This window comes from Odocoileus virginianus, unplaced genomic scaffold (genome assembly GCF_023699985.2).
Source record: "Odocoileus virginianus isolate 20LAN1187 ecotype Illinois unplaced genomic scaffold, Ovbor_1.2 Unplaced_Contig_14, whole genome shotgun sequence".
NCBI lineage: Eukaryota > Metazoa > Chordata > Mammalia > Artiodactyla > Cervidae > Odocoileus > Odocoileus virginianus.
This window is the reverse complement of record NW_027224331.1, coordinates 1641226-1713314: the sequence shown is the minus strand read 5'-3', so window position 1 is coordinate 1713314 and position 72089 is coordinate 1641226.

Here is a 72089-nt window from a genome sequence, read left to right as displayed (position 1 = left end):
TCTTCTGGATTTTTTTTCTATAGAATTTTTTCACTCATAGTTTGCTTTTTTTTTTAATGATACAAAAACCGGACATTTTTATTTGTTCAAATATTTCCTTTCTTCATGGCCTCTAGGTCTCGTCTGGTTTGGGAAGAGCATCTGTACTGTAAGTTTACACAGATAACCTCTTTAATTAAAAATATTCTTATTATTTGTATTTTAAAAAATATTTAAGTCTTGAATCCTTTTGGAATTTATTTCTGTATATAGTGTGAAGTAAAAATTTAGCTATTTTTTCTTTTGGATGAAGAATTCATTATACCAACACTATTAATTATTAAAGTAACTATTTTCTTTCTAAATTGAAATATTACTTTAGTTATTACTGTTCTTTATGTCTCTTGAATTTCTTCCTAGGCTCCAATCTTGTCCATCAGTCCATCCAGCTATCTCTGTGCCAGTGGCAAACGTCACTAGATTACAGTGAATTGGGGTCATTTTACTATGTGGTACATAAGGACAGAATCTGCTTTTTTTTTTGCTGGTGGCTCTGTGGGTAAAGAGTTTGCCTGCAATAGAGGAGATAGAACAGAAGTGGATTCAGTGCCTGGGTCGGGAAGACCCTCTGGAGGAGGGCATGACAACCCACTCCAGTATTCTTGCCTGTAGAATCCAGTGGACAGAGGAGCCTGGCGGGCTACATGTCCGCAAAGAGCTGGACATGACTGAAGGGACTCAGCACTCATACACTCAACAGAATGCAAGAGGGCCTGGGTCACCCCACCCCAACCAAGCAGAGAGCTGGAAAGCCAGGCTGAGCCACTCCAAATCCTGTTTGGAAGAAGAAACAGCATAAATAACTAAGGAAGAAACTCTGCAAACTAGGATAATAATGAAAATAATTCAGAAATGAACTTCAGTGAGAAGTCAGTGTTAGTACTGAGTTGAGCAACACCTGCTTACAAGTGATACTGAAGGTGATGCAGATGAGCATCTGCATGAAGGTGATGAGAGAGAAGGTGAAACGGCTGAGAAGGAGCTGCACAAAGACAACCAGGGTCCCAGAAGAGGAAGGGCCAGCCCTGGGGCAGAACATTTGGTGGCCATGAGAGGGGAAGGGCAGGGACACAGTCAGGGCATCCTGTAGCTGAGCTGTGAGGAAGCCAGATGTGGTCTTACATTTCCCAAATAAAGAATCTGTAGCTTCCAGTACAGAAATTAATTCACCTTGCCCCAAATCACAGCATCAGTAAAGAGACTCACCAGGATTCCCCTGGGCTTCCTGCCCTCCCACGCCTCCTTCTTTGTGCGAACCGCACCGCTTCCTGATCACATCCCGCCATAGTACCCTGCTGTTTGCAAATACCCACTGAACTTCTTTGAAGGATATAGGAAACTCTCCAGGTTCTGTCTAGATAACAATTTGGGGTTGGAGGGCTGTTTTCTGTTTGTAAGACTCTTGCTCAAATGTGTTTTAACGTGATCACAAAAAGAAAGTGTTCATCCCTTTGAAGGAAGTTTATCAACCTGATGGGAAAATGCAAAGGTGAGCAAAACATCCCTTCTAAGTGCCTGCAGTTAAGGAATCAGCGCCATTTCAGCGGATGGAGGCCAGGGGAGGATGTTGCTGCTCCCCCTGACCCACTGGTCTCAGCGGAGCCTCCAGGAGAGAACTTGCCTGGGGCCAAAGTCTTTTTCTTTCCTGCAAATGAGGTGCAGGCACAAAGGACCATCCGAAGAACCAGGAAGGCAGTGAATACGGTGCTCAGAGTAGAAAGGCAAAGAAACTAAAACCTTGTGCGTGTTAAGGAACAACAGATGACAGGTGAGGATTAGCAGGGGCGCGTTTCTATTAATAACTTTATCTATTAATAGTGTGGCTATGGGCTGAGTTTATTGTCAGCCAAGTCCTGTGTTAAACATGCAAAGGGCACTATTTCATTGCATCCATGCTACAGGCAGAAGAGGAGGGGTGGCAGGGCACCCAGGTATCAGAGGGAAAATTGCTCTGGTTGTGAAGTAATTCTCCTGGACCTCTGGCTGAAGAGCCTGTGTGTGTCCTGTGGTGTGAGGCAGCTTTTCTATAAAACTGGGAAGAGATCACTTAGTGAGAGAATGCTCTGTTGGATGAAGAGAATCTTTTTTCCTAATTGCCCCAGAATTGGGGAGGTTGCTCTCAGCTCACATCAAATTTCCCTCCTTACCCACTTTTCCAATTGTGACTTCTGGGATCTCCCAGGAATGAGAAACCACCTTTTTACAGAGTCCCACAATTCTTAGGGCTTTTCCCTCAGATACACAAAGTTGGGGTCACCAAAGCTTTGAAATGACTGGGTCACTTCTTGCTTCAACCCACTTGCATTTTTTTCAGACAGGAAACATCTTCCTCCTACATCAGTGTCAGCGCATTGCAGGAGTGTATCCATTTTCCCCTTGCATTTAGACACTTGAGGGTGTGTTGACTATAAAACACACATTCTGCTATTCACACAGTATTGCTGTTCTAGCTACATATTTTCTTGCATTAATAAAACTGCACTTTCCTGGGGAAAGCATCAGTGTCTGGTTTTTAAATTTGCTGGCTCAGACTCTGGTTATCCTTGGGAAAAGCCTGGATGGTTGGCTCATTCTACCAGAGCCAAGGTGGCCTGTTTACCAGAAGGCAGACGCGAACACTCTGAAGCAGGGACTCGGATAACAGTTGTTCTGACCATCTTACTCAGTGTCTCCCATCTGTAGCCTCACCCCTCCAGGCCAGACCACCAACTGCAAGTCTTTTCTTGGCGGACCTACTGTCTTTTGCAACCATCAGTCTGAAGTTCACTATTTCATCCTCTCCGGTCACACAGTTCTTTAAAGGTATGATTTCCAGTAAGGGCTGCACTGAATATGCCTTATTTAGTTTGCAAAATTGAGTTCCTGTGATTTTAATTTAAGGATGTTTTGTAAATAGAGTCTATTTAAATGCAGCAGGGGGACTTTCTATTTCAGTGAATGCCTCTGGAATCCCTATGTAAAGCAAAGAGCCCTTTTCGATCTTGAAAATGTGAATTGATCTGTTTTGCACCTCAGGTATATAGATTTTCTAACAGTGACCATTTGTGTGTTGAGGGGGTAAACTTACAGTAACAATGTGAGGGGACACCCAACCGGCTGTCTCCACCTTGTTTCAGAGGAAGAGATGCTTCCTCTCCACCCAGGTGGCCAGGTTTGCATGTAAAGAGTCAAATTTGCCGTGACATTACATAGGCGATTGTGGCAGCCCCTGCTAATTTAAAAGATTTCTTGTCAGACTTTTAAGTCCTTTGGGAGGTTCTTTTTAATCCTCTTATGGAAGGAATGCTGTTCTTGACTCAGTTAACTTGGAGGAGGATTTAAAGCTGCAGATTCCTCGCCAGTGCTTGGCTGTGTAAAGACAGCATTGGGTCCCACAAAATTCTATATGGTTTACACATTAATCACATATTTTCAAGAGGTGCTATTAAGCAGAAGTGGATTAAGACCCCTTCAAATATTATAACTCTCTCACATTTGGACATTTTGACACTTTTCTGCCTTTGCCAGGAGGGAAGCCACAATTCTCTTGAACAGTTGTTCAGTAATAATGAATCAGATACTAAAGCTGTATTTTTATATCATCCCCCACTTGCCCTTCAGCCGTGATAACCAGAGATAACGCTGGGGACTCGGACATTAGCTGGGCTTGTCCACACGTGTGAGAGATGATCTCCTCAGGGAGAAGTGTGAGCAAGGAGACCTTGGGATACAGCCTTACCACATGATAGGCACCTGGAACAACACACACACCAAAACACAGCCACGCCAACACACACACAGACCTCTCAACACACACTCACACGCACACATCCCAGTACACAGGCGCACAGATACACACACATACTCTTCAAGCACTGTCAGATATCCTACCCAGGCAACCTGGAGCTTTACCTTGGCTGGGAGATGTGATAGTATTAAGTTAGTTTAACAAGGAGGCCCTTAGACTGAAAAGTCTCAGATGCCCAGGCCCCTCTACAAGCAAACCCAAATCTAAGCCTGTAAATGCCTCAAGGTTACAAAAGTGAAACCTGAGGACAGCCAGTCACAAACAGTCAACCAGGCTTTAAGCCACAGGAAATCAATAGCCTCCTTGGTCTGCTTCCGTAACTCCTCTGTGTGTCTCTCCCCAGCTCCTCTGGCTGGAGCCTCCTAGCCACGTCTGACTTGACCAATTTAGATTGATTTTTTTCTCCAATTAAATTACAATTACATTAAATTAAAAATTTAAATATGCTTGTTTATCTGTTTTCAATTTAATTTAATTTTTATTTTATATTGATTTGCAATGTTTTGTTAGTTTCTGGTGTACACCAAAATGATTCAGTTATACAGATATATACATCCATTGTTTTTCAAATTCTTTTCCCTTATGGGTTATAACAAATTTGGTTATCTATTTTATATGTAGTAGTGTGTATCTGTTAATTCCAAACTCCTAATTTATCCCTTTTCCAATCTTTTCCCTTTGGTGACCATAAATCTGTTAATTGAACTGCACCTCCAGTCCCGGTGGGGTCAGGCCATTTTGCTTGATCATTTGCTGGGTCAAGAATGATTCTAGGTCAATGGCCTTCAGATGCTTTGCTCACATATTTCCTAACATTTTTCATATGTAAAATTATGTACCCCTCATATATTTTTGAGTTGCCATCTAAAATTTTTATATTTATTTAAATAGCCACAAAGGAGAATTTTCAACATATTTTAAATATTGACATTTTAAAACAAAAGTGCTCTGTCATTCTGTACAAGGACTCTAATGAAATCATAATAATTTGATAATCATCAATATCTATTTTCATGGATGTGTGTGTGTGCTCAGTTGTGTCTGACTCCTTGCAACCCCATCAACTGTAACCCACCAGGCTCCTCTGTACGTAGAATTTTCTAGGCAAGAATCCTGGAGCAGGTTGCCATTTCCTATTCCAGGGAATCTGCCTGACCCAGTGATGTTGTGTCACCTGCATTGGCAAGCAGATTTTTTTTTTTTTTACCATTGCACCACCTAGGATATAGTGTCCCATTTTCATGGATACATAACCAAATTATTCTTTGTTGATAATTTCACATGTTCCTTTTTCCATTTGAATATCTGTGTCCATTTTACCTCCCCCAATTCTAGTCTAATTCTATCCCTAAAGTTCTAATCTAAAATCTTTTTGTTGATCATCCCATCTTCAGTTCAGTTCAGTCACTCAGTTGTGTCTGACTCTTTGTGATCCCATGGACTGCAGCATGCCAGACTCCCCTGTCCATCACCAACTCCCAGGAGCTTACTCAAACTCATGTCCATCGAGTCAGTGATGCCATCCACCCATATCATCCTGTCATCCCCTTCTCCTCCAGCCCTCAATCTTTCCCAGCATTAGGGTCTTTTCAAATGAGTCAGCTCTTCGCATCACATGGCCAACAGTATTGGAGTTTCAGCTTCAGCATCAGTCCTTCCAATGAATGTTCAGGACTGATTTCCTTTAGGATTGACTGGTTTGATGTCCTTGCAGTCCAAGGGACTCTCAAGAGTCTTCGCCCATCTTAGTTCTCTGACAAATATATATAAATTGAAATTTAAAATTTTTAGATGTAGAGAACAAATGTATGGATACCAAGGGGTTCAGGGAGGTGGTGATGAACTGGGAGATTGGGATTAACAGATATACACTATTGATACTATATATAAAATAGATAAATAATGAGAACCTAATATATAGCACCAGGAACTCTACTTGATGCTCTGTGGTAACCTAAATAGGAAGGAAATCCAAAAAAGATGTGATACATGTATGTGCGGAGATGAGTCACTTTGCTGGACAGCAGAAACATAACATGGTAAGGCAAATCTACTCCAATAAAAATTAATTAAAAATATATTAAAGATTTTAACACTGTGGTGATCATGAACTCTATTTATTAAATTCTATTCATTATTTATTAAATTTATTTATTAAACTCTATTATAATTGTTTTTTCTGAATTGCATTCTCATTATAGTTGACAAACTCAATAACATAGCATACATTTTGACAAATTTAAATAAAAGAGTAATTTCAATTCAAAATATTTTTCTAATTGAAAATTAGATCTTCTAAAATAAGTAGCACAGATACCATGGACAATCTTTATGGTTGTGTGAGACAGCACAGCATTAGTTCTATTCCTATTTTTCCTCTTTATACTGAAGGAGGAAACAGACAGAACAGGCTCCATCTTGAAAGCAGGACTCCATCTTGGGCCAGACTGTGGACTTTGAGCTCTATGCCCAGTATCTATGGAAACAACATACCAACTGGAAAACCAGACCCCCCAGATGGAAGAGCCCCAGGGCTTGTACCTAGACTCTCCATCGCCTAAAAGAATACCCTAATTATCTGTGTAACTGAATAGAATCATAAATTCTATTATGCTTATTGGGGGTATGACCACAGGCCTATTGATAATTGTCCACTGTTAACTACCTAGGCTTAAGGCATACGAATCACGGGTTAACTTTGATTGTATCTTTCTTTTCCTTTGTTCAGACTAGTTTCAGAGAATTTGGGGAGGTGGGTTTGAGCACGTACACTTAGGGTATATAAGGTTTTCACAAAAAACTGGTCGGGGTCCTTGGCTAAGAGGAGACTCTGCCTTGGGCCTGCTGGTGTAATAAACTGCAGTTCACTATCTGCATTGTCCTTCTGAGTGAGTTTGTTTCCCAGGACGGGTGGCCACAACAATACAAGTAAAGAATAACAAGTATTGGCCATAGAGATGCATGGCAGTGAAAGGAACTGAAAATTTCCCTCAACTCTTTGAACTCTTTCTGAGTTGCATGCCAGTGATTTTATAATAACTTGACACATCAAAAGTTATTTTTAAAGATCTACGAGCATATAGGATAAGATATTTTTTCAATTGTATTGGAAAAAGAAGAATTATATGCTTTGCCTCCCCTCCCCCTCTACCCTGTAAAAGTGTTAGTCACCTAAGTATCACAGTAATTCCCTTAAATGATCTCTTAAGTGCCTGGGGAGATTATGTGAAAGCAATGTGCCTTGGAAACAATGCACCAAAATATAACAGTTGTCTGTTTCCTCCAGGAATGTGCATACTGCAGTTCAAAGGTTATTCCCATTGTTCCCCATTTAAAATAGGTGGGGATTAGTCAGAAAATAAGATCTAAACTCTAGATTGTTAATATAGATATTATTCCACCTTGACCTTATGTTCTATTTAAAGCAATAAAAAATAATAGCTACAATCTATTTAGCATACATATGGCGTTTCAGATTCTCTCTCTGGTTGTGTACATATCGTATCAAGATATGTAGTTTTATGTTGAGTGTGAAATGAATTCTGATTCTCAGTTGTCTGATGAACTGGGAGGTCCCTTGCCAGTGATGTTTGAATATTAACATTGATGTGATTTTAGTTGTATTCACAGGACAGTGAGGCCTGAGGACTTTGGAGTCCCACTCACAATAGCCTTGTAAGGAAGATGTTATGATTTCCATTTTTTAGACAAGGAGACAGAGGCTCAAAGAAGTCAAGTTTCTTGCCCAAGATCACACAGCAAGTAAGTAGTAGAGTTGGCATTTAGACTTTTAATGTCATGGAAGGCAATAGTAAAAGATTCTCTAGTGAGTGAGTGTGGGACTCACCATTTGCGAAGTTATTTTACCGTGACTGGCCACATCACCACCTACTGTAGCTATGCAGAGGAAGGTCACAGCCACGCAAGGAAATGCTAAGTTCCAGCTTCACATCCAAGGAAACAAAGAGATGCAAAGTGACTGATCAGAGATCACATGATGATAATCAAAGCTATAATAACATAAAGTACTGGCTGCTCACTCCTTTTGAAAGTAGTACAGCATATGGTTTTTCCAGTAGTCATGTATGGATGTGAGAGTTGGATTATAAAGAAGCTGAGCGCTGAAGAATTGATGCTTTTGAGAGTCCCTTGGACTGCAAGGAGATCCAACCAGTCCATCCTAAAGGAGATCAGTCCTGGGTGTTCATTGGTAGGACTGATGTTGAAGCTGAAACTCTAATACTTTGGCCACCTGATGCGAAGAGCTGACTCATTTGAAAAGACCCTGATGCTGGGAAAGATTGAGGGCAGGAGGAGAAGGGGACGACAGAGGATGAGATGGCTGGATGGCATCACCAACTCAATGGACATGAGTTTGGGTGGACTCCGGGAGTTGGTGATGGACAGGGAGGCCTGGTGTGCTGCGGTTCATGGGGTTGCAAAGAGTCAGACACGACTGAGCAACTGAACTGAACTGAACTGAACTGAATAGTGGCTAAGAATAATCTGGAATCCCATTGCTTGTGTTCACACCTCAGATCCACCACTTAGAAGTTCTGTGACCTTGGATAAAGTACTTAACTTTTCTGTGCCTCACTTTAAAAAAAAAAAATAGACATTAGGATAACACCTGTTTCATCAGATTATTATGGAAATTAAATAAAATAACACAGGTAAAGTGTTTGGGAGTGCATCTGGCTGGCACATAGAAAGAACTCAATAAATACAAGCAAGTGTTGGGAAAAATAGAAAGAGTTAAAAAATATTTACTTTTTAAGAACAGCTGCACATTCCTCCCTTTCTCAACCGCTGGGAACCACCATTCTACTTTCTGTCTCTATGAATTTGACTACTCTAGAGAGCTCATATAAGTGGCATCATAGAGTATCCTTTAGTGACTGGCTTGTTTCACTCAGCATGATGTCCTCAAGCATGTTGGTCCATGCTGCTGCATGTGTCAGAGTTTCATTCCTTTTTAAGGCCGAATCACACATGTTGTATACCTGAAAACAGTCACAGCAGATATTCGCATGGCCATATTCATAGCCGCAGTAGTCACAAAACCCTAAAGCTGGAAACAACCCAAATGTCCTCTGATTAGGAAATGAATGAGCAAAATGAGATACATACATATGCAGTTCTATTAAGTTTTGCTTCATATATTTAGATGATCTATTGTTAAGCATTTAAGTGTTTATAATTGTTAAATCTTCTTGCTATTTGAATCTTTTATTAATCTATAAGGCCCTTCTTTGCCTGTTGTAAGCATGTCTGATTTAAAGTCTGTTTTACCTGGTGTTAGTACAGCTCACTCATGCTCTCTTTTCTTTCCTACTTTCATGGAATATCTGTTTCTATGCTTTTATGTTCAATTCATTTGCCTCTTTGGATCTGAAGTGAGTCTCTTGTAGATAGCATATAGTTGGGTCATGTTTTTAAAATCCGTTCTGCCAATCTCTGTCTTTTTATTGGAGAATTTAATCTATTTACATTTAAAGTAATTACTGATAAAGGGGAACTTAATTCTGTTATTTTTCAATTTGTTTTCTACATGCCTCATAGCTTTTTTGTCCCTCATTTCATGCATTACTATTTTCTTTTGTGTTTAGTTATTTGTTTTGGTAGTAAAATATCTTAACTCTCTTCTCATTTCCTTTTGTTTACATTCTATAGCTATTTTCTTTATGGCCATCATGGCAATTATATTTAACATCTTAAAGTTATAACACTAAATTGAATTTATACCAGCTTAATTCAGTAACATAAAAACTCTGTTCCTATACAGATCTGACTTCAACAGTTTCAGTTACTGATGTCATAAAATCCATTTTACACATCTTCTGTCTAAAAATATAGACTAATCATTGTTTTTTATGCATAGTTTCTTAAGTCATTTAGAAAACAAAAGTGGAATCAAGTGCCAGAGTCAGAATAATACTAGGTTTTATAATTACCAGGGTGTTTATCTTTGTCAGAAATCTGATATTCCTATAGATATCCTATCAGAGATCTGATATTTCTTCCTAAAACTTGAAGGACTCTCTTTATCATTTCTTTCAGGGCAGATCTAGCGGTAACAGTCTCTCAGCTTTTATTTATATAGGAATGTTTTAATTTCCTCCTTATTTTTTACCACTAAGCCCATTTCTGATGAGGAATTGGCTGATAATATCACTGGGGACCTTCGGATGTGATGAATTCCTTCTATCTGGCTGCTTTCAAGAGTCTCTCTTTGTCTTTTACTCTGGCTGCTTTCAAGAGTCTCTGTCTTTTGCTTTTGAAAGTTTGATTATAAAGTTCATGTGGGTTTCTTTGCTTTTATTTGCTCGGAGTTTGTGGAGGTTCTTGGGTGTTTATGCTCATGTCTTTCATCAAGTTTGGGGAGGTTTTGCTCACTATATTTCTTCAAATAGTCTTTCTATCCCTTCCCCTTGCTTTCCTCCTCTGGGCCTCCCACAGTGTAAATGCTGAGCATCCTGATGGTGCCCCTCAAGTCCCATGGGCTCTGTTCACTTTCCTTGGTCATTTTCTTTCTGTTCCACAGATTCAATAATTTAAATCATTGTACCTTCAATTGTTCTTTCTTCTTCTTGTCAAACATGCTTTTGACTAAAAAAATCACTGCAGTTCATCATATCATTCAGCCTAGTGAATTTTTCAGTTTGGTTATTGTAGTTTTCAACCCCAGAATTTCCTTTTGATTCCTTTATAATGTTTTCTATCCATTGACATTTCCATTTTGTTCATACATTCTTTTCCTGATTTTGTCCATATTTCTCTTAGCTCTTTGAGCATTTTACAAACAGCTGTTTTGGAGTCTTTGTCTAGTAATTCCACCGTATGATCTTCCTCAGGGACATTTTCTGTTAATTAATTTTTTTCTTTAAACAGGCCATACTTTTGTTTGTTTGGTTTTTGACCTGTCTTTTTTTTACTTTTCTGGTTGAAAACTGGACTTTTGAATCTTATAATGTGGTAACTCTGGTCCAATGCTCCCCCTTCCCCAGGTTTGCTGTTTGTTGCTGCTGTTATGGGCTTCCCTGGTTGCTCAGACAGTAAAGAATCTGCCTGCAATGCAGGAGACCCAGGTTTGATCCCTGGGTTGGGAAGATCCCCTGGAGAAGGTGAATGGCTACCCACTCCAGTATTCTTGCCTGGAGAATTCCATGGACAGAGAAGCCTGGTGGACTGCAGTCCATGGGATCACAAAGAGTCAGATGTGACTCAGTCAGTGACTGAGCAACTATATGGGCTATCTCTCTGCCAAGGATCAGTCTGAGGTGTAAACTTACAGTCTTCTCAGGTCTATTCTGAGCTTATGTTTTTCCCTGGGCATACTCAATGACTCTATAAAATGTTTCCTCATATGTGGTTGCTTTTGAATATCCCAGTCCTTAAATGTCTGGCTCTTATAATGGGAAAAGTGAAAAATGAAGGGAAAAAATGATTTCCAACACTCCATTAAATCCCCTTGAAGTTACTTTGGCCAAATGGGGAGAGTCTTAACAATAGAGCTTGCCCACTTCTGTGTCCGAATCTCAACAATCAGAGATAACAGCTCATGACAAAAGCAGATTCCTGTCATTTGACAACAGGGTCCTTAGTGCCTGACAGCTCCCACAAGCTGTGTGTAAGTTGCTCTTGGATTGTGTGCACAGCTTCTTATCCTGGGGCTAGAGGTTAGAGGACAGGTGTCTGCTATTGTGTTTAGAGCTGAGACTGACCAAAATTAATCACTATTCACTCTTCAGGCCTTTTCTTGGAAGCTGCAAACCTTCAGCAATCTCTCATTATAGACTGAATGAAGTTCTCTCCATATTCATATGTTGAAGCCCTAACCCTGAGAAATGGAATATTTCCTGCCACATCAGTAAACAAAGGATGTCACAGTCATCAGTGATTGTAGCCCTCCAACGTGAATGGGTAATTCCTGAAGAAACTCAAAAAGAGAATAATATCTGCCATCTAGCAGCTATCAGACTTTAGTTACTCTCTATGGTGAGCCCTGAAGAAGCTCAGAATGTGAAAATACAAGATACTGGCCCCAGATAGCTGAGGTGCATATCAAAGGAATGATTTCAGTGAACCTAGACTCTTGCATCTTCCCATGCATAGAAAAGTGCTAAATTCCTTAACTTGGGATATCTGGTTTTCTTTAATTAACAATAATCTTTTGATGTTCAGACTACCTGCCCTTTGTTGCAAAACTTCTATATAACCTGGCTCCCCTTGCCTCCTTGGAGCAGTTCTCTCAGGGTTACTTGAGATACTGTCTCCCGGGCTTGAAGTCCCCCAAATTCCCACCAAATAAAGCATAACTCTCAAGTTTTAGGATGTGCATATTTTTAGTTGACATTCTTTTTGTGACCATCTTTGGAGATAGGGTTTTTAGGGAAATAATTAGAGTTAAATGAGGTTATAAGATTGTGGCCCGAATCCAATAGGACTAGTGTCCTTACAGGAAGAGAGACATAAGAGTTCTTTCTCTTCCTCCTCTTGGTGCACAGGGAAGAGGTCATGTGAGAATAGCTATCTACAAGCCAGAAAGAACTGTTTCACTAGAAACCAAGTCTGATGACACCTGGACCTAGGACTTCTAGCCTCATAACTATGAGGAAATAAAGTTTCTCTTGTCTAAGCCAACAACTCTGTGATATTCTGTTATGGCAGCCCAAGCTAACATATCTCTAGAGTTCCAAATAGTTACATCAGACAGTGTCTGCCAATGCGATTGTTGTCAATGTGGGGAGATAGATTCCTGGTGCTTCCTACTTACCATCTTCCCTCTAGAAAGAACTTTTCAACAGATCAGAAAGATTTCTGCTTGCCTTCAGCAGAAACCATGTTACCTGGTGCACACATTTGTGAGTTTTCTGATTCTGTGCAGTTTGCACCTTTCATTGACTTTGAGCTATCTTACAACTCCTAAATTGCAGACAGCTGCAACAAAGCAAATGATTCTTATTGCTAGACATGCAAATAAATTCTATTGATTTTCTCCTTCTTATACATTCCAAGATTAATATATGTTGTATCTCAAGATTCTTTTCCTCTGCACAAATTATATTCATTCATTATAAATCAGACAACTTTCACTGAAGGTTTTGAAAATAGGTTTAATCATTTTTATTAGAAACATTTTGTCTAAATTTTTTTCTTTGGAATGGCTTTATTTTCTTTGCTTTGTATGTGGAGAAATAGCCACTTTTTTTGTCCAGATGCGTTAGTTACTCTTATTACAACCTCTCATCAGAACTTCTATTTAAAAAAATTATCAGTAAGAAATTAACCATAGTTATTATGTCTTTGTCATGTACAGGTCATTTTTTACTACACTCTGAGGCTTGCCTGAGGTTCTGTGATAAAGTGCAGACCAGAGATTGTATCTTCAATAAACACTATCTCAGTGACTCATGGAAAAGAAGTGTACCAGGTAATTCAAACTAACATTTCAAATAGACTCCTGGGTACAGGTTTTTGAGCTGACTTCACTCAGAGAACTTCTAGACTATGCCAGGAGTCTGAGTATGGATTTCTAGAACTTTTTAGTTGAGACACATATGGCTTCATGAGAATAATAACCCAAGATTCTGCAAATAGTAATAATTTCAAAGGACCAAATGAATTAATAAGGGAAATTTTTATTGTGGTTAACTCTTTGGTATACTGGGGATTTGTTTTAAAGTCCTGCTCTCTAGATATACAAATATGCTCCTTTCCTTTCTTCTTAAGCTATCCTTAATCCACAGAAATTCAGTAAATTCCATTTCTGCAAAGTAAAACTTTAAAAAATGATACCAGATTTTCACTGATCTCATGGAATTCAGAAACTTAGTAAGTCTCTTTTATATACTTGGAAATAGAGTTATTTGCATAGGCTTAGTAAGAAACTGTTTTCCTTTGCACTAGGATACAACTAAACAAATTGATCAAGGTTTATCTGGAGTGTCATATTTGAGGACAATGCTCAATGATTCAGCCACTTTAAAGGCATAAAATTCAACTGTACTTTTGAAGACAATGTCTACAAAATCTTTCAAGGAAAACTGACCTGGGGCCTGGCTTGCAGGTACCAGACTTTCTAGCAGGTCAGGAACCTTACGATATTTGAGAAGCCTCCAGAAAAGAAAAATTCACCCAAGTTTATAAGACTGCAGGTTAAATCTGGTGGAGAGAGTTTCTTGGTCTCGGTTTTCTAGCCTCAGGATACCAGATAATAGAAGCTCTTACAATCCAGTCTGATCCTTTATGCAAACTCCAGATAGAAAGCAATTGTGGGCTGCCTCTGGATATTGCAAAGCTCTCCCAGGGAGGCCTGGGAGTCATTAGCTGTCTTGCTGCACCCATGGAGTTACCCAAGCTAAACCTCATGAAAGCTTTATTTTGTGGTCAAAGTAATCTTTCTTTGAGACTGTTATGATTGCAAAGGACAGATTGTGTCAGGGAAGAAAAGTGAAAGAATTTAAAAAGACTAAAAAGATTCCTGGGTGTCCTCCATGGAAAACTTCTGAGTTATCTGATTCCTCTTTTATCATCTCTGAGCTAGTTTTCAACTCTGAAATGTGTAAGTAAAGGACAGCAAAGAAAACAATCCTTGTCAAGAGGATGACATTTCCACTGTCATGGAAAAAAGCAGTTTTGTATCTATTTTTATTTGTAAATACATTCAATGTCTTCTATTTCTGCTCCTGGAACTAGTGTGCTGTCTTATTACCTAATAAGTTAAGTACAATCTTTGACTTGTGTTTAGTTTATATTGGTATGGGAGTAATGTTTTTATCTTTAAAAAAAAATTATCCATAACATGACAACTACTTCTATTACAATTATTTAGTCAACATCCCACAAGCATTTGTGAGACTCTGGGCCCTGGGAATATCTAACTAGTCTGAAGTCTTCCCAAGGAGACCATGATTTAGGGAGAGAGAGAGTCAACCACAGATGCTGTGCCATGTTTTAGGTTTGTGGCAGAAGAGGCGACACAGGGTCTAAGAGCCCTGGGAAGGCCTGGGTTCTGCACTTTTGTCAGAGTGTGAGGGTGTGTGTCTGCGGGGACGGTTGTCAGGGTACTGAGCCACCAGAGCGTGGCCTGTCAGACCAGCCTGTTTCTGGCCACCTGGAATGGCCTCAGCCTTTCTACTGAGATTTTGGCTGCCCTGTAAATTGCATGGACAATGTCCCTGTGGCTCCTCACTGACCAGTCCCCATGGACATGGGCTGCTGTGATGGCTGATTTTATGTGTCAACTCAACTGGGCCATAGCGTGCACTGTCTTCCAGTTATACATGACTGGTGTGACTGTAAGGGTGTTTTTTCACACTTAAAATAAATTTAATTATGTATATTTTGCCACAAAAATGCACACAGTCCCCTCTCCCCAATATTTGGGTCATACTTATACAACATATGTGGAGCATACTTACACTAAAAATGTATTTGTTGTTTATTTAAATATTCAGGACATACGCTACAAAATTGTTAACTATCTGAAATACCAATTTATTAAATGAGTCTCCTGCAGTTTTAGCTGCTCAATCTGGTGGCCCTTTGTGGGATGTGGGGAGAAACCTGACTGAGTCCCCTGGGCTTCCCACCACACGAGGGTGTGCACACATGAATACTCATTTCTGGGATCTCACTCAGGCCAGCAGCTGGAGGGGAGAGGTGGCTGTCAGAGGGGGGTGGTCTGCCTTCCCACCATCCCCAGCCTCCTTGGAGATGGATGGGCCTCACCATTCAGTCAACAGGAAGATACAATTATCCCCATCTTACAGGTGGGAAGACTGAGTCTGGGAGGGTTCTGAGACTTGCTCAATGTCTCAGACCTTTTGCCTAATGCTAGTCTCCTTCCACTGGCCTGAGTGCCTACCTATTTTTACTGAAGGTGAGTAAATGATAGCTCTGGGCACTCAGGGGCCCACTGGCAGGTTTCAGGAGATGAAGCCTCCTGGATGATGAGGGCAGAGTGGGCCTACTGGAGCCAGGCCTGACCACCCTGCTGGATGTACCATCCTGTCAGTTGCTAAGAGCGGCTGAGACCTAGGACACCACCAGGCAGCTGAGAGGAGACTGAAGGGCCAGCAGTACCCCCACCCTGCCGGGGGAGGGACATCTGCCTGGACATTCCTGCCAGCAGAACAAGCCCAGAAGGAAGGGCCCCTAGCAGCTGAGTGTAGGAGGGCTCCCAGCCCTGGAGCAGACAGGTCTCTGCTTGCTTGACTCCCCAAAGGCAGGACCCTGGCCTTCTGTGGGTCCTGGGGGCAGGTGGGAATGGGAGACCAGCCTGTTTCCTGAGTTCTCCAGTTCAGTTTCTCAGGGATGATCAAGCTGAAGTATCCATCAGAGATGGGCCAGGTCTCTAAGCAGGTGGGAATTCTGCTCCCCAGGCACCCAGTGTCTTTGCCCCCTCTCTGTCCAGCCACGTCTAGCAGTCAGAGGTGGGATGGTTCTGCCCAGGGGCAGTCAGATTCTGGGGCACAGAGCCCCATTCCCAGAGAGGGCCAAAGGGACAGTGCCAGGCTCCATGTGAGCCAGGCAAGGAGAGAACTGTGAGGGTCTTTTTGGATGAGAGGAACATTTGAATCTGTGGGCCAAGCAAAGCAGATGCCTTTCCCTGTGTGGGCAGGTTTCATCCAATCCATTCAAGGCCCAGTTAAAACAAAAAGCCTGACCCTTCTGCTTATAAGAGGGAATAGCTGCCTGACTGTGTTGAGCTGGGACAGGAGGTTTTCCTGCCTTCAGAATCAATCTGAAATATCAGTTCTACTAGATCTTGACCCTGGTCGCCTTTGGAGAGCTACATCATCAGCTCTCCTGGGCCTGCAGCTTGCTGACTACCGAGGCTGTGGCATGACAGCCTTCAGAATTGGGTGAACCAACTCCTTATAGTATATCTCTTTATATATAGATATATAAGTGTATATATACATATATACATATACACTGCACATATATATAAATATCATATATAAAAGTATATATGCACATATATACATACACATGTTATATATATATATAAATATATCTACATATATACACACATGTACATATATATAAACACACATACATACACATACATGTGTATATATGTGTGTGTGTGTGTGTATATATATATATATATATATCTCCTATTGGTTCTGTTTTTCTGAAGAATCTTAACTAATATGGTTGCCTTGGTCCTAACTATCTGCCTCTTTTCTCTCCTTCCAGTCCCAGAAAAAAAAAAAAAATCCCCCTTGCTCTTCCATTTGACATCACTTTTCCTGATTCACTGAAGAATAAACCCAAATGATCAATTCTTTTTTGCCACCAGAACAAACTCAAAATCCTAGGAACAACTCTGCTCCTAGACCTCATTCAGATGTGCTTTGGACCTGGCCAAACCATAGTGTGGCGTGCTAAGTCACCATCTGGTCGCTCCAGGCCAAGTCACATGCTTGTGGTCACCTGTCTGCCAGGTGGGGGTGACGGGCCTGCATCTGCTGGACCTCCCCACTCCCAGCCAGGGCCCGTTGCCTTTGGCCACTGGCTGGCAGAGGAAAGGTAGCACTTGGTGTCACAACACTGGTGGGAGCGGCAGCAGGGCCCTGCCTCTGTAACACATTCAGAAGCAAATAAAAACCACCCTGACAAGTTGAGAAAGCCCATGGGAGAAAGGCAACGCTTTGCATTTGTGTACCGTAGTGACGCTTTTATCCCGCCTTTCAATCAGGAGGTCCTGCAGTTTCATCTCGCCCTGGGGGCGTGTCATGGAGTGTCCTGATGGTCAAGCAGATGAGAGAAACCATCCCTGCACCCAGGGAGCAGTGCCTACCTCTCAGCTTATTCGCCCGCACTCCCCACCCCAGATTCCCTTTCAGAATTCATTCTTTGGACAGAGTGATGGCTATTATTGCAGGTCCACAGGAAAGAAATCTTCATGCGTCAGTAACAGTAATGGATATTCCCGGAGCAGGTGGCCTGTCAGGGAGAAAAGATTGATACGAGGAAAAACCAGTTAGGGCTGAATGTGGTTCACCCAGTAAATCAGCATGGGTGATGCTCTGTCTTACAGGAAAAACAGACTTCAGAAAATAGTGCTCTTTAGAGGCAGAGGCAGCTAGCTTATCAACCTTCATTGTTGTTTTGAAAATAGCTGAATGAATTAGAATCTTTCATTTGAACCACAGAATATATATTCTGTTTTAAATCTAATCAACACATGCACAGTGTTATGGAGAAACAAAGGCATAAGTTGCTGGTGGTTAGATGTCTGGACAGGGCCCTCCCCACCCCTCCTCGGTTCCCTTTTTGGCTCACTGTGAGTGACGTGGAGAGTCACGTGGAGACTTCAGTGGTCACTGGGCTGGGGACAGCAGGGTCACACCAAGGACAGGAAAGGGACCAGACTTCGTGTTCCCAAGTCTGCACTGCCTAGAGGCAGTGAGGTGAAGCTGTGGGTCCTCACGGATGGTACCACGGCTAAGGAGCATGGTGGGCGAGGAGAGCACACCTAGAGCAGTGGATTCTGCCTGGCAGAACCCTCCATCTAGGTGCGCAGATGAAGCTCACAGGTCAGATCTCATTTGGCCCATGAAGCAGGGAGACTATGGCTGCAGTTTTCTTCCATTTAAAGAACCTGGGAAAGAAATGTGTACAGAGAGGTACTTTTGATGTAGAGAAGAACAGACATGTCTAGGCTGCTGGCCTGATGATCCTCTAACCTACTGACCCACATCTGCACTGCATACGGACAAGGCTGCTACCCAACACTGTTCCTGCTGCTCACACTGCGGCCGTTCTCCTGGGCGGTGGATGTCTGGGTGGCTGGTGCCCTGCATCCTGGACAGCAGGCTCCTGGGAACAGGGCTCTTCCTGGAGGACTTCTGATACCCAGGGCAAGTCTGTAGTAAGAGCAGCAACAAAAACCTCATCAAGCAATTTGGCTTCAACTGCATGAATTACCTTAGTTGCTCATCTGGGTTGATTAGGCAGGGCAGGTATGAGATTGCCTTCTTGCTATGGTTCTGAATCTATAAAGCAATCACTGGGTACCACTAAGCAATTGGAGCAATCTCTGAGCAACATCAGAGATGGAGAAGGCAATGGTGCCCCACTCCAGTACTCTTGCTTGGAAAATCCCACGGATGGAGGAGCCTGGTAGGCTGGCAGGCTCCTCCATGGGGTTGCTGCGTCAGACACAATGATGGACTTCACTTTCACTTTTCACTTTCATGCATTGGAGAAGGAAATGGCAGCCCATTCCAGTGTTCTTGCTTGGAGAATCCCAGGGATGGGGGAGCCTGGTGGGCTGCCGTCTATGGGGTCACGCAGAGTCGGACATGACTGAAGCGACTTAGCAGCAGTAGCAGCAGCAGCAGCATCTGAGTTGGGGCCATAGGACACTGGGTGGCCCAGCACCTGGCCTAGGTCAGCTTTCTTGCTCTGGCCTCTGCCTGCTGGAGCTCTGGGTGAACCCAGGTCCTCCCTGTCACAGCATCCCTGTGGTCCTGAAGCTTCTGGTCCTGAGGCCAGCTGTTCACAATCCTAGCACAATCACATCCAAGCTGACCTAAGGGGCAGGGGTGGGGCTGTATCTTGAGAGGAAGGACTGCAGAAGGGAGAAGCTGGATGGAAGGGATGCTCTTGCCTGGGTCACCCCGAGGGCCACCTTGATTGACAGCGGGTGTCTCAGGGACGGGACAGCTGTGAGAATGAGAGAAAGGGCACACTTCTGGGAATGGACACAATGTCAGAGCCTGGTAAGAGCTCAGAGTCATGCAGCCCAGTAAAATATTAGTTTAAATCTTAATTAAGCAACTTATTTAAACACTAGGTCCTCTGTGGCACTGGCCATCTTTCAAAGTTACATGTGGCAAGCTGTTACAGATTTGGGCCGGTTCCCTCATCTGGAGAGCTCTGGAGGATGGCTTCTGTCTGGGTGGGGAAACTGTGGCCTGCGGGGCCAAGGTTTGGATTGCAGACTCAGCGCTCCAATCAGCTCATCATTCAAAGCCTCCAGCAGACAAGAGTTCAGGTCACACACTCAGCAGCAAGAAGGTGGTTGTGGTAAACATGTTCCCTGTGGTTTGGGAGGAAACGGTCTCAGTTTTTGAGACGATTGCATAGTTCTTCTGAAAGCTGAAGGGAGTGGGAGCTGTTTACTCATGTATCGCGGGTGGCACTGGGTCTTCACTGCTGCAGGCAGGCTTTCTCTAGTTGCAGGGCTCGGGGTTCTCCTTGCGGTGGCTTCTCTCCAGTTGCGGCGCTGGCGCTCAGTGGCCAGCCCTACAGCGCTCACGCTTCAGCAGTTGGGGCTTGTGGCCTTGCTCCATGGCATGTGGAGCCTTCCCGGACCAGGGATGGAACCCGTGTCCCCTGCACTAGCATGTGGATTCCTATCCACTGCATCACCCGGGAGGTCTGGAGCTGTTTGTTTTTAATTAGGATTTTTTTTTTTTTTTTTTTGAGGACAGTCACTACCTGGGGCTGAAAGGCAAGCTCAGAGGGTGTGAGGTCTGGGCTTGCAGAGGGGCTGATCAGAAGGTCTGAGCCCAGTGAGGCTGGGCCTTTGATAGGTCATGCCTGCTCTGTGCTAACACTTCCTTCCTTCTCCCATCACCCAAATGCCCACTGCCCTTCCCTGGCACAGTCACATCCATGTTCCCAACAAGGGCACACACCTTCTGTGGCTCCCCCACATGGCCCACTGAGCCCTGGCTTTGTTGGGGGCTCCTTCTACCTGAACCTCTGAAGCCAGCCAGGTGTCTGAGGAGTAAAATTGAGTTCCCAAACACTCCCTTCCTAGAGGTTGTCCCTAGCCATTAGGGTCTCAGAGAAACAGTGGCTGTAAGTCATTGAAATACTGGAGACACCCAAACAGGTGAGTGAAACACACCTCTCCCACCTGTCATGGATCAGCTTCTGTCTGGCATTGGAAGTACAATGACAAAAAAACCTCTCCCAGTTCCTAAGGACCACCTCTCCTGGCCAAGAAGAGAGAAATGAGAGCAGAGATTCCAGTTTCCTGAGTTGGGCCACGTGCACAAACCATTCATTCATCCCTCTGCCCAGCTGGTACCTTCAGTGTGGTGCCTACCACCATGCCAGGGCCCAGGGCTTTAAATTTCACTAAGACCTGCTTCCTTCTTTAAGGAGCTTGCATGTAAGTATCCAAGAAATTAGCCCCAGTTCCACGACCGGGGCTGCGGGAACCATGGGAGGCTCAGATGTGCCCAAGACACAGTGGTGGCTTAAAGGGAGAGCCAGACTGCCTGGTGAGAGCACCAGGAGGCCAGGGCTGAGTCTAGGAGGATAAAGAGAGGCTCTCCAGGCAGACAGAGATCCAAGGAGCGACACACACAAAGGCAAGGAGGGGAGAACCAGTGTGAAAGATGTGTAGGTGCGTGCGGGGTGGGGTGGGTGAGTTTGGAGGGATAGGAAGGTATCAAATTGTGGACCCACAAATTCATATGTTGAGGGCCTAACCTCATTGTATTTGGAGATGGGACTCTGAGGAGGTAATTAGGTTTAGATGAGGTCATGAATGGGGCCCATATGATGGCATTAACAGCTTTATAAGAAGAGAAAGAGACATATTCACTCTCTCTGTCACATGAGGACAGGATGAAAACATCACTCTTGAGCCAGGAAGAGGCCTCACCAAGAATCAAATCTGCCTGCACCTTGACCTTGAACTTCCAGCCTACAGAACTGTGTCAGTTGCTAGGGCCCCCGCCTGAGGTATTTTGTTACAGCAGCTTCAGCAGATGGAGACTGAGACGCATGGTCTGCTGAGGATTTTAATTCAACTCAGGAGACAAGGAGAGGTTTAAGGCATGAGAGTAGATGTATGGAAACTGCACTTGCAATGATGCAAAAGGCCTGGTGGAGGAGGAGAGGGGTCCTGGCTGATGAGCTGTTGCCAGGGCCCAGGAGAGCCTGCTCTGGCCAACCGAGGAGCCCAGGCCTGCCTCTACGGCACTGCCTGGATTTGGTAGTCATGGGGAGAGGGTGGAGAGGAATGCTAGGAGTCTCACCTGGGCTGGGGCATGAGCACTAGTATTGGAGATGCAGGAGGTCCTGGTGACAAGGCCACATCCACGCAGGCAGGACCACAGCTTTGGGAGGAGGGGGTACTTACTGTTGTCCAAAGTAACTTCTATGGACTGTCTATTTGTTCAGTAAACCTTCCCCACCTTCTCTTGTTTTCCTTCTAACCCCAGGGGTGGAGGATTGAGTGGTTTGCCTTCCCCTGAGACCTCGTCTTCATCTCCACTTTCTATTCCATGCCTTCCTTGCTCAGGGCAGGTAGCCACACTTCCTTTGCATGCGGCTTATGAAATACATGTCTTTCAGTTCTAATGCACTTACAGCTGGTATCGTCGTGTCCTGATGGAGAGCTCAAGCATTTCTTGCCTTTCACTCTGCATCCCCATGGCTCAGGGTGCTACTCATCTGCGCTGATTCTAAGGTCCTGTCTCCTGGGTCCACGACGGGCACTGCGGGAGCCTTTCCTTTCCCTGGTCCTCCCCACCCCCCTGTTCAGCAGGGACCCTCACCCTCACTGCACACCGGATGCATCCACCTTCTTAACCCGCTCACCTGTGTGATGACCGGTTGCAGTGGACACACATCACTGTGCTGGTTATAGTTTGGTGTTTTCTGTACATTACTTGCATTTTGGGTTCCTGTCTCTTTTTGTTTATTCAAACTTATAGGGACTTTTGCATGCTCTAGATATTCATGCTTCATCAGTTTTAGATGGTAGAAAAATTCTCTTTCTATATATCATTCGTTTCTTAACTTCACATGTGATGTCCTTTGTACACAGAAGTTTTAATTTTCATGTAATTAAATTAATTTCCTTTTTGCCTTATGGTTTGTACTTTTAAGTTTTATTTCAGAAGTTTATACTTGTAAGTTTTATTCCAGAAATTTTTCCTCATTGCTGTGTAACAAAGCTATCTTTACATACAACTTTATAAATTCCTTATTACCTTCATAGCTTCACTGTTTACAAGAAGGTCTTTAATCCGTTGACAATCTAATTGTCATCATCATAGCCAATAATGATGAAGTGCTTGGTATATTTCAGGCATTATTTTCAATGCTTTAAACTTTTATTTTTGGTTAAACTTTATGTTTTAAGTTTTTAAAATTGTGGTATAGTTGAATGTACCGTATTATGTAAGTTTCAGGCACACCACATAGCAATTCACAATTTTTAAAGGTTATAGTCCATTTATAGTTATTATAAAACATTGGTTATATTCCTTCTGTTGTACATTACATCCTTGTAGCTTATATAAAAAATATAAGCTTTATACGTAGTAGTTTGCACCTCTTAAGCTCTTCCCCTTTCCCTCTCCCCGCTGGTAGCCATTAGTTTGTTCTCTATATCTGTGTCTGTTTCTGTTTTGTTATATTCACTAGTTTGTTTTATTTTTTAGATTCCACATATAAGTGATATCATATAGTATTTGTCTTTCTCTGACATTTCACTTAGCATAATATCCTTCAAGTCATCCATATTGTTACAAATGGCAAAATTTATTTACAATAGCCAAGATATGGAAGCACTCTAAGTGTCCATTGACAGGCAATTAGATAAAGAAGATGTGGCACATATATATATGTGTGTGTGTGTGTGTGTGTGTGTGTGTACACAGTGGAATAGGACTCGGCCATAAGTGCTTTCAACTATTACCTCTCTTAGCTTCACAGCGTGACAGAGAGGTGACCTTCATCTTCAGTCCTGTTGCAGCTGAGGAGGTGAGGTCTGAGGACGCTGCGTGTTCTCCATCAAGATCTGCCGCTAGTAACCTGCTCTGGTGACGTCTTCCCTGAAGGCTGCAGCACTGCCCTGCTGCGTGCTGCGCTTGGTTGGGGCTGCAGGACACGGCCCTTGCTGTACACCTTGCATTGTGTTGGGGCAGAAGCCAAACAATGCAGCCTGCAGTCCAACCGAGATTCACACCGTCCACGAGGAGAACTGGAAGTGCATGTTGAGGCCTGATGTGGTCTGGCAGATTGGGGGAAGCTTCCTTACATGAAACTGAAGTCTGGAAGATCAAGGGATGTTAACTTTGCCAGGGGACAAAGTGGCGAGTAGAGAGAACGAAGAATCTTCCAGAAGGAAGGAACCATGTACCCAAAAGCCCTGAGGTGGGAACAACACGATACCTGAAAGGAGCCCTGCTGTAAAGCAAATTCTGTGAGGACTGTAGGGACTTTCGGCGCATTAAGAAGGCTGGACCTTATTTTAGAAGTAACGGAGGTGTCTCTGGCTACATGAAAAACGTAGATGCAGAGCAGCTGGATGAGCAGGGAGGCCAGCCCAAGGCCAACACTGAGGCTCAGGTGCGGGCAGGTGGTGGCTTGGGCTCAAAATGAGTGGCTTATCTGGTATCGGGTGCAGCTGATCCACTGACGGGTCCCAGCAATGCTGGGGGGTTGGCATGGGAACTCTCCCTGCCCAAAGTGGGCACACAGCTTCCCGTGGCTGAGCTCAAGGGTGCTCAGATGTCAGTCCAGCAGTGTGAAGCCATCCCTGGAGAAGCAGCATCTGAACTGTATTCCAGGCCTGCTGAGTGCCCAGCAGTGTGTGCCAGCCTCAGCCTCTCTCGGTAACTTTGGCTGGGCTTTGGTGTAGGGGTGGGACCAGATAGTGAGTCACCTGCTGGGGGTGGAAGTGAAGTGAGTGTGGAAGCTCAGTGAACTATGTTCTGATCATATCCTCAAAGTTTAAATCATTCAGTTCAGTTCAGTTCAGTCGCTCAGTCGTGTCCGACTCTTCGTGACCCCATGAACTGCAGCACGCCAGGCCTCCCTGTCCATCACCAACTCCCGGAATCCACCCAAACCCATGTCCATAGAGTCAGTGATGCTATCCAACCATCTCATCCTCTGTCGTCCCCTTCTCCTCCTGCCCTCATCTTTCCCAGCATCAGGATCTTTTCAAATGAGTTAGCTCTTCACATCAGGTGGCCAAAGTATTGGAGTTTCAGCTTCAACATCAGTCCTACCAATGAACATCCAGGACTGATCTCCTTTAGGATGGACTGGTTGGATCTCCTTGCAGTCCAAGGGACTCTCAAGAGTCTTCTCCAACACCACAGTTCAAAAGCATCAATTCTTCAGCACTCAGCTTTCTTTATAGTCCAACTCTCACATCCATACATGACTACTGGAAAAATCATAGCCTTGACTAGACAGACCTTTGTTGGCAAAGTAATGTCTCTGCTTTTCAATATGCTGTCTAGGTTGGTCATAACTTTCCAAGGAGTAAATGTCTTTTAATTTCATGGCTGCAATCACCATCTGCAGTGATTTTGGAGCCCAAAAAAATAAAGTCTGACACTGTTTCCACTGTTTCCCCATCTATTTGCCATGAAGTGATGGGATCAGATGCCATGATCTTAGTTTTCTGAATGTTGAGCTTTAAGCCAACTTTTTCACTCTTTCACTTTCATCAAGAGGCTCTTTAGTTCTTTTTCACTTTCTGCCATAAGGATGGTGTCATCTGCATATCTGAGGTTATTGATATTTCTCCCAGCAATCTTGATTCCAGCTTGTGCTTCATCCAGCCCAGCGTTTCTCATGATGTACTCTGCATATAAGTTAAATAAGCAGGGTGACAATATACAGCCTTGACGTACTCCTTTTCCTATTTGGAACCAGTCTGTTGTTCCATGTCCAGTTCTAACTGTTGCTTCCTGACCTGCATACAGATTTCTCAAGAGGCAGATCAGGTGGTCTGGTATTCCCATCTCTTTCAGAATTTTCCACAGTTTATTGTGATCCACACAGTCAAAGGCTTTGGCATAGTCAATAAAGCAGAAATAGATGTTTTTTCTGGAACTCTCTTGCTTTTTTGATGGTCCAGCAGATGTTGGCAATTTGATCTCTGGTTCCTCTGCCTTTTCTAAAACCAGCTTGAACATCTGGAAGTCCATGGTTCACATATTGCTGAAGCCTGGTTTGGAGAATTTTAAGCATTACTTTACTAGCGTGTGAGATGAGCAATTGTGTGGTATTTTGAGCATTCTTTGGGATTACCTTTTTTTGGGAATTGGAATGAAAACTGACCTTTTCCAGTCCTGTGGCCACTGCTGAGTTTTCCAAATTTGCTGCTGGCATATTGAGTGCAGCACTTTCACAGCATCATCTTTTAGGATCTGAAATAGTTCAACTGGAATTCCATCACCTCCACTAGCTTTGTTTGTAATGATGCTTCCTAAGGCCCACTTGACCTCACATTCCAGGATGTTTAAATCATTATCGACAATTTAAAAAACAAACCCAGGGTTTAGAATTGGGGATAAAGCCCAATCAGATGCCTAAAAGCTCTGTGAAGGTGGTGAGCTGGTAAAGACTTCAGACCAATTTCCCTTAAAAATTCTGAGATCTGCAACTGCTTTTTTTGTTTGGTTTGTCTGATTGGCTGGATTTTTTTCTTTTTTGGTAACATTCACCAACTACCTAGTACTTTACCAGACACTGTGATCAGAGCTTCAAGGCATTGTCTTTAGTTATTAAAACTTACTCTAAAAGGGCAATTTCATCATAATGCTTTTAATTTCATCTATATTTTAACAGCTTGAGAAACTGGCGTCAGGGGCAGTGAGCACAGCAGCGGCGGCAGTACCTCTGCCTCTGCTCAGGGCCTGAGGGGCCAGGTGATGGGGCGCCTGGGGAGCCGCCTGAGGAAGAGTCTCAGGGCTTGCGAACCTGAGGCAGGAGGGGCAGAGCGGAGTTATGAATACCGAAAAAGTTCTGGTAGGACTTCGCTCAGCGCTGCCCCATTGGGTTTAATGTGCTCAGAGACTGCTCCTTCCCCCAGGCCAGGCAGACAGAGGCCCCACCACCACCCCGCCAACCCCACCCACTGGCCTTATCCCATCCAACCCCTGCAGCCCGATCCACCTGCCTCATCTCCTTGGGGACACTCAACATCCCCATCCCATTAACCCCACCCCATCAGCCCCACCCACCAGCCTAATCCCATCCAGCCCCACCCCATTAGCCCCACCCACCCACAAGCCTTATCTTACCCACAAGCCTCTTCCCACTCAGCCCCACCCACCCAGCCCCACCCACAAGCCTCATCCCACCCAACCCCACCCCATTAGCCCCACCCACCAGTCACTTCCCAACCAGCCGCAGCCCGCCACCCCCACCCCACCAACTCCTAGGCCCCCTGCTCTTTTAGGCCCCTCCAAGGAGCCAGAGGGAAATGCCACTTAAAACAAAACAGATTCACTTTCCAAAATATTCTCCGATGAGTCGTCTTCTGCCCTGGGGTCTCCATGGTGAACAGATCCCCAAGTGCAGGCTGAGACCCTTTCTCCTGCCTCTGCTTGGCACCCACCGCGGGTCTCTGTGACCCCTGGCCTCCGAGAAGTGCGGCAGCCCGCGGGCCCACATTGGTGTGGGGGTCCTTCACAGAAAAAGGAAAGGGGTCCCAGCTGCGTCGTAACAGCCGCCTTTTCACCGACTCACGTGCTCAAACTCTAACCCAAACTGATTTTGGTAGGTCACAAAGGAAAACAGAAGAGATCAGGAAGAGAGGATGAAAACTAGGGGAGGACCCCATCTCCCCCTCCGTACCCCGCCACCTCCCAGCTCTGGGAAACCTGTGGGAACATCTGGCCCGGCTGCCCCTCGCCGGCCTAGCGTTCCGCGTGTTTACATTCGCCGGCCCTGGGATCAGGACAGATTGTTTCCCCTGCAGGTTCTCAGCAGCATTTTGTAGGTGGTCTTGTAAAGGAAAGCAAATATTTAAGGCTTTCCCCTTCCCTCTCCCTGATTGTTTACCTCGGAGAGAGGTACCACTAACTCCTGATAAGAACGGGCAGAGCCGGTGGGCAGCCATCCAGCACGTGGGTGCTGGGCTCCCACCCAATGGCTGGAGGGGGGGGGGGGTCCCGCGCGGGACATCTGGTGGAAACATCTATGCCATCATGTGTGGCCCAGATGTCTTTGTATGCACCTGCTTAGAGGATGGGGATTTGACAGGCAGCACAGATAGATACCCACACTTTGCATTTGTATGATTAAATGTAAGCCGCTTGGATATCTGTATTCCACACGCCTGAAACAAGAGAAGCTGACCATGTTGCACATTAACATATAGGGCGCCGCCTCCAGGCTGGTGCTTGCCAGAGCAGGGCCCAAGTCTATCCATCATAGAAAACATCTATCGAGCACTTAGGAGGAGTTCTATGAATTACTGTACAAAGTACATGGCCCTTTTAAGGAATTTATGATCCAGGGAAAACAGTGTTACATGGAAGGAGATTAAAGCCTGAAATGTCTGTAGTCACAGTTGAGATCTATAGATAGTTTTATGGGGTACAGAGTCCTCTTACTATGTTTGATCACATGATCTTCACCATGTCCTGTGAGCGTAAATGTCCTGCTTGAGGTCACACAGCTGCTGAGCGAGTGGACCCGTTTTCTGCTGCCGGGCACCATGTCTTGGGGGCAGAGCCAGAGGCGTGAGCAGCAGAGGCCGTGCTGTGAGTGGCTGGGAGGCCCAAGTGATCTCCACGTGGAGGGAAGGGTGGGTGTAAAGAGGACAGTGGGCTCTTGCCAGATGGGTGGAGGCTGAGAGGGGGCTCGCCTCCAGGCCCAGGCTTGTTAGAGCAGGGACCCAGATCCATCCAAGTGTGTGACTTCTGCTGGAGAGTGGTGCTGGGTGGTCCTGGGGAGGGGCACTGTGGAGGAGGGGTGGGTGGAGAGTGCCCACCACCTTCAGGTGCAAGATAGCAGCCCCACTTCACTCACAGGTCCCTTGCGGGACCCTTTCCTGCCCCGGCTTCACTCCTGAGGGGACAGACGAGCAGAGTACTCGAGATCATGTCCAGGGCACACGGTGGGTGAGTCAGAGCTGGACTCCAGCCCTCTGCCTCCTTGAGGCCTGAACACTCAGCTACTGTGCAGCTGTCTTCCAGGTCCAGGGAAGGGCCACTGGCAAGGATATGAAGATGGAGTGAACTCACAGGTGGGACAGAAGCAGGGCTAGAAGATTGAAGGTCTCTGAAGCTGACCTTCAGTTGTGGCGAGATCCAAACAGTATGACCAGTCTTAATTACTGCCATTCTACTGTTGATATCATTACCTGTATTAGCAGCCGGTATTACTATAGTATTAACAGACTAAAATCTAAATACAACATTTTTGATCCTGCAAGAGGGGGAGATCCAATCCTGTATCAACATTTATTTTGAATTTTTGGACACCCTGAAGTATATGTAGATCTTACTGTTTTTTCTCTGCACTTAGAAGGTGTTTCTTCAATTTTAGGTGCTATTAATTTTGTTACCACAACTATTAACATGAAGCCCCCTGCTAACTGAGAGTGACCTCAAATCTGTCAAAATGGCAACAACATTCTTTTGTTAGAAGCATGAAGGAAAAAGGGTTTGAATCTCAGCCACATTACCCACCATAGTTTCCTTCAGTAAGTCTTAATTTCCTTATCTGTAAAATGCGATAACCACAAAATCTTTTTTACAGTATTGTAAAGATAAAATCAGGTAGTGTATCTTAAAGAACTCTGTAAACTGCTAACTGTTGAGCAGATGTAGTTTTCTTAGTTTAACCCTGGGAAGTTCATGTCAGTATTTGATATAATTTAAATGTTTCATGGTTAAAAGGAGACTTATGGAACCCTCTCACAAATAAGGATGAGGATGACCACTATAAAAAAAAAGAAAAGAACATGATGGCATCATGTGGAGATATTGGGACACTGATTCTTTGCTGGTGGGAATGTAAAAGGGTGCAGCTGCTATTGACAACAGTATAGTGAGTCCTCAGAAAATTAAACATAGAATTACTATATGATCCAGTATTTCTGGGTACAAGCCCAAAAGAATTGAAATCAGTGTCTGAGATGTTTCTACACCCATGTTCATAGAAGCATTATTCACAAGAGCCAAAAGATGGTAGAAACGCAAGTGTCCATCAATGGATTAATGGACAAGCAAAATGTGGTCTATCCATATGATGGAATACTCTTCAGCCTGAAAAGAAAGGGAAATTCTGGCACCTACTACAATATGAATGAACCTTGAGGATTTTATGCTAAGAGAAAGAAGCCAGTCACTAAAGGACACACATTGTATGAATCCACTTATCTGGGGTCCCTAGATGAGTCAAATTCACAGAGACAGAAAGAAGGGTGGTTGCCAGGGGCCAGGGAGGGAAGAAGGGGAGTTTTTGTTAAGTTGGGACAGAATTCCAGTTTTATAAGATGAAAGAGTTCTGAGGATGGATGGTGGTGATGGTTGCACATGTACTTAACACCACTGAACCGCACACTTAAAAAGGGTTAAGATGGTAAGTTTTACATTATGTGTATTTTACCATAATTTAAAAAAAAAAAAGGCTGATAGGATCACCTGGAGGCTTGCAGAGCAGTGGCCACTGAGAGTACCTTCTGTCCTGGGTTCAGGAATGGCTGCAATGCTTGGGGACCTGGCTGATTCTTGGCAGAATTCAAATCCTTTCCCGTGTTGGGTTTGCTATTGTGGGGAATTGGGTGGCCCGAGACTCAGTCCCTCCTGAGTGGGTTCGCCAGCTAGGTGATGCCCCAGCACAAGTGCAGGACCAGTCCATGCCTGAGTGCACAACTTCAGGAATCACGGTGCCTAAAATAAACTGTTAGGGCTTCATTGCTTCCCTCTGATTCTGGAGTGGCTGCTGTGGGAAGTATTCAGGGATTTACTGGAACTTTTCAGAAAGAGCCATATTTTGTGATTCCTCCCCCATCCCCGCTGCCCAAAACCATTAGCAGGTGTCTTGATGCCTGTCCCTGGTTAGTTCTTGTATAATTTTTTTTTTTTTTTTTTTTACTCTGTGGCTTGTGGGATCTTAGTTCCCTCACCAGGAATCAAACCTGGGGCCCCAGAATTGAGAGCACTGAGTCCTAACCACTGGATGACCAGGGAAGTCCCTATTTTGTGCTCTTTTAAAGAATACTTTGTGTATAGAAGGTCACCAACTGGGATTGGGGGCAGAAACCTATCTTATGTGCATCTTTTCAGGCTCAAATTGAAGGGGCCTCTGTGACATTTTGGGGGCTTCCTTGGTGGCCCATATGGTACAGAAATTGCTGCAATGCAAGAGACCCAAGTTCAGTCCTTGGGTTGGGAAGATCCCTTGGAGAAGGGAATCATTACCCATTCCAGTAGGGCTTTCCAGGTGGCACTAGTGGCATTTTGGAGGATGGAGAGGTCTTCCCATAGGAAGAAGGCCCAGAAAACTCAGCTGCAGTCCCCAAGCCCTGGATCTGGTGGGAGGGGTGGTGCAGGAACCAGGGCAGCTGAGTCCTGAAAGGGAGGGTACCTGAGCCCCCAGGGAGAGAGGCCGAGAGGACAGCTACTCTGAAGAGCTCCTGGAGGCTGGTCTGGATCTTCTCTGAAGCAGGCCTGGGTTAATGGTTCTGGAGGAGCACATGGGCCCGAGTTCATGTGACCCTGTGGGCCAGGGGTGCTTGGGGCCTTGGGCCTCCACCACACCCTTCTGTTTGCTTAGACCGAAGGGCACCGTGGGCAGAGCCTGAGGACACACAGGAGGCCTCCTCCATCAAGGTGGCCAGGGCCTTTCTCTTGGAGGAAGCTGCCGCATCCAGGCTGTGTCCCCCCAGCTGCTCCTCCTGCCTGGCCTCAGCCACCGTGGCTGCCCCTGCTCCCTCCAAGAAAGAGGATTTCCAGCCCTTTCAGGAAAGCAGCTTTGCTAAGCCACACACCATGAATCAAGTGACTTTCCCCGACGATCTGCATTGATAATGTCCTTGGCTCCCTTTCTGGAAGGACATGCTGGTCTGTCCCATTCAAGGAGGGGCAGAAGGGGACCTTGGAGGATGAGAGAGCCTGAGGTTGGGGGTGGGCCCTGTGGGCTGAGAGTGCCCAGGGCAGGGTGAGGCGGCTGCAGGGGGGAGCAAAAGAACATGTGAATTCCTGTGCAGAGGGGTCAAACCCTCTCTACAGAGATCTCTGTGTGTCATGTGGGTGTTAGACCATGGGGTGGGGACCAGAGACTGCAGAGTCACATAAGAACAAAAAACACTCTTGCTCACAAGGAATTCGCCCAGGAAGGTAGAAATGACATAAACAGAAATGAAGGAATGAGTGAATGAATATATAAAGATTTCCTTCTCCCAGAGAAGACATCATTCTTGCCTAAGGCTTCAACACATTCAAATACAGGGCTGATTTCACCCCCAAAGCCTTTAGGGAAGCTCCCTAGATCTGCTCCTCGGGGCTAAGGCTGAGCGATTGAGGCCTGAAGGCATCCTCTGAGGGTGCACTCCCTCCACACGGTGGGTGGGTGTTACTGGCTGGGCACCGGCCAGAAAAATCTCAGATGGTTCCCTTCAGATGGCACTGACCCCTTTCAAGATGATGGTCCAGCTCTAGAAACAGAAAACTCTTAAGAGCTGAGCCTAGAAACTGTGGCAGCATGACCTTGGAGATCCTTCACTGGTCAAGGAGTCTTACAGAGCCCGGGTTCAAGAGGTGACCCTCTCCTCTCAGTGGGAGAACTGTTAAAACACATTGGGTCAATATTTTAAAATTGCCACAGTGGTTTCTCTCCCAGTCATGGGATCACAGAATTTTCTGCATGGAAGAACCACACTCTGCAGGAATCTTGCCTTGGCACACTCAGCCTCAGCTCATTCTGCATCGTGAAGCTGTTCCACACCAAGGGGAACACTGAGGCCTCAGCAACATAAGTAAGAACATGAGAGAAGTCATTCCATGTGAGACTCTTAGCACCGCCGAGGCCCCCGTGCCGTGCAGGGTGACCCAGGGGCCAAGGGGGCGCTCTTAGCAGTGTAGTCACAGCAGCAAGGAGAGCGCTCTATGCAGAAGTGGTGGTGCCTTAGGATCTTCTCTCAACGTCATCAGCCTGTCATTATCATCATCACCATCACTGTGATATTCATGACACTTCTCAACATAGCTGCACTTCTTAGCACTTACTGCTTGAAATGTTTATTTTGTGGGTGCTCACATATGTGTGTATATGACTAGGAAAGCCATCTCCTCCACCGGAAAAAAAGTTTCATGAGAACCAAGGCTTTGGATGCTTTGCTCATCACTGGTACCCACTTCTGGAACCGTGTCTGGACTCTGGAGGCATCCAGTAAATAAATGTGGGGGAATAAAGAAATCGCCACCATCACCAGCATCAATTTCATCTCCTCATGACTCCCTGCTGATCACCATCCTTCAGTGTTTCTTGAGTCTTATACTTTCTTTTAATCTTTCTTTTTTCTGCTAAAAAGACAGAAGTTGTCGAAATGATTGATGAGCAGTTAGTTGGGAATCTGCTTTTCTTTTTTTCTGCCAAACAAGTGACGCAACCCTCCCCTGTTCTTGGCTTTGATGGGAAGAAGTGTTGGATTAGCTGTTCTCTCTAAGTTTACTTCTAGTTCCAAAATATGAACATGTAAACTCGAGATGATTGCACTTTGGCCATGTATGCCAAAGATTTCCTTTTGCAAATTCTGATGACTTAATCAGTTTGTGTTTGTTACAGCAAGCTTAAGAATGAAAGAAAACTGTGTTCCTTATGAGTCTTTAGTTTAGAACCACAACCTAGTAAGGATGTGAATTTCTTTAAAGCAATATGCTTTCATCTTGAAATGAAGCCATTGTTAAGCTTAAATTACGATGTGGAAAAAAAATGGAAGGGAAGAGAAGTTCTGTTTCTTATGAATTAACACTTAGACTCTTCTTGCTTTGGCTTCTTCGGGTTCTCATTGATAACTGAATGCTGTCACTTCTGACTTCTGTCTTCAGGAAGCCGCTTGCCTGCCAGGACTGTTTCCAGTGACACTGCTGCTGCTAAGTCACTTCAGTCGTGTCTGACTCTGTGTGATCCCATAGATGGCAGCCCACCAGGCTCCCCCGTCCCTGGGATTCTCCAGGCAAGAACACTGGAGTGGGTTGCCATTTCCTTCTCCAATGTGTGAAAGTGAAAAGTGAAAGTTGCTCAGTCATGTCCGACTCTTAGCGACCCCATGGACCGCAGCCTACCAGGCTCCTCCATCCATGGGATTTTCCAGGCAAGAGTACTGGAGTGGGGTGCCATTGCCTTCTCCGTCCAGTGACACTACATGGCTCCATATCTGAGAGCCTATTCAGGCTCCAGTCTCTGCCCATCCATGCACTCTCCACCCCATGACCAGGTTAGCAGATGCCTCACCAAGGTTGGTGGTCCACGGGCATCCCCAGCCCACAAGTAGCTTCATGTCCTGCAGACTTACCTCCCTCGACTCATTCACCTAGCCACAGTGCTTTGCTCTCCTGAAGACTCTGTGAGCATCCTGGTGCCTCAGGGCTGAGCCACTCTTTTTCCTTTGGGATGATATCGCTCCTTCATTACTTAACAAATATGTATCCTGGGGAGTATTGTGTGAGGGAGCCTAAGAGAAAAATTGTACAGCGATATGTGTGCGTGCTAAGTCGCTTCAGTCATGTCCGTCTCTTTGTGACCCCATGGACTGTAGCCCTCCAGGCTCTTCTGTTTATGGGATTCTCCTGGCAAACTGGAATGAGCTGCCGTGCCCTCCTCCAGGGGATCTTCCCAACCGAGGGATTGAACCCATGTCTCTTCTCTGCATTGGCAGGCAGGTTCTCCACCTTTAACGCCACCTGGGAAGCCCACAGTGATCTGAGTAAACACAAATGACTGCATCCTTCTCTGCTGGTTTATTAGATCAGCTCCATGGTGGAATGGGCTTCCCATCCAGTTCTAACACTGAGTGATTTGGGGTCGGTGACTCAAGCCTATTTTTGCCTCAATCACCTCATTCATGAAATGAAATAATAATAAACATTTATCAAATTCTTGCTAAGAACTAGACACCATTCCAAATGGCCTGGGATGTTACATGTTTAATCAGCATGGCTGCCTCCTGACAAGGGTACTGCAGTTATTGCCGTTTCCCGGATGAGACATGGAAGGACCAAGGAAGCTACGAAGCCACTCGTGATGGGCACGTGACTCTTGTGGCTGTGCTCTTCCCCACCACCAGGCGCTGCCTCCTGAGGAGAAACCTCATACATGGTGTTGGGGGTCCAATTTCACTTCATGCGGAGACTGTGGAACAGCACCCAGCCAAGAGTTAAGTGCTGGGAACTGTTGACCTTGTTGCCCATCTCATGCTCCCTTCCAGCCCTGTTTAGGTTTGCCTGCACCCCGAAGCTGCATCCCTCATCCCCAGATACGGTGATGTCACACACCTACCAAGTCCCTTTAGCTCTGGTTCTCTGAACTGTTTGAATCTTAGGCCATTTCCTTGTACTTTTTTTTTTTTAGCTGTACTGAGTTTTCGTTGCACTGCACAGGCTTTGTCTAGTTGGGATGTGCTGGTTTGGTTGCCCCACAGCATGTGGGATCTTAGTTCCTCTACCAGGGATCAACACAAATCCCCTGCTTTGGAACTTGGATTCTTAACCATTGGACTACCAGCAAAGTCCTCATTTCCCATTATTCTTAGTTATCTTCGTATATGCATGACTCATCTCTCCATCCAGAATTCAAGCTGCAGGTGTTTGAAAACACAGTGTATGAATGGAAAACTTGAGTCATGAAAATCCAGAGCAGATTGCCATTGGAGAGAGAGCGTGTTACTCAGAGTTCCCACAAGGAGGCCAACCCGGGGCTCGGGTGCCTGGGCTAATTTCCCTGGAAGAGTTTGTTTATATTGGCAATGTTTTAGAAGGTTGCATTGCCTGCCTTCAAAGTTCAATCTACTTTATTTCCTTGAAGGTTCAAAAGGGACTTTTCGCTTTTGAAGTGGACACTGTTGGATGTGTGGCCTTGTGGCATGATTCTCTGACCCTCCTGGGGGTTCTGTGAGTTACCCAGGAACCTGTGATAAATCTCTCCAACAACCCAGACTAATTATCCTCCATTGAGTGAGTTACTGAAATTACCAAGTGAATCCCATCCAATGTAAGACCCACCCAAACAGGTCTGTAGCTTTGAACACAGCTCTACCCTCTCTGTGCCCTGGTTTTGCACGTTCACTGTTCTCAAGTGGAAACTCCAGTTGTTTTGAAGACTTCTACCTGATTCCTTGGAATAAAAGTTGCTGAGAAAATTTAGTGTTGGGTCATGAAGAACTCATTGTATCACTTGTAATCTCCCCCTTTCTTCCTAACTGTTCTATTTCCTGTCCTTTGTTGTGCTGGCCTGGGTGTGTCTAATTTAGGTCACTCTGCTTCCCTTAACCACTATTGATGTGCAAATGCTGGGTGTGAGAAGTCAAGGGTAGCTGGTTGTGTGAGAATAAAGTCAGAAACTCCTGCCACATCACTACAACCCCTGGGCAGATCCACTGGGGACCACTCAGTATCACACCAGTTGCCAGCCCTACCCAGCTCTTGGCACTCTTAAGTCCAAATTTTAATATTAAAATCAGCAGTTCAGTTCATTTCAAACTTGAGAAGTCTGTGGTTTTTCTGATTCTGTTAAAAGAAAATGAGTGTTTTCCTTTTAGTCTTGTTTAGACAGTTGTATTAAATGAATCTGTCAGTCAGATGATACAAAACATGCAGCCCTTTTCCTCTAGATGATGGAGTAAGGGTTGTTGTAAGAGTGATAATGATGATTGATGGCCATGAGCTGCCTCCTCTGGGCTGCTCCTGCCGAGGAGCTAGGGTTTTTCAGAGGAACGTTCCTTCTCCTTCGAGAGGGAGGAGCTGGCACGGTAGGTATGAGGGAGACATGTTTTAATTTCTCCGAGAATTCTGCTTGGTCTTCTATGATGCCCCCGAGGTAAAGATGGAGGGGATGCCCTGGCCCAGAAACCTCACTCCACCCAACTTCCCAGGGATACCCTGGTGAGTTCCACCACGCAGCATCTCGGGGCTGCTGAGGACCCAGCGCTGGTCAGATGCAGAACCAGTTGCGATGTGGTGTGACGGACATGCCCATGAGTACAGAACTGCACATCACGCTAAACCACAGCCATCCTGTCTGGCTGCTCCTGCTCCTGATGCCAGTTGTCTTGCTGTTCACACTGTTCACTGAACCCAGGGTAGGCAAGGCACAAGCTAAGAGGCTGGAAGGAGACTCAAGGAGCCGTAGGAACTGCAGACACATTTATTCTCTCCTGGCAGACACAGCAGCCATAGCAGTAGACACACTATTTGCTCTGCTCTCGTGGCTGACCCAAGGGACTCAGCTGTGATGTTACAGTAAGTGCCGCTGTTTTCTGGGTGGAGCTCATGTCGCAAAAGTAGTCCATGCCCAAGCGAGTAGCTCGTGATGCACATGTGCAGTGCTATAAATGATCTGCTACATAGTCATTATTTACAAACCGTGGGGAAAGAGAGCCTGAAAAATCTATCTTGGCTAATTTGCTCTCTCCCCACATGTCCCCCTTTGGAAAGACTGTCTCCCCATCCTGCCCAACTCAGAGCACATGCCAACATCAATGGAAACATGCTATGAAATACCAAGTCATGGTGAGAGTGTTATGTGTTTTAAACATCCCCTTTTTCCGGGGATGCAGTGTATTATTTTCTCATGAAAAGCTGAAACTAAGAGGCAGTGGATGACTTGAGTTGATAGGGTGGCCAGGCAGAACACATTCCCAGGACCCCAGGAGCTCCGGCATCTTCTCACCTCACTTGTCCTGACTGCCGTGCCCTTGAACTTCTCCCTCAGAGAGTCTACGACTCCCTGATCTGGGCCAACACTGCCCTGTCCATATATTTCACACATGGGTACTCTCTTCTCTCCAGTTAAATCACAAGCCACACAAAGGACAGAATGTCTGTCTTAGGATCTTCATGCCTCTAGAAGTGCCTCTGCTGCTGGACACTAGGCTCAGAGCATCAGCCAGAAGGGCCCATAGAAACCTCTGGTGAAGCCCTGCACCTTCCTTTCCCAGGGAAGAGAATTCCGCCAACAGAGACAGCGAGCTCACGGCCTGTGGAGGCGGCGCGGAGCTGCTCCCAGGGCTGTGACCCCCTAACCAGACCACCCAGGGACGTTCCCGGTGACTGGGAGTCACTGTGATGAAAGATAAGCTGTATCTTCCAGGTAGAACCTCTCAGACTCTGCTGGGCCTGGAGGTGTGTGGCCTGTGCTGATTTTTTCATTTGAGGGCTTAATTTTTAAATTTGCACGTCTAAGGGCAAGAGTGAAATGTGCCCTCTAAACCCTGGGATTCAGGGTCCTTATTGGCCAGTCAGACCAGGCCAGTGAGGCCGGGCGGGACCTCTCCACAAGGAGCCCCTGCCCCGCAGGATCAGGAGGAGACAGAGAAGGCCTGCTCCTCAGGAAAGGGTGACAGATCAGGCTGAGAAGAATACACAGCTACTCACGCTGTGTTTCTTCCTCAGATTGAATTATTCCTCCCCTTGGGCAGAATGAGAGTGTATAGGGGCCAAGAGAAGCCAGGCTGTCACAGGATGCAGATGGTAGTTCCTTCCCCCGATGTTCCCAGGGTTTTTTCTTGGTCTCTATGCAGTCTCCAACCCCCAAGCTCATTCTCAGAAGAAAGCAGTCTGGGGAGACAGTTCTCTTTGGATTTTTAAAGCCACAGGGCCAGGCCACACCTCATACATAAAATACCTGGTGGGTTTGGGGCAGGTAGACAGTGGATGGTGCAGATGGCAGGCCCTGCAGGCAGATTTGCTAAGTTCAAATCTCAGCTCCAATAGTTCCCACTGCTGTGTCACTGGGCTCAGGGCCAGAACCAAGTCCCTCAGGCTGGGGGACTTGAAAGCAGAAATGTATGCTTTCCCAGTATCAGAGGCTGGAAGTCCAAGATCAAGGTATCTGCCGGGACAGTCTCCCCCGAGGCATCTCTCTTTGGCATGGAGACAACTGTCTTCTCCTGTGTCATCACATGGTCCTCCCTCTGTGTGAGTCTGTGTCCTGATCTCTTGGAAGGACACCAGTCAGATTGGATCATGGGTCACCCTCAGTCAGTTCAGTTCAGTTGCTCAGTTGGGTCTGACTCTTTGTGACCCCATGGACTGCAGCATGCCAGGCTTCCCTGTCCATCACCAACTCCCAGAGCTTGCTCAAACTCATGTCCATCGAGTCAGTGATGCCATCCAACCATCTCATCCTCTGTCGTCCCCTTCTCCTCCCACCTTCAATCTTTTCCAGCATCAGGGTCTTTTCAAATGAGTCAGTTCTTTGCATCAGGTGGCCAAAGTATTGGGGCTTCAACATCAGTCCTTCCAATGAATATTCAGGACTCATTTCCTTTGGAATGGACTGGTTTGATCTTGCAGTCCAAGGGACTCTCCAACACCACAATTCAAAAGCATCAATTCTTTGGTACTCAGCTTTCTTTATGGTTCAACTCTTACATCCATACATGACTACTGTATAGAAAAACCATAGCTTTGACTAGACAGGCCTTTGTTGGTAAAATAATGTATCTGCTGTCTAGGTTGGTCATAAATTTTCTTCCAAGGAGCAAGCATCTTTTAATTTCATGGCTGCATTCACCATCTGCAGTGATTTTGGAGCCCAAGAAAATAAAGTCTGTCACTGTTTCCATTGTTTCCCCATCTATTTGCCATGAAGTGATGGGACCAGATGCCATGATCTTCGTTTTTTGAATGTTGAGTTTTAAGCCAGCTTTTATCACTCTCCTCTTTCACTTTCATCAAGAGGCTCTTCAGTTCCTCTTTGCTTTCTGCCATAAGGATGGTATCATCTGCATATCTGAAGTTATTGATATTTCTCACCACAATATTGATTACAGCTTGTGCTTCATCCAGCCGGGGATTTCGCAAGATGTACTCTGCATATAAGTTAGATAAGCGAGGTGACAGTATCCAGCCTTGATGTACTCCTTTCCCATTTTGGAAACAGTCTGTTGTTCCATGTCTGGTTCTAACTGTTGTTTCTTGACCTGCATACAGATTTCTCAGGAGGCAGGTAGATGGTCTGGTATTCCCACCTCTTTAAGAATTTTCCACAGTTTATTGTGATCCACACAGTCAAAGGCTTTGGCATAGTCAATAAAGCAGAAGTAGATGTTTTTCTGGAACTCTCTTGCTTTTTTGATGATCCAGCAGATGTTGGCAATTTGATCTCTGGTTCCTCTGCCTTTTCTAAATCCAGCTTGAACATCTGGAAGGCTTCATGGTTCACATACTGTTGAAGCCTGGCTTGGAGAATTTTGAGCATTACTTTGCTAGCATGTGAGATGAGTGCAATTGTGCAGTAGTTTGAACATTCTTTGGCATTGCCTTTCTTTGGGATTGGAATGAAAACTGACTTTTTCCAGTCCTGTGGCCATTGCTGAGTTTTCTGAATTTACTGGCATATTGAGTGTATCACTTTCACAGCATCATCTTTTAGGATTTGAAATAGCTTAGCTGGAATTCCATCACCTTCACTAGCTTTCTTATAGTGATACTTCCTAAGGTCTGCTTGACTTCACACTCCAGAATGTCTGGCTCTAGGTGAGTGATCACACCATCCTGGTTATCTGAGTCATTAAGATCTTTTTTTGTATAGTTCTGTGTATTCTTGCCACCTTTTCTTAATATCTTCTGCTTCTGTTATGTCCATACCACTTCTGTCGTTTGTTATGCCCATCTTCACATGAAATGTTCCCTTGGTGTCTCTAATTTTCTTGAAGCAATCTCTAGTCTTTCCCATTCTATTGTTTTCCTCTATTTCTTTGCATTAATCACTGAATAAGGCTTTCTTATTTCACCTTGCTAGTCTTTGGAACCCTGCATTCAAATGGGGATATCTTTCCTTTTCTCCTTTGCCTTTAGCTTTTCATCTTTTCTCTGCTATTTGTAAGGCCTCCTCAGACAACCATTATGCCTTTCTGTATTTATTTTTCTTGTGGATGTTCTTGTTCACTGTCCCTGTACAATGTTATGAACCTCTGTCCATAGTTCTTTAGGCACTCTGTCTATCAGATCTAATCCCTTGAATCTATTTGTCACTTCCACTGTATAATGGTAAGGGATTTGATTTAGGCCATACCTGAATGGTCTAGTTGTTTTCCCTACTTTCTTCAGTTTAAGTGTGAATTTTGCAATAATGAGTTCAAGATCTGAGCCATTATCAGCTCCCAGTGTTTTTTTTTCTGCTGACTGTAAAGAACTTCTCCATCTTCAGCTGCAAAGAATATAATCAAGATAATTTCAGCACTGACCATCTGTGATGTCCATGTGTAGAGTCATCTCTTGTGTTGCTGGAAGAGGGTATTTGCTATGACTAGTGTGTTCTCTTGGCAAAATTCTGTTAGCCTTTGCCCTGCTTCATTTTGTACTCCAAGGCCAAACTTACCTGTTACTCCAGGTATCTCTTGACTTCCTACTTTTGCATTCCAGTCCCCTATGGTGAAAAGGACATCTTTTTTTGTTGTTAGTTCTAGAAGGTCTTGTAGGTTATCATAGAACCATTCAACTTCAACTTCTTTGACTTTAGTGGTTGGGGCATAGAGTTGGATTATTGTGATATTGAATGGTTTGACTTGGAAACAAACAGATCATTTTGTCATTTTTGAGACTGCATCCAAGTGCTGCATTTTGGACTCTTGTTGTCTATGATAACTACTCCATTTTTTCTAAGGGATTCTTGCCCACAGTAGTAGATATAATTGTCATCTGAATTAAATTCACCCATTCCAGTCCATTTTAGTTCACTGATTTCTAAAATGTCAATGTTCACTCTTGCCATCTCCTGTTTGACCACTTCCAATTTACCTTGATTCATGGACCTAACATTCCAGGTTCCTATGCAAATTGTTCTTTACAACATCGAATTTTACATCCATCATGTCACATCCACAACTGGGCACTGTTTTTGCTTTTGCTCCATCTCCTCATTCTTTCTGGAGTTTTTCCTCCACTCTTCTCCAGTAGTATATCAGGCACCTACAGACCTGGGGATTTCATCTTTCAGTGTCCTTTCTTTTTTGTCTTTTTATACTGTTCATGGGGTTCTCAAGGCAAGAATACTGAAGTAGTTTGCCATTCCCTTCTCCAGTGGACCATGTTTTGTCAGAACTCTCCACCATGATCCATCCTGTCTTGGGTGGCCCTACATGGCATGGCTCATAGTTTCATTGAGTTAGACAAGACTGTGGTCCATGTGATCAGTTTGGTTAGTTTTCTGTGATTGTGGTTTTCATTCTGTCTGCCCTCTGATGAATAAGGACAAGAGGTTTATGGAAGCTTCCTGTGGGAGAGACTGACTGTGGGGGGAACTGGGTCTTGTTCTGATGGGTGGGGCCATGCTCAGTAAATCTTTAATTTAATTTTCTGTTGATAGTGGCCTCATTTTACCTTAATTACTTCTCTACAGACCTTGTGTCCAAACGCAGTCACATTTTGAGGTACTGGGGTTAGGATACCACACCTGAATTTTAGGGGTATTATTTGACCATAACTAGTGCCTTCTCTAAGCCTGTGTTTCTCAATCTGTGAGATGGAGATCACACAGTGGCTGCCTCCAGAGTCTGCCTTGCTTCCTTTTTGAATATTCTCTGCCATGACACCGGGCCCTGCTCTGGGTCCCCTCAGGCTGGTGGGGGAGGTGTCACCCCCTTGTCTCTGCAGGCAGAATGCTCTGGAGAATTCTCTGGGCCCCTTCCAGCTGAGTGGCTGCAGCTTTGTGAGGCAGGACTGGCTGCTTACATTTTTGACTCTATGGGAAACTCAGAAAGAGGATCATCTCACTGCACCTGTCAGGCAGTAAAAGTGCAACTTCAGGGACTTCCTCTGTGGGCCAGTGGTTAAAGCTCTGCCTTTCAGTGCAGGGGGCATGGGTTTGATCCCTCATCCTCTGAACCTGATTTTGATGTAGACTCTTCACTGCAGATCAGAGCCTATCATTCCTATTCATTTAATTGATTTTGGTTTCATAAGAAAGTGTGAGCACAAGGGATACATTCTATTGCTTTAAAAAAAGAAAAAAGTACAATTTGCTGTCTTGAGATTTTTTTTAGACCTGTGGATAAAATATTTGAATGAGAATATTCTCTTAATCAGAGAACATCATTCATCTATTTATTTCATATTTTATGGAGCTACTTTAGGCAGGAAATAGAACTAGTCTTGTGAATGATATGTAACTGAGCAAGAATTTCTGCCTTTGAAGAGTTTAAGTGTTATTAGGGGGGATGGACCACACACATTAATGTCAGCATTAGAAATTATAGCTAAAACTCTGAGGAACCTCAGAGGAGGGTGCATGTTCCGTGGAAAGGCTACAGGGAGTGACCCCAGAGGAGAGCCAGGCTTGCAGCAGACAAGCCTGGTGCTGGGCCAGGCTGTGAGCACAGCATGGGGACAGCTGGGGTCAGGTGGTGGGCAGGCCCAGCAGAGTACAGGACGGGAGGACGGGAGGTGTGTGGAGACCACCCAGGTCAGGCCCCAGTGTTGGAGGTTGAGAAGCTCTGATTTCCCAGTGTGGGTGGAAACCACGGAAACAGTCATCATTGTAGTCACCCAGTGGGCACTTCCCCTTCATGAGGACTGCCCTGCAGGACCAACTGGGACACTTCAAGGTGGAAGATGAAGCCCACTGTGGTATTCTAGGCCAGACAGAGGGAGGGCCTGAGTGAGGGACTAAGAGAATGGAGAAGTGCTGTCAGGAAAAAAAACTTTTTGAAAAAATAACCTTTTATTGTTATAAAAGCCTGATTCATAAACCAGCTCTTTTGAAACCTCATCTCCTTCTGCTTCAACCTGGGAGGGCTCATGGCAGGGCTGGTGGGACCCCAAGATAGAAGCAGCTAGATCTTTGAGCAACTGTGGGTAGCAGAGCCCCTCCCCCAACTTCCAATTACAGTATTCTTCTTATAAGCCACTGTGCATGTGCCTCGTAAAGAATAAGTTTTTAAAACTTAAAAAATAAAAATCAGATAGAGGGACTTCCCTGGTGGTACAGTGGATAGAATCTGTCTGCCAGTCTATGGGACACATGCTTGATCTCTGGTCCTGGGAGATCCCACACACTGCAGAGCAACTAAACATGCACACCATAACTACTGGAGCCCACAGTTAGAGCCCATGTTCTGCAACAAGAAAGAACGCCACAATGAGAAGCCCGCACACCACAGTGAGCAGAAGCCCCTGCTCACCGCAATCAGAGAAAAACTGTAACAATGAAGGCCCAGTGCAAACAAAAATAAAAAAACGAACGGATAAATTATTAAAAATGAGGATAAAAATAGTATATTCCACCACCCAAATATCACATGATATTTCAGTAGATATACTTTTAATAGATTAGGCATATACTCCTGGTTCTTTATCTATGTATGTATATGTGCTGCTGCTAAGTCACGTCAGTTGTGTCCGACTCTGTGCGACCCCACAGACGGCAGCCCACCAGGCTCCCGTCCCTGGGATTCTCCAGGCAAGAACACTGGAGTGGGGTGCCATTGCCTTCTCCGATGTATATGAGCACATGCACATTTATATAAATATATTATCTTATTTTGATAATATAAGTGTGTACCTGTATAGTGTCAATCTAAATAAAGGAGATAAGCTGAGGCAAGCTCAGATAGCCAGAAATTGTGTTTATCAAGGAACAGCAGAAGACTTGCAATTCAGGAAGTCAGTTGAGAGCTTGGGGAGGCTCTGGACAAGAAGTGAAAAGAGGGAGTGCCCAGCTGGCATTCAGACAGTGAGTTCATTGGCCTGAGGATGGCGAGGGACACTTGGTGGGTTTTCCCTGGTCAGGAAACAGGTTTCTGTCTTCTGTAAAGCAGGCATTTAGGGGAAATTCAGTGTCTCAGTTCCTCAGTTTTGTTTCCTGAAGGAGGGTGTGTGAGAGTCTTCATCCTCTCCCCCTGTTCCATTTTAGATGGAAGTCCTTTCACCTATGTAAGTAATAGATATACATTTATATACACATTACCACCCCTGGAGGAGGAAATGGCAACCCACTCCAGTATTTTTGCCTGGGAAATCCCATGGACAGAGGAGCCTGGCGGGCTACAGTCTATGGGGTCACAAAGAGTCAGACACGACTGAGTGACTGAACACGCAGGCACAGGTCACTTATATTTCTTACCAAAATGAGATTTTATTTTGTCTCCTTTATCTATACATATGCACATATACACATGAAACACATGTATATATGTATCTTTAACCAAAATTATGTTAAACTGTGTGTTCTGCATTGTAATGCTTTTAGTCAAAGATCTCTACTTCTTCATCTTAGTAAATTTTGAACTCATAGAATACCTACCATATTCAAATGTTTCCAATTAATTAGCCAAAGTTTTAATTTACTACTGCTTTATCTAAACAATGTTCAATCCATTGTTGATTGTGATGGCAATTTGTTTTTATGTCCCTTAAAACTTCTTTATTGTAGAAAAGTCTCTTAGAATTACATTTGACATGTTGAAGGGACTAAGCAGCTGCCAGCAGGGTGTCCTATTTTCTGTTTTTTGTTTTTTTTTTCCTGGTGACTCTCTCCTATATTTCATGGAACTTATATCCAAACATTGTTAGCTAGAATATGTCATAGCTGATCAGGAGACATATAATACTTGTTTGGCCCATGATCAGTTAGTATAATGGGAGCCTAATCTCTCTATTTTACAGTTATGTTTTGCCCTTGTGACTATACTCATGTGATATTTCTGAAGGTATAGTTAGTTCTTCACCAACTATTCACATAATGGTTTTAACATCAACTGATAAAATATAAAGCTTATAAAATGATTTTAAAAATAATTTTATCATTAATTCAGCATTTATTATTTCATCAACTGGGGCCACTTGTATATCCCAAAATACCCATTTTCAAAGTAATGCAGTATTTTAATATTGATAGCTATCTCAATCGCTCAGTCATGTCTGACTCTTTGCGACCCCATGGACTGGAGCCTGCCAGAGTTGCCTGGAATTCTCCAGGCAAGAATACTGGAGTGGGTTGTCATGCCCTTCTCCAGAAATGGTGATAAATGAGTTTTTCTGACTTCATACATTTTTGAAAGCATCATTGTGAGTTCACAGATTTTCATTGATTCAATATATTTCAATCCATCATAATCATTATACTTTTTGATGTTTGAATTATCATGACTTTTGTAAGTGAGCCCTTTTTCAAGCCATTTCGTCTGTCCTTTATATATGACCTCATTAGCATTTGAAACTTTTTTTACTTTCTAGTACAGTGAGATGTCTCAGGCTGATTCTGGACCTGATTCAGACAGAAATTAGCCATTTTTTCCAAGGACCTCTGATTCTTTCAGTGGAAATGGTGATAGAGATCATGCTGTGGTCTTTTAACGTCAACTTTATTTATGATATAATTTGTATATTATAAAATGTATTCTCATGTAACCATCACTGTGATCAAGATTGTACATCTCCATAACATTTCCATCACCTCAAAGAGTTCCCTCCCACCACTATGAAGTCAGTCTGTTCTGATCCCCACTCCAAGCAAGCACTGATCTCTTCTGTCATATAGATTAGTTTTTAATGTTCCAGAATTTAGTATAAATGGAATCATATAGTAACTGCTCTTTTGCACCTCTTTAGCTTTTTTCCTCTCAGAGAAAAAATTTCCTTTTGGGGTAGGAACAATAATAATAATAAAATTTCAGGAAAAAAATTTACAGAAAAGTTGCAAGTATAATCTAAGAAACATTTTTACTCTGAACCACTTCAGATTACATTGCTGATATGATGCCATTATTCTGAATACTTTAGTGTGCATTTCCTAGGTCACACCATCAAAATCAGGATATTAATGGTACATTACTACTTTCTAAATCTCAGGTCCCATTCAAGTTCCAGCAATGTCTCACAGTCAAAAGAACATAAAACAGAGTTATACATTCTATGTAGTTATCATATGTGTTAGATCTCCTTCATTCTGGAAGAGTTGCTCAGTCTTTGACTACAATACTTTAATATTGCAGGCTATTTACTTTTGTGCAATAACCCTTAATGCATATTTCTTTGGCATTGCTTCATATTTGGTTTCAGCTTACTGACTCTGGCAAGAATATCACCGAAGCAATGCCTATTCTTATTGTGTCATATGTGAGGTAGCCTAGGATTTCTATTTATCCCATCACTGAAGTCTAGTTTATTGATGTGGGTTCTGCTAAGTTCCTACACTGTGAAATTATTTTAACAAAGTTATAATAAAAATACAATGCATCAAAATCTGTGGCAAGTAGCTAAAATTTATAGAGAAGTGTATAGCTTTAGGTGCTTATATACAAAAGTGAAACAGTCAAAATCAATTCAATTAAGGTGCTTACAAAGGGAGGGGTAAATTATACTCAATGTAAGTAAAATGATGTAATAAGAAATCAATGAAATAGACAAAGACAACTAAATAATCAGTGAAACCAAAATGCTGAAATGACTAATACATCCCTAGTTAAGAGTGATTAAGAATAAAGAGAAAGCACATAGTCAAAATTGAGAACAAGACTGGGAACATCAAAACTGACCCTGTGGACATTAAAAGGTAGCTAAGAATAACGTGAGCTACTTCCTGCCTATACATTCAACCACTTAAATGAGGTAAACAAATGCCTTGAAAGACACATTACCAAAGCTGTCAAAAGAAAAACTAGAAATTCTTTATGTTTCTCTATTAAAGAAATTGAATTTAGAATTAAAACCTTTCTCATAAAGAAAACTCCAGGCCCAGAATTCTGCACTGAATTTCATTAAATATTTAAGGAAGAAGTAATATCAAGCCTACACAAATTCCTTCCAAAAATGAAGGAGGAGAAAATAATGCCAGCCTAGCATCACCCTGATACTTACATGTGATAAAGACATTACAAGAACAGAAAACTACAAGCCCTTTTCTCTTATGTATATAGATGTAAAAATCCTCACCCATGTATTAGCACCACACTATGGGGAAGATCATGTGGTTATCTCAATAGATGCAAAAATAGCATCTGGAAATACTCAGCTTTTCAGGAATCAACAATATTTAACAAATTTCTCCATTATTCCTGGCCAGAACTTGAGCACTTCATTGCCTTGTGTGAGTTCAGCTTACACCTTCCTTACAGTTCTTTGCCCTATTCATGGAGGTCTTTTAGTATTTGCTCTGTTAGTATTCAGTAATGAACTCAAGGAGACCCCTAGGGAAATAGGTGGACTCTTTCTCCTCCTGCCTCTTCTGGTCTCTCTCTGCCTACATGACTTACAGCTAACCCAGCCTAGTCCTGGCTTCAACTCCAAAGATCCCTTGCATTGGCTGTGGCAGAAAACTGGGAAAATGGCAGCCTCACATCTCTTGGGGATCCACAGCCCTCCCAGCACTGGCCAATGTCTGAAAACAGCTATTTTATTTAGTTTCCCCAGGTTCCTGTTTTTTTACTCTAACATGTTCAGATTCTTGACAAGGGATTTTGAAGGTGGCCTCACAATGACAGTTGAGAGGATTCATGAGAACTTGGTGACTGGTTCCTTTAGAAGACAGAAGGAACACAGCATCTCTTCTTAGGAAAGGAAGAGGGAGTTTTAAAAATGCCAAGCATCTGAGTTGGCTGCCTGGAGAATGCTGGATAGTGACTGAGAGACTCATAAGGAATGTTCAGATGGACAGAAACACAGACTCTGAGCTGGGAGGGACGTCCATCTCAGAGGGGACCACTTGGGATGTGCCCGCAGCTGTGAGAGGAGAAGCTGTTGGAATGGATGGCATTGCCAGGGAGACAGAAGAGAGAGGGGAAAAGGGAAAGAGGGCAGAGGACAGGATCTTGGGAAGGACTTTCACTGTACTGAGGTAGAAGCCAGAGAAGATGCAGAGGATAGAATTTAGTGGGGCAATTTAAGGGAGGGACCATTAAAGGTTGTGTCTAGCACTGAACAGGTTATCTGCTGAAAGATTTCCAGTCAGTGATGGGGCTTGATCACAGTGGGTCCATAGGGAGTGGGTGTTGAGGAAGTGGAGGCAGGGACAGAGCAGGTGAGGGAAGAAAAGTGATCTCAGGGCAGCTGGAAGATGGTGAGTAGGTGTCCTTCACTTAGGGGAGACCTAAGCAAAGGGAGTCATTGTTCCTGAAGTTCTGTGTTGAATCTAACTTGCTGGTGGTGTGGGTGTTTGGATAATAGAAATTCCATGTTCATTTATTCATGAACAGGTGTTCCTTGCTCTATTGCCCTTTGTATATAATGCTTTTTTTTTTTTAACAAGTTGAAGGTTTGTGGCAATCCTGTGTTGAGCAAGTCTATCAACACCATTTTTCTAACAACATTTGCTCACATCATGTCTCTGTATCACATTTTGGTAATTCTTATAGTATTTCAAACTCTGTCCAATTATGACTGTATTTGTTACGGTGATTTGTGACCTGTGATCTTTAATGCTACTATTGTGATTATTTTTTTGGTGCCACAAATGGTGCCCATATAAAATGGTGAGCTTAATCAATAAATATGATGTGTGTTCTGACTGCTCCATTAGCCAGCCCTCCCTTCATCTCTCTCCTTCTCCTTGGGCCTTCCTATTCCCTGGGACACATTAATATTGAAATCAGGTCAATCAGCAATCCTACAATGGCTCTAGGTGTTGAAATGAAAGAAAGAACTGCACATTTTCACTTTCAATCAAAAGCTGGAAATGTTTAAGCTTACTGAGGAAGGCAGGTTGAAAGCTAAGGTGGGCAGAAGGCTAGTAGACATTTTGTACTGAATAGTTAGCCAAGCTATGAATGCAAGGGAAAAATTCTTGGATGAAATTAAAAGTGCTACTCCAGGTATACATAAATGATAAGAAAGCAAAATGGTCTTCTTGTTGATGTGTAGGAAATTTGAGTGAGTTGACTAGTAGATGAAACTACTCACAACATTCCTGTCAGTCAGAGCCTCATCCTTAACCTTCTTCAATTCTATGAAGGCTTAACAGGTGAGGAATCTGCAGAAGAAAAGTTTGAAGTTAGCAGAGGTTGGTTCATGAGGTTCAAGGAAAGAAGCTATCTCCATAGTATAAAAGTATAAAGTGAAGCAGCAAGTATTGCTTTAGCAATTGAAGCGATTTATCCAGATGATCTAGTTACGATCATTCATGAAGGTGGCTACACTAAATAGCAGATTTTCAGTGTAGAAGACACAACTTTCTATTGGAAGAAAATGCTATCCAGGACTTTCATAGATGGAGAGAAGTCAATCCCTGGCTTCAAAACTTCAGAGCACAAGCTGACTCTCTCATCAGGGACTAAAGCAGCTGTTGACTTTAAGCTGAAGCCAATGCTCCACTTGAAAATCCTATGACCATTAAGAACTATACTAAATCCTCCCTATCTGTGTTCTATAAATGGAACAGCAAACCCCTGATGACAACATATCTGTTTACCACATGGTTTATTGAATATTTTAAGCCTTGTTGTGATCTACTGCTCAGGAAGAAAGATCCCTTTCAAAAACTTAAGTGCCTTGACAATGCACTTGGTCACCGAAGAGCTCTGATGGAGATGGACCAGAAGATTTATGCTCCTATGCCTGCTGACACAGCATCCATTCTGCAGTGCATGTATCAAGGAGTCATTTCAACTTCAAAGTCTAATTATTTAAGTTATAAATATACATTTTAAGGCTATAGCTGTCATAGTGATTCCTTTGATGGATCCGGGCAAAGTAAATCGAAACTTTCTGGAAAGGATTCATCATTATAGATATCGTGGAGAACATTTGTGATTCATGGAAAAAGTTTAATATATTAGCATTTTTATGATACAGATGGCCTCATTCACAAAACAGAAGCAGACTCATGGACATAGAAAACAAACTTGTGGTTACCAAGGGGAAATGGAGGGGGAGGGATGCATTAAGAGCTTATTTTTTGGCATTGAAAGATGGCGGAGGACTAGGTGGACATGGAGTACATCTCTCTCCATGGATACATCAGGAATACACCTTCAGACACAGAAGTGCATGCAGAACACCAGCTGAGAGTGGACAGGAGTACCTGACCAGCGGAAAAGAATATATAGAACCACGCAAAACTCAGTAGGATGAAGGAACTAGGGGGAAAAACAGGAGTGTTAGTAGGACTGGACCTGCCCTCGCGGGTGGGGGAACTGAAGCAGGGGTCCGATCCCCACAGTGGGGCAATTGTCTGAGTCAGAGGAGAAACACTTAAGGCTGAGGGTGAAACAGCTGATCTGTGGCAGCCTAAATGGAATGAGAATCAGACAGTCCTTGCCACAGCCATACACCCCTTACAGGAACACGGGTCTCCTGGAAGGCACAGTGGCTGGGAGCTGGAGTTTAGGGATTGTGGAGCAATCCCAGGGCAAGGGCTGCTGTTGACTGTGGAGAGACGGATCGAGGGGATGTGAGGGAGGAGACTGTGGTGGGAAATGCCTGTGGAGGAAAGCCAGGCAGCCATGGAAGCAAGGCGATACTGCTGAGTCACGCGTAGGGGGTGGAGCCATCACCACAGCCTCTCTCTCCCCACACGCCAGCATCAGCAGCTGAACAGTAGAGAGGCTGGCCCATCAAACGCCTGACGCACTGAACTACAGAGTAGGACCCCACCCAGGGTGCCCCTTTAAGTGACTGATGTGCCAATCTACAGAGTAGGACCCCAGCCAGGGGGCCCCTCTATGTGCCTGACACAACGATCAACGGAAAAGGACCCCAGGCAAGGGAGCCCCCTAAGTGCCTGAACTGGTGGAGCTATGGAGAAAGACTGGCCAAAGAGGCCTTCTGATCGCCAGCTACAAGAGGCTCGAAAAAAGACTCTGATAGGGCCATAACTCCTGCGGTGGAGGCAGTCTGTGTCCCTGCACACTTGGCGCCACCAGGGTCCCCGCAAGCCAAGCAGCTGCACCACCTTCACGCTCAACTCTCACTGGGGCAGAGCTGCCACAGGCAAAAAAAGTCTTGCATCTATGTGTGCAGGGTTGCTTCGGTCCTGACTCTTCGCAACCCTGCAGACTGTGGCCTCGGAGAAGGCGATGGCACCCACTCCAGTATTCTTGCCTGGAAAATCCCATGGACAGAGGAGCCTGGTAGGCTGCAGTCCATGGGGTCACGAAGAGTCGGACACGACTGAGCGACTTCACTTTCATGCATTGGAGAAGGAAATGGCAACCCACTCCAGTGTTCTTGCCTGGAGAATCCCAGGGACGGGGGAGCCTGGTGGGCTGCTGTCTATGGGGTTTCGCACAGAGTTGGACATGACTGAAGCAACTTAGCAGCAGCAGCAACAGACTGTGGCCTGCCAGGCTTCTCCGTTAGGGGGTTCTCCAGGCAAGAATACTGGAGCGTATTGGCCAATACTGGTTGCCATACCTTCTAGAGCACTATATTTCCTGCTGCCCTAGCCGCCAACCCCCCTGAGTACCTGGTGCTGCCAGAACCCCTGCGACCCAAGCAGCTGCACCACCTCCACACCTGGCCCTCACAGGGGCAAACCCAAGTCCTCCAGGGCAGCCTCAGGAGCAAACCCCAGTGGACGACCCACATGCAGAGGTGGAAATAAAACCACAGCTGAAACCCAGGGGCAGTGTGGCTAAGGAAGAAGACCCCAAACCTTCCCACCAGCTGTACAAGCTGCAGATTAAATCCACACAATCAACTAGGCAGACTCCGTGTCTATGGAATATATAAAAGGCCATTGAGAGCTCCCACAAAAGAAAACGCACTAGTTCTGATGACTGTGGACATTGGAGGCAAGAACACATAGGAGCAGGACCAGGTTAGAATCTGAGCTGCCCCCACAGCAGGTCCAGAGACCAGCACAGTGTTGGAGGGCATCCTAGGGAGGTGAGGTGGACTGTGACTCCCAGTGAGGGAAAGGACTCTGACAGCAGTGACTCAAGAAAAACATTTATTATTCTTATTTTTTGACTTGTTCTGTAGATTCTTTTGGATTTCCCCCCCTCCCTTCCCCGTTGTATTTGTTGATTTTATTGGCACTAAGAAATCCAGTTGAGCTTTTGAGCTTTTTTTTTCCCCCTCAGTCACATTTTTTTATTGTTGTCATAAACTTCTGCCTCTATATTGGACTTTTGAAGTTCTATGGCGTTTTCTTCTTTTTTTTAATTTTTAATTTTTTAAGCCTATTATTTTTTTCTACATTTATTCCTTTGTTTGCTTTTCCTACTGTTCTTTTCCCCTTGCAGTTAATCTTTAATGTATATAAATCTTCATCTACCTCTATTTAACTTTGCATATCTATTCTTTCTTTCTCTCCTTTCCTCTCAACATATTTGTTAGTTTTATTTTCATTGCTTTATTCCCCAATTGGCACCTTGCTTTAGTTTTGTTTTCCAGTTTGTGCTTTAATTAGTTTTGTTCTGGTAGATATAATTTTTGGTTTCCTTTGTTTGCTGGGTCAATCTATTGTACTTTATTTTTGTTGGACTGTTTTGATTTTACTTATGGGTGTATATGTATATATTCAGTCACACTTTCTTTTCTTTTTTTCCCCACACTTTCTATTGTTGTTATAAACCTCTGCCTCTAAGTTGGGCTTCTGCAATTCTGTGGAGTTTTCCTTTTTTATTTCCTTTTTCTTTTCTTCTTCCATTTTTTAAATTTTCTTTTTTAATAATTTTAATTTCTTGAATGAATTATATATTTTCTACATTTATTCCTTTGTTTCCTTTTCCTACTGTTCTTTTCCCCTTGCAGTTAATCTTTAATGTATATAAATCTTCATCTACCTCTATTTAACTTTGCATATCTATTCTTTCTTTCTTTTCTTTCTTTCCTTTCCTCTCAACATATTTGTTAGTTTTATTTTCATTGCTTTATTCCCCACTTGGCACCTTGCTTTAGTTTTGTTTTCCAGTTTGTGCTTTAGTTAGTTTTGTTCTTAACTGGTAAATATAATTTTTGATTTCCTTTGTTCGCCAGGTCAATCTACTGTACTTTATTTTTGTTTTTGTTGATGTTTTCACTTTGCTCATGGGTGTATACGCATGTGTGTATTTTATTTTAATTAAATATTAAATTAAATTAAAAGTAAATATTAAATTTAATTGAATGAATTAAAATTAATTAAATTAAATACTATGATTTAATCATCATTTTAATTATTATTTGCCTGATTTTGTAACTGCCATTTGTCTGGGGTTCATCTTTGGTTTCTCATTTTTGGATATTTGTTTTAATCTCACTTAATGCCATAACAAACCACTTGTGGAATCTTTGTTCCTGACCAGAGATCAAGCCCTGAGCCTTTGGAGTGGGAGCACTGACTCCAAGACCCTAGACTACCAGAGAACTAACCCTAGGGGGTATCAAATAGTGAGAACTCACACAGAGGAAACCACTTGAATACAAGACCCGGCACCCAAGCACCAGTAGCACCAGTGCAAGACTCTGCATCTAAACAACAAACAGAACAAAAATACAAACCCAATCATCAGCAGATAGGATCACCACCTCACTCAGCCTTGCCCATCAGAGGAAAAACAAAAACAAAAACTCAGCACAAATCTCACCCTATACAAAGCTCACACAAACCACTGGACCAACCTTAGGAGGGCAGAAACCAAAAGGAAGAAAGAATTCAACCTTCTTCAAGGAAAGAATTCAACTTTCCTTGAAGCCTGGGAAAAGGAGACCTCAAACACAATAACTTAAAAAAAAAAAATGAAAAGGCAGAGAAATACTGCACAAATGAAGGAACAAACTAGAAACACAGAAGTCCAAATAAATGAAGAGGAAATAGGCAAACTACCTGAAAAAAAAATTCAGAATAATGATAGTAAAGATGATCAAAACCTTGAAAACAAAATGGAGAAAATGCAAGAATCAATTAACAAAGACCTAGAAGAATTAAAGAATAAACATACAGAGACAAACAACACAATTACTGAAATTAAAAATACTCTAGAAGGAATCAATAGCAGAATATCTGAAGCAGAAGAACGAATCAGTGAGCTGGAAGATAAAATGGTGGAAATAACTTCTGAAGAGCAGAATAAAGTAAAAAGAATGAAAAGAGCTGAGGACAGTCTCAGAGACCTCTGGGACCATATCAAACACACCAACATTTGAATTATAGGGGTCCCAGAAGAAGAAGAGAAAAAAAAGGGTATGAGAAAATTTTTGAAGAGATTATAGTTGAAAATTTCCCCAACATGGAAAAGGAAATAGTCAATCAAGTCCAAGAGGCACAAAGAGTCCCATACAGGATAAACCCAAGAAGAAACATGCCAAGGCACATACTAATCAAACTAACAAAGGCTAAACACAAAGAATGAATATTAAAAGCAGCAAGGGAGAAGCAACAAGTAACATACAAGGGAAAGCTCATACACTTAACAGCTGATCTTTCAGCAGAAACTCTGCAGGCCAGAAGGGAATGGCAGGATATATTTAAAGTACTGAAAGGGAAAAATCTACAACCAAGATTACTGTACCCAGCAAGGATCTCATTCAAAACTGATGGAGAAATCAAAAACTTTTCAGACAAGCAAAAGTTGAGAATTCAGTACCACCAAACCAGCTTTACAACAAATGTTAATAGTCAAGAAATACAACAGAAGAAAAAAGATCTACAAAATCAACCCCAAACAATTAAGAAAATGGCAATAGAAACATATATATCAATAATTACTTTAAATGTAAATGGATTAAATGCTCCAACCAAAAGACACAGACTGGCTGAATGGATACAAAAACAAGACCCATATATATGCTGTCTACAAGAAAAACACCCACTTCAGACCTCAAGACACATATAGACTGAAAGTGAGAGGATGGAAAAATATATTCCATGCAAATGGGAAGCAAAAGAAAGAAAAGCTGGAGTAGCAATCCTCATATCAGACAAAACAGACCTTAAAATAAAGAAGAGTACAAGATAATATAGTGATCAAGGGATCATAGTGATCAAGGGATCCTAATGATCAAGGGATCATAATGATCAAGGGATCAATCCAAGAGGAAGACATAACAATTGTAAATATCTATGCACCCAACATAGGAGCACCTCAATACATAAGACAAACACTAACAGACATAAAAGGAGAAATTGACAGTAACACAATAATAGTAGGAGATTTAACACCCCACTCACACCAATGGACAGATCATCAAAACAGAAAATTAATAAGGAAACACAAGTCTTAAATGATACATTAGATGAGATGGATCTCATTGATATCTTCAGGTCATTCCATCCAAATGCAGAGAAATACACCTTCTCAAGTGCACATGGAACATTCTCCAGGATAGACCACATCTTGGGTCACAAATCAAACCTCAGTAAATTTAAGAAAATTGAAATCATATCAAGCATCTTCTCTGACCACAATGCTATGAGACTAGATATCAATTACAAGAAAAAAACTGTAAAAAACACAAACACATGGAGATTAAACAACACATTTCTAAATAACCAACAGGTTACTGAAGAAATCAAAAGGGAAATCAAAAAATTTCTAGAAACAAATGACAATGAAAACACACAACTCAAAACCTATGGGATGCAGCAAAAGCAGTTCTAAGAGGGAACTTTACAGCAATACAATCCTACCTCAAGAAACAAGAAAAACATCAAATAGACAACCTCACTTTACACCTAAAACAACTGGAAAAAGAACAACCCCCCCCCCCAAATTAGTAGAAGGAAAGAAATCATAAAGATCTGAGCAGAAATAAATGAAAAAGAAAAGAAAGAAACAATAGTAAAGATAATAAAACTAAAAGCTGGTTCTTTGAGAAGATAAACAAAATTGACAAACCTTTAGCCAGACTCATCAAGAAAAAAAGAGAGAAGAATCAAATCAACAAAATTAGAAATGAAAAAGGAGAGGTTACAACAGATAATGCAGAAATACAAAGGATTATAAGAGACTATTATGAACAACTATATGGCAATAAAATAGATAACCTGGAAGAAATGGACAGATTCTTAGAAAAGTTCAATCTTTCAAGACTGAACCAGGAAGAAATAGAAATTATGAACAACCAATTAAGTACTGAAATTGAAGCTGTGATTAAAAAATCTCCCAAAAAACAAAAGCCCAGGACCAGATGGCTTTACAGGAGAATTCTATCAAACTTTTAGAGAAGAGTTAATCCTTCTGAAACTCTTTCAAAAGGGAGAAGGCGAGGGTGGGATGTTTCAAGAGAACAGCATTGAAACATGTATATTATCTAGGGTGAAACAGATCACCAGCCCAGGTTGGGTGCATGAGACAAGTGCTCGGGCCTGGTGCACTGGGAAGACCCAGAGCGACCGGGTGGAGAGGGAGGTGGGAGGGGGGACCGGGATGGGGAATACATGTAAATCCATGGCTAATTCATTTCAATGTATGACAAAAACTACTGTAATGATGTAAAGTAATTAGCCTCCAACTAATAAAAGTAAATGGAAAAAAAAAAAAAGGTTGCAGAGGAAGGAACACTTCCAAATTCATTCTACAAGGCCACCATCACCCTTATACCAAAACCAGACAAAGACAACACAAAAAAAAAAAAAATACAGGCCAATATCACTGATGAATATGAAAAATTGTCAACAAAATTTTAGCAAACAGAGTTCAGCAACACATCAAAAAGCTCATATACCATGATCAAGTTGGGTTTATTCCAGGGATGCAAGGATTCTTCAATATATGCAAATCAATCAATGTGATACACCATATTAACAAACTGAAAGATAAAAACCATATGATAATCTCAATAGATGCAGAAAAAACCTTTGACAAAAATTCAGCACCCATTTATGATTAAAACTCTTCAAAAAAAAAAAAAAAAGGACATAGAAGGAACCTACCTCAACATAGTAAAGGCCATATATGATAAGCCTACAGCAAATATTATTCTCAATGGTGAAAAACTGAAAGCATTCCCCCTAAGATCAGGAACAAGACAAGGGTGTCCACTTTCACCACTATTATTCAACATAGTTCTGGAAGTCCTAGCTACAGCAATCAGAGAAGAAAAAGAAATAAAAGGAATCCAGATTGGAAAAGAAGAAGTAAAGCTCTCACTGTTTGCAGATGACATGATACTGTACATAGAAAACCCTAAAGATAGTATCAGAAAATTGCTAGAGCTAATCAGTGAATTTAGCAAAGTTGCAGGATACAAAATTGATACACAGAAATCACTTGCATTTGTATATACTAACAATGAAAAATCAGAAAGAGAAATGAAGGAATAATTCCCATTCACCATTGCAACAAAAAGATTTAAATATCTAGAAATAAACTTACTAAAGAAGACAGAAGAACTGTACACAGAAAATTATAAGACACTAATGAAAAAGACCAAAGATGACATAAACAGATGGAGAGATATTCCATGTTCCTGGGTAGGAAGAATCAATATTGTGAAAATGACTATACTACCAAACACAATCTACAGATTCAATGTGATCCCTATCAAATTACCAATGGCATTTTTCACAGAACTAGAACAAAAAATTTCACAATTCATATGGAAACACAAAAGACCCTGAATAGCCAAAGCAGTCTTGAGAAAGAAGAATGGAGCTGGAGGAATCAACCTTCCTGACTTCAGATTATACTACAAAGCTACAGTCATCAAGACAGTATGGTACTGGCACAAAAACAGAAATATAGACCAATGGAACAAGATAGAAAGCCAGAAATAAACCCATGCACCTATGGTACCTTATTTTTGACAAAGGAGACAAGAATATACAATGGGGCAAAGACAGCCTCTTCAATAAATGGTGCTGGGAAAAACTGGAAAGCTACATGTAAAAGAATGAAATTAGAATACTTCCTAACACCATACACAAAGATAAACTCAAAATGGATTAAAGACCTAAATGTAAGACCAGAAACTATAAAACTCTTAGAGGAAAACATAGGCAGAACACTCAATGACATAAATCAAAGCAATATCCTCTATGACCCACCTCCTAGAGTAATAGAAATAAAAACAAAAGTAACCAAGTGGGGCCTGTTTAAACTTAAAAACTTTAGCAGAGCAAAGGAAACTAAGCAAGGTGAAAAGACAACCTCAGAATGGGAGAAAATAATAGCAAATGAAACAACTGACAAAGGATTAATTTCCAAAATATACAAGCAGCTCATACAACTCAATGCCAGAAAAACAAACAACCCAATCAAAAAGTGGGAAAAAGACCTAAACAGACATTTCTCCAAAGAAGACATACAGATGGCTAACAAACACATGAAAAGATGCTCAACATCGCTCATTATTAGAGAAATGCAAATCAAAACTACAATGAGATATCACCTCACACTGGTCAGAATGGCCATCATCAAAAAGTCTACAAACAATAAATGCTGGAGAGGGTGTGGAGAAAAGGGAACACTCTTGCACTGTTGGTGGGAATGTAAATTGATACAGCCACTATGGAAGACGGTATGGAGATTCCTTAAAACACTAGGAATAAAACCACCATGTGATCCAGCAATCCCACTCCTAAGCATATACCCTGAGGAAACCAAAATTGAAAGAGACACATGTATCCCATTGTTCACTGCAGCACTATTTACAATAGCTAGAACATGGAAGCAACCTAGATGTCCATCAACAGATAAATGGATAAAGAAGATGTGGTACATATACACAATGAAATATTACTCAGCCATAAAAAGGAACACATTTGAGTCAGTTCTGATGAGGTGGATGAACCTAGAACCTATTATACAGAGTGAAGTAAGTCAGAAAGAGAAAGATAAATATCATATTCTAATGCATATATACGGAATCTAGAAAAATGGTACTGAAGAATTTATTTACAGGGTGCAGCAATGGAGAAACAGAAAATAGACTTATGGACATGGGGAGAGGGGAGGAGAGGGTGAGATGTATGGAAAGAGTAACATGGAAACTTATATTACCATATGTAAAATAGATAGCCAACGGGAATTTGCTGTATGGCTCAGGAAACTCAAACAGGGGCTCTGTATCAATCTAGAGGGGTGGGATGGGGCAGGAGATGGGAGGGAGGTTCAAAAAGGAGGGGATATATGTATACCTATGGCTGATTCATGTTGAGGTTTGACAGAAAACAGTAAAATTCTGTAAAGCAATTATCCTTCAGTAAAAAATAATTTAAAAAATTTTAAAAAAGAGTTTGCCTTTTTTTAATAGTTGCAAACTACTATATGTAAAATAAGAAAGATTCTACTTTATAGCATGGGAAACTATATTCAATATTTTGTAAAAACTGATGGTGAAAAAGAATATATATAACTGTATTACTTTGCTGCATACCTGAAATTGATACAGCATTGTAAATCAACCATACTTCAATTTAAAAAGTAAAAAAATATCAGCATTAATAGGAGTATGGAAGATGTTGATTCCAACCCTAATGGATGCTTTGAGGGGTTCAAGACCTAAGTGGAGAAAGTAAACTGCAGCTGTGGTAGAAATAACAAGAGAACTCAAATTAGAAGTGAAGCCTGAAGAGGTGATGAAATTGCTGCCATCTCAGACTAAAACTTGAGTGGATGAGGAGTTGTTTCTTATGGGTGAGCCAAAGAAAAAGCTTTTTGAGATGGAATCTACTCCTGGCGAAGATGCTGTCAAAATCGTTGAAATGATAACAAAGGATTTAGAATATGATGTAAATTTAGTTGATAAAGCAGTGGCAGGATGTGAGAGGACTGGTTCCACTCTTGAGAGCAGTTCTCCTGTGAATCAAATGCTATCAAATAGCACTGCATACTACAGAGAAGTGTTAAAAGTGTTATCTCACTTAGAAAAATTGCTATAGCCATCCACCACCATGATTTATCAGCAGGCATCAACAACGAGGCAAAATGCTCCACCAACAAAAAGATTACACCTCGCTGAAGGCTCAGATGATGATTAGCATTTTCCAGCAAAAAATAGTTTTTTACATAAGGTTGTGTTTTGAACATGATGCTATTGAACAATTAATAGACTACAATATAGTGCAAACATAACATTGATATGTGCTGAGAAACCCAACACTGTGTGACTCACTTTATTGCAATATTTCTTTTATTGTAATGGTCTGGGACTGAGTGTGTGGCATCTTCAAGGTCTTCCTGTGTGTATGTATTTACTGCCTGCCTTGCTGCAGAAGGGATCCAGTTGGCCTAATCCCTGGTCTGTCCTGGACCCCTAGACTCAGCCTCCCTTTTGTGCCTGCATTTCATGCTGCAGAGGCTGGTGCGGGAAACTGTGCCAGTGTCCAAAGTTAGGGAGGGCTCCCAGGGCAGAGGACCCACAGGGAGACCACTGTAACACTCAGACACCATCTTCCCTCCTTGAGGAAGTCATGTCAGCAGATGGACTCCTTTTGGTTCAGCTGCTTCCACAGATTGCTGACTGGCTGGTTCCACGCCAGGTCCAGCCCTGGGGTCCCTACGGAACCTGACAAGTGCTGGTCAAAACCATGTTCTGCTGCCCATGGCACCTGCCCTCCTGCCGCCCTGGCCCTGGTGAGGGTCCCTGACATGCTGGGGGACCCCAGCCCCCAAAGTGTGTCTCATTCTGGGTGGGTTTTTCTTTTCACTTTTAATTTTATTCAATTTTAGATAAAATACATTTTATTTTAAAATTTTTATTCAAGGTCCCCCAAATTCACCCATTTCTCCAACTCCCACCCCCACCCCTGCCAAACCCCCATCTGTGGAGACTGTGGTTCTGCTCTGGCTTCACAGCTGTGGGCCTCACTGACTCACCTGTGCTGTCCTGTCAGGGCAGAGGTGACTGGGTCACCTCGCAAACTCTAAGACAAGCTCTATCCTTTAGGGCTTTTTATCCACACAAGCCTCCCTCCCTTCCTCACCTGTTGAAATAGCTTTAGTTCAGCTTTTCTAAAAAATACAGGCAGCTTCTAAGAGTTCCTTGGCTTTTGTCTAGTCAGACTTGACTCCCTGACTGTTTCGGTTGTCAGTGGGGTCAGCTCAGCCCTGAGAGGTCAGACGATGCGTCCACAGTCACAGGGATGCACTGCGATCGAGGAAGTGCTGGCATCAAGGCATCCACTTCTCAGTGAATTAATTCCACAGACTTGCAAAGGACCTGTATCTCCCTGTGAGAAAGCACGAATTCTTCCAAGTCACCGTCAGGGTCTAAGTAAATATCCAGTATAACCCAGATGCACCCCACAGCCCTGCGGGGTCTTGAGGGGAATTCTGTCCATCTGAAGATGCTGAGCCCTTGAGTGTCAGGTCTGCGGCCAAGCACGTGGCCTGCCTCTGCCTCAGCAGCCCACAGGGCCCATGGCCCCCGTGTACCCAAGCCTCACTGCTCACCCAAGAAGCAGGCCTCATTAGCTCATTTTCCTGATGACAGAAACTGAGGCCCAGAGAACCCAAGACGCCTCTCTCAGTCACACAGTCACTAAGAGGAAAGGCAGGACCCCTACTCTCCAGCCCCTCCTGCCCACCCCTTTCTAGCCCAGCGCCTGAGGCCACTGGGCAGAGCAGAAGAGGTTCCAGCTTGTGGCCAGTCCAGTGAGAAGGGGTGTGGCTGCAGTGCTGGCTCTCCAGCACTGAGTACAGGGCGACTTTTCTGGTTAAAAGGAGCCAAAAGCTAAAAAGGTCATGATTTTTCTTCTGTAAGCAGAGGTTGGCTAAAAGTGGGGCAGGGGGTAGGGGTGGTGTGGGGGCTGGGAGCTGGAGCTGAGGCTCCTCCAGGGTTTCTAGGAGAGTCTGTGGATGTTGCTGGGGCCAGGCTGGCACCTAAGGATGATTAAAACCAATGCATGTCTCCCGCAGCACTGCTGCCAGCGCTGGGCAGTCCCAGGGGTTACATGAGGTGAGAGTTACATGAGGAGCTGTGGGCTCTGTGGACACACCAGGTGAGCAGAGAGGGGCAGGGGAAGCTGGCGGAGTGTATGGTGTGGATGAGAGATACCGTCCGGACTTGATTAATTTGTAGGGTTTGGGAAAGAGGGCGGGGATTCACACTGTTATCAAGCTGAAGAAATGCAAACAAATTGCTAGCTTTGTTTTTTGTTTCTGTGTTTTGGTTTCTCATTTTTCTTGGTTCCTTTCATATGGGAATTTCAAGGGACCGATCTGTGGTCCATTTCTCACCAATTGCAGGATGTGAGAGCTGCAGGGACACACAGCAGGCAGAGAGCCTGCCCCGCAGCTGAGAGGAGCGGGCATGAGGGTGGTGGGTCAGCCCTGCAGCACTTTTGCTAACGGGACCCTCCCCCTTTGGAGGAGACTCTCCCCTGTTGGACAGCAGACTCCTGTCCTGGGGATGGGCATCTCACACTGTGCTATTCAGACTTTCTTGTTAAGAGGATCCAAGCACCCTTCAGGTCCCCTCCACTCCTGGGGTGGAGAATGTTGCTTTAAGGACACACATGACCTCACAGGAACCACACAAAGATGGTACAAGCAGGCTGGTCAAGAAGGCCACGCTGGACCGTGATAACAGGCAGCCTGGAAGTTTCTTCCAGATGTTTCGCAGGCCCAGCCCCATCCTTCTCACTTCTGGGGTTGGGTGGGGACAGGGCAGACCTTCATCCCTTCATCCAGCAGGATCAGATGGGCAGCACCCCCATGAGAAAGTAAGGCAACGGTGGGCACGGAGGCAGGGGTTCAGCACACAGATGAAGACATTGTGTCATTGACCTCTCAACAGTCCTGAAGGGTGTCTCTGGGAGGCGCATGACGCAAGGGGAGGTGGGGTCTGGGCTTCCCTGGAGTTGCTAGAACATGTATGTATGGGCATAAATACATAATAAATACATAAATAAATAAATACATAAATACATAAATAAATACAATTTTTTCTTTCCTGGGGAGAACATGCATAGTTTTTATTTTTATTTTTTAAAATTTTTTTTATTTTATTAACTTTTATTAAGCTTCCATGTCCATACTGTGAGCATATTCATATATTGTTATTGCTCAGTCGCTCAGTTGGATCTGACTCTTTGCGACCCCATGGACTGCAGCATGCTAGACTTCCCTGTCCTCCACATTTATAAGCAGTTAACACTAATAGAATCCAGAAGAGTTTGATATTTCTAAAAAATTAGAATTCGTGAGAATAAATTCCTGAAAAGTTCCCTTGTCATCACTAACCAGTTGTTGAACCAGGCAAATCTTTTCATGTAGAGGTTTTAATCACATGCTCAAGGGGGTCTCAACCTAAACGTGGTGAAGAACTCTGACCACAGACCACGGGGGACTCTGCCCAGTGAGATTATCAAAGACAAGCTTATTGATTTGTCTTTTGTGGAATCAAAAAGCAGTTGATGTTTATGTGAAAACAGGAAAAATAAGTAATGAAAGACTAAAGGGCAATGCAGAAGACACAATGGAGCTTTTGCTCTGCAAAAACGGCTCTCCATTGAGTGCTTGCACTGGTGGCTGAGGATACAGCAGCAGTGAAGAAAGCAGACCCAGATCTCTTCCCGTTTGGAGATCGCAGTCTGGGGGGCAAGGCAGCCCAGAGGAGGGGCAGTGGAGGGCACTGGGTGGTCAGCTCAGAGCAAGGTCAGGGAGTGGGGTCAGTGTAGGAGTGGGGCAGCGGGGAGGCCTGCTGTGAGGCCCATCGGGGGAGCCTGTGGGAGCCTGGGAGGCTCTAGGCAGGTGGAGGAAGGTGGGGAGGCAAGTGCAAAGGCCCAGAGTCCGGTGGTTCTGCTCCCAAAATGGAATGAGCCTGCGGGGGCCAGCTCCGAAAGGTAGGACAGCAGCTCCCAAATGATCACCGCTGGAGCCCGACAGAGGGGTGAGAGAAGGCAGGACCCCGAACAGGCTTAAGAACTACATGGGCTGGAAGTCAATGTGTGCTGTCTGTCCCCGTGGGGTGACTGCTCTGGGATCCTCCAGGAGCCTCCTGACCCACACATGACCCAAACATGGGTAGATTTGGGGGTGAAAAGAAAAAAGTCACTCTTGTAGAAGATTTGGAAAACACAGAGAAGTGAAAACAAGCAACGTGACTCTTGGATATGTCACAGGCTCTTTTTCACTTTCTCCGTTTGCCGAGGGGCAGGTGGAGAAATCTGGACCCAGGACAACTGGCAACAAACCCTAAGCAAGCCCATCTTCTCTCTGTTTTCCAAACAGCTGCATCACATTGGCCACCACTCTCCTTGACCTCATGAGCTCTTGTGAAAAGCAACCAGGCATGTGATTTGAAAGAGACTCTATCATCACTGTGGTGCCATGAAAATACTCTGGGGAGCTCTTGTAGGGTCCTTTCCAAAGACCAAGGCCTCTGAGGGCTCTGTTCCCTAGCAGCTCTCCTGTGTCTGATGGGGCTCAGGCCGTGTGTGTGTGGTGGGGATTCGTCTCATTCTGGCAACCCATCTGTTTTGATGTCAGATGTGTGAGATCTTCATCAAGCAACAAGGCCCCAGGAGAGAGTGTTCTCCAGGTTCCTGAAGTAATAAAAGTCCTCTTTCTTGGTGAGAAGCAACTTAGCATAACAGGGTTGCTTGCTTATCACTGCAAACTACAGCTCCATCCAGTGTATAACTGGGCCACAGAGAACGTGTGCAGGATCTCAGTCGAGCAGAGAGAGGACGAATTCTGGCATTGGGTCTGGGGCTGTTTTGACTTTAAAGGTCATTTTTGTGCTTGAATATGTGTTTGCTTCCTTTCCTCTCTAACATAAATGTGTGCTGACTACACAGAGGCCCAGGCATCAAGGCGACACACATCTTCCTTGAAATTCAGCAATGGGCTGGTACACCGGGGCGTGAAACTTTGTGCAGGATGCAGTTCTCCCCACATTTTCCCTCCAGAAAAACCCCTGAACAGTTGCTGTTGGGAGTTACTCCTTGAAGGACATGAGGCAGGCCCAGTACCCATGGTGCTGGGTCTTTTGCAAGTTTTGGATGTGGGCTTGAAACATGAATCATAAGGTTTTATGTGACGTGTGGGTCACTAGCTCTTCCTGACTTGAGGTACAATCTTCAAGCTGGCAAGGGGCCCAGTGGCCCTGGCTGAGAGCTTACAAGAGCCCCAGAGGCATGGTCAGAACCTTGGGAAGAGGAGACAGACAGGACGAAGTGGGTTGTTTTCAGGAAAGTATTTGCAAGACTTTGGGACGATGCCACCTTGTATCGAGGCTCAGAGGAGGAACTGGGACAGAGCTGGGAAGAGACCTTCTCCTCACCCCTGGGGGGCAAGCCTAGAAAGAGAATGTTGTGTCTTTAGACACCTCATGGGTTCCTCAGCTTTGGGAATACTCAGGTGGGGCCTGGAGGGCACCAGCAATGGGGGGAAATGGTCAAGACTCCTTAGCGGTCCCTAATGCCTCCAGCAGCTTCTGAGTCAGAGAAAGAAAGGTGAGGCCTGGAAGTGAGCATGCATGGGATTGTTCAGCTCCCAGAGAGCTGGGTGCTGTGGTAGCTGTACATTTCTTTCTCTACCTATCCATCCATCTACCTATCTATCATCTATTTGTTATCTATCTATCCATCATCTATTATCTATCTCTGTATCATTGTATCATATCTATATCATCTATGCTAAGTTGACCCCATAGACTGCAGCCCATCAGGCTCCTCTGTCCATGGGATTTTCCGGGCAAGAACACTAGAGTGGAGATGTCATCTTCCTTGAGGAGATATCTCTTCAAGGAGATATCATCTATATCTATCATTTATTATCTATATCATATCTATCTATTATGTATCATCTATTATTTATTTGTCCTCCCTCATCTATCTCTCTAGCCATCTAACTAAACATCTGCTGCTGCTGCTAAGTTGCTTCAGTCGTGTCTGACTCTGTGCAACCCCATAGATGGCAGCCCACCAGGCTCCTCTGTCCTCAGGATTCTCTAGGCAAGAACACTGTAGTGGGTTGCCATTTCCTTCTCCAGCTAAACATCTATCATCTGTTTATTGTCTATTTATCCATCATCTATCATCTACCTCTATGCCATCTCTATCATGTTTATATCATCTATATCTATCATTTATTATTGATCTCTATCATATCTATCCCCAGGAAGATCCCCTAGAGAAGGAATGGCTAACCACTCCAGTATACTTGCCTGGGAAATCCCATGGACAGAGGAGCCTGGCCAGCTGCAGTCCATGGGTCACAAAGAGTTGGATATGGACACATCTGAGGCAATTTAGCATAGCATCATATGTATCATCTATTTATTATCTATCTATCAGCTGTCTTTGAGCTTGTCCTGTGAGGTCAGTTGAGGATTTTACTGTTAAACATTTGGAATCTAAAGGCAGCTAGACTAGGCTCAGGATGCTAGCATGCCCTGTCCCATTGGTCCCAGCCAGAGGTGAGGGTTTGGGACCCTTTGGCAACATGGCAAATGGGCTTAAGGCCTGCCTGGTTGAGGAAGCCTGTACCTTGCAGGAAGCTCTCAGAGGAGGCTGTTAGGAAAGCATGCAAGAAACGGCTGTTTCTCAGGAACCACTGCACTCTGAATGATCACTGTGGTAAGCTACCAGGAACAGCGGCAAGATGCCCAGAGCTAGGCTTTTCTTAGCCTCTTTCATCACACACTGCAGGAGATTGTGGTTAGCGAGCCTGTTGGCCCTGCTCCAGTGTTTACATTTGATCATTTATTCCCAATTCCCATGAGTCAACCAGAGAGCTCTGCCAGGACGGCCACCCCATCGTGCTGTTTCCTCTGGATTAGTTCCATAGCCTCTACTCTAAATTTTTCCTGAAGGAAATGGAGAAAGGTAGCTCTACGCAGGCAAAACATGTACATATGTTTTTGACGAAGTAAGTGAATTGGTTCAGCTAAAACAAGGACCAACCCAAAGCTGAAACCAATGCAAGGCCAGGAACGGCTGTTAAAAAGGAATGATCTGAAGCAGAAGAAGAAGGTGGGGAGGCAGGCATTTTCAGTCCTGTTTCACAGGCTCTGCTCTGGCAGTTATTGTGAAGGCAAAACCACGTTCCATGGAGGTCCTTGTGGGGGTGGGAGTACGGATCTTCCACGCTGCTCCCTGATGATGGTGCTGGGTGCCCTGGACTGATGACTCTGCTTCTCCCAAGGATCCCCTGGAGATGCCCTTTGCCAGAGCCTGGGTGCTGAAACAGACGATCCCCTGGCCTGAACTCAGGTGTGACTGGGTTCTGTCAACCACATTCCCTCCTAGAAGATCTGGCGGCAGAGCTGAGCTGAGTGAGGCAGGCAGCTGGCAGATGAGCATTGTCGAGATGTGAAACTGTAGCCATGAGACCCTAGTTCCGAGGGCAGCAGATGGCTCATGGCTTTCTGAAGTCCTGGGGGCAGTCTATGCTGCTGTTCCAGGGAGGTCTCCTGGGTCAAGGGCAGCTACCACTGCAGCAATTTTGGCAGCCAGTCCTGCAATGTAGCTTTGGGGGTCCTGCCTGGCCTCTGGTCTTTTTTCTCAGTTCTCCCAGTGATTCTGTAAGCCATTAAAAACCTCAATCAATGCTTCTCTGATTCACGTACAAGATCTGCTCTTCTCTGCAATTCTACACCATGTTAATATAAACAGTAAAAGATGGATTTGCCACATCCACTCCACGATGAGTAGGATGGAAGGGAGGTCTGAGGTAATCTTGATGAGCTGCTAAATCTAAGCAGAATTTGAATGATTAAAGAGAACCTTGTTAACTTTTCTACCTTCTTAGTTTTAAAACCTCTCACTAAGAGCAAACATTTAGGAAATGTCTGTTGTCTAGAAAATAGTCAGGTCATAATACCACTTGATAAAATATTTGCCTATGTGTTGACTCCTGTCTTCAGTACCAAGGAGCTAAGGAAGCTTCACAAGGTCTTCAACTAGGAAGCGCCTACAGGTGGCCTGGCCCTGTTGCTGCCGGGCCCACTGTACCCTGCCCTGTTTCAGCATGGGCAGGTGACTGGGACCAGGGACAGGTACTGGCTTGGGCCAGGAGGGCTGCCGACAGAGAAATGGAAGGTGAGCCCTGTCTTCAGGAAGTAAGAGGATGACTCTGGCAGTGGCAGCAGCTGGGAGCCCAGAGGGACAGGAGCCAGGAAAGAGGAGCAGGAGGGACGGGGGAGAGCCAGGAAGAGCAGGAGGCCTGGGTTTCCCCACATCAGGCCTCAGAGCACCTGAGACTCAGCTCAGGCCTGGAGGAGATGGGGGAGCCAAGGCGGGGAGACTGAGAAGGTAGGATCATAAAACAAAAGGGTGCCAAAGCCCCTCAGCCTGGCTGCAGGAGAAGTAAGGAGACACCAAAATTTCATGAGCAGGTACCTACTGTAAAATACCTACTATATTTTATCTGATTAAGAACAGCACTTTTTTTCTTTTTGTTTAACATCCTGAAACCAAAAAACGTTCAAACTACCACACAGCTGCACTCATCTCACATGCTAGCAAAGTAATGCTCAAAATTCTCCAAGCCAGGCTTCAACAGTACATGAACCGTGAACTTCCAGATGTTCAAGTTGGATTTAGAAAAGGCAGAGGAACCAGAGATCAAATTGCCAACATCTGTTGGATCATTGAAAAAGCAAGAGAGTTCCAGAAAAACATTTACTTTTGCTTTATTGACTACGCCAAAGCCTTTTACTGTGTAGATTATAACAAACTGTGGAAAATTCTTAAAGAGATTGGAATACCAGACCACCTGTCCTGCCTCCTGAGAAATCTGTATGCAGGTCAAGAAGCAACAGTTAGAACTGGACATGGAACAACAGACTGGTTCCAAATTGGGAAAGGAGTACATCAAGGCTGTATGTTGTCACCCTGCTTATTTAACTTATATGCAGAGTACATCATGCGAAATGCTGGACTGGATGAAGCACAAGCTGGAATCAAGATTGCCAGGGGAGGAATATCAATAACCTCAGATATGCAGATAACACCACCCTTATGGCAGAACACAAAAAAGAACTAAAGAGCCTCTTGATGAAAGTGAAAGAGGAGAGTGAAAAAATTGGATTAAAACTCAACATTCAGAAAACTAAGATCACGGCATCTGGTCCCATCACTTCATGGCAAATAGATGGGGAAACAATGGAAACAGTGAGAGGCTTTATTTTGGGGGGCTCCAAAAATCACTGCAGATGGTGACTGCAGCCATGAAATTAAAAGACGCTTGGTACTTGGAAGAAAAGTTATGACCAACCTAGACAGCATATTAAGAAGCAGAGGCATTACTTTGCCAACAAAGGCTTGTCTATTCAAAGCTATGGTTTTTTTTTTTTTTATCATATTCAGCCTCTCCTTTTTTTTTCTTGCATAATTGTTTTATTTATTTTTTAAAATTTATTTATTTTAATTGGAAGCTAATTACTTTACAGTATTGTAGTGGTTTTTGCCATACATTGACATGAATCAGCCATGGGTTTGCATGTGTTCCCCATCCTGAAACCCCCTCCCTCCTCCCTCCCCATCCCATCCCTCTGGGTCATCCCAGTGCATCAAACCTGAGTGCCTAGTCTCATGCATCGAACCTGGACTGGCGATCTGTTTCACATATGATAATACACATGTTTCAATGCTATTCTGTCAGATCATCCCACCCTCGCCTTCTCCCACAGAGTCCAAAAGGCTGTTCTATACATCTGTGTCTCTTTTGCTGTCTCACATATAGGGTTATCGTTACCATCTTTTTAAATTCCATATATATGCGTTAATATACTGCATTGGTGTTTTTCTTTCTGGCTTACTTCATTCTGTAAAATAGGCTCCAGTTTCATCCACCTCATTAGAACTGATTCAAATGCATTCTTTTAATAGCTGAGTAATATTCCATTGTGTATATGTACCACAGCTTTCTTATCCATTCATCTGCCAATGGACATCTAGGTTGCTTCCATGTCCTGGCTATTATAAACAGTGCTGTGATGAACATTAGGGTGAACGGCTCAGTTTAGACAAAAATCAGGAGGAGGCAAAACTACTCCGTGATGTCAGGAATTAGGGTCCATTCTGGGCACCTGGGGCTGCTGGTGGGGAAGGAGCACAAGGGTGGGAGGGGGTGGGGGGGGTGCCTCTGGGTTTTCTCTTGGCTGCATTTCTGTCGCCGTTTTGGTCTCTCTTGTGAACTGAGCTTGTGAATACTTAACTGAATATTTATGATTTATGCACTTTTTTCTCTGTGAGTGTGTGCGTGCTCAGTCACTTCAGTTGTGTTCGACTCTTTGTGACCCCATAGATAGACTGAAGCTCACCTGGTCCTCTGTCCATGGCATTTTCCAGGCAAGAATACTGGAGTGAGTTTCCATGCCCTCCTCCAGGGGAGCTTCCCAACCCAGGGATTGAACCCACATCTCCTGCCTTCCCTGCACTGCAGGTGGATTCTTTACCTACTGGGCCACCTGCCTTGTATTACAATTTTTTCAAGGTAATAAAACATGGTTGGACATTATTTTTCTAAAAAGGACCATCTCTGTTCAATTTTTGTAGATAAAGAAGTACAGGGTCCTTCTCCAGATGGCTTTTGGATTATCTCTGGGAGTTAACATTAGGGTAACAGCACCGCAACTCTGAAAATAAATGCCAGGAACTGGCGTCACTAGGGCAGTTCAGAAAAGTTGCAGAGAGCAGTGTAAGGCACCATCAGTGTAAAGATCTCTGCCTTCCCCAAGAGAATCTTGTGTTTTACTCATTAAAATATAGATTTTTACTGTTTGCAGCTCCTTCTCTCTGAAGGCAGTGACGATAAGGCTCTGTTGACAAAATTCAGCATCCATCCCTGGGGGGTTCTTCTTTCTCCCCTGCCCACCCAGCCCTTGATCCTGCTGGCAACTGCTCTCTCTCTCATCTCCTGAAGAGCAAGGCTGCTGGGAGGGGACCACAGGGCCCAGGGGAAGGGGCTTTTGTTTCCCACTGTTCTAGAGGTGGTTCTGGGTGGAAGGATGGTGTTAAAAAGGAGGAAAGGACATTACAAATGCACATGGGTCATCCTGGGTTTTGTTGCTCAGGACCTGGTTATCTCTGAATAGAAAAATGATTTATCCTGAGGTCTCTGGATTGAGGATAGACATGTGTGGACTCACCAGCGTGATGTGTGCCTGCGCAGGATGGGCAAAGAGGGAGGGGCACCAGACAACCCCCACCCCACTGGCGAAAGCTCTGAGGGCATCTCGAGTTGGGTGACTTTAGGAAAAAATGAAGCAACATTTTAAAATCCAGCAGCAGATTCTCATCACAACTGAGGTGGTTGTTTCAATTTTATTGTTTCCTCTTTGCTGAGCACATCTGTTTTCAGAAATGTTCTATAGCAGTGGGAAGGATTTGGAAAGATAAATAGGGGTAGTGAGTGGTGAGTGTGGTGGGAAGTAGAACCAATGACTTTATGGAAAATATTCTCCCCACTTTTCAGAGGGAAAACCTTAAGAAATTTGTGGGAAGAGGCAATCCAGGTTTCTACATCTGCTCAGTGCTGACATACAGACACTGGCAAGTCCAGATTTTGAAGGACTTGAAGTTGTAAAACTTAGGGGACCCTCAT